The 66857-nt window shown below is 26.2% G+C and overlaps 1 protein-coding gene across 1 annotated transcript; it reads right to left on the bottom strand.

Annotated features, from left to right (window-relative positions):
• Positions 1–18138: 18138 nt before the first annotated feature.
• LOC145841388 (WD repeat-containing protein 90-like) lies at positions 18139–64665 on the bottom strand. The gene is made up of 36 exons (XM_082948749.1): positions 64573–64665; positions 63057–63096; positions 62458–62586; positions 59730–59821; positions 59302–59449; positions 58748–58871; positions 58384–58570; positions 57514–57549; positions 53422–53560; positions 53250–53357; positions 52713–52895; positions 52092–52269; positions 47902–48001; positions 47516–47693; positions 46840–46977; positions 46557–46706; positions 46327–46426; positions 46034–46196; positions 44496–44652; positions 44088–44340; positions 43406–43661; positions 40930–41104; positions 37927–38812; positions 37519–37690; positions 36523–36662; positions 36331–36451; positions 35272–35370; positions 30837–30957; positions 30010–30236; positions 28243–28368; positions 27522–27632; positions 25420–25521; positions 24433–24606; positions 19773–19967; positions 19020–19145; positions 18139–18466 (listed from the first exon to the last, which is right to left on the bottom strand). The coding sequence occupies exons 2-36, from the start codon at positions 63085–63087 to the stop codon at positions 18209–18211; spliced, it is 5883 nt and encodes a 1960-aa protein (XP_082804875.1). The 5' UTR covers positions 63088–63096; positions 64573–64665; the 3' UTR covers positions 18139–18208.
• Positions 64666–66857: the final 2192 nt, after the last annotated feature.

The raw sequence follows: 66857 nt of genomic DNA, 5'->3' as shown, positions 1-66857 counted from the left end.
TTTGTCAAAACTCAATAATTTAAATTTATAAGGCATTTTTATTGTTATTTTCTCTCGTAACTTTATATAGAATATGAAATTAAAATCGAGAAACATTTCTTAATTGCAGAAGTAAAGTTTATTACAAATATACTTTGATATATCACTCCGACTTTTAAGAATAAACTTATACTATTTAGTTGCAACTTACTAAATATAAATTATAGAACTTAATCAAGCAAATTTAATAAAGAAATAATAGTTCTAAAATAATTTTGTATTACCACTAATTCAGCATTACAAATTATAAACAAAACTAATTAATTATTTTTCATGCTAAAAAATGAATAGTGAAGTTTTATTTTAAATAAATAGATTTAAAAAATATTACAATACAAATACTGCATTGTATTATTTTTTCGTTAAAAACTTTTTAATTTTTCAATACGGTTATGAAATTGTAATTTGTTTTCGATTAAAATAATATTATTAAAAAGGTTTAAAAAAAATCTCTTAAACTAATATATATCTAATTTATTTTCTTTTCAGTGCTAAGTAAGAAAATACATTTATAACGAAATAATAAAACATTTGTTTTAAAATATTCTAAATATGTTTTTAAAATCTAATCCTAGCCTGTTTTTCTAGGATAAGTTTATAACTTAATGATGCTTTTTTTTTTTGTACTAACAAAATAGTTTTTTTTAATATTTAGCGCAAGTCTAATAGTAATTTAAAGTCAGTTAAACTAAGTATTTACCAATTAATTATATCATTCCCTCATGAGCCTTGCTCGCAGAACTTATTCAGACCACAATATCCTCTTCTTAACACCCCTTGTTTTGCTTATAAAGTTGTGCAAATTCGTATATTGAAATTTGCTAATGAAAATTTGTATACATATCACAGTTGGAAAAATTATATGTTTTGTAAATTTCTCTTAACTCTCGTTCAAAACAGGTGTTAAAATTGAGCTCAATTAAACCTAGCTATTTAAAAATATGTCGACCGTAATTCATCAAGACACATGCTGGACGTTCTAATTTAGGAACAGTTGCTAGATTTACACATATTTAAGTTCTAAAAACTGTGATGCGTTTTTACTGTTAACCATAATTGGGCTAAACATTTCAAAACGATTTATTTGGTGATATGACTTCTTTTTTTTTTTTTTGAAAAAGTAAGTAAATTGTGAATATCTTTCTAAATAAGCACTTTGTGTTTGAAACTTTAATCTGAAAAAATTAAGGCGTTTTTCCAAAATTACAAGATTATTTTGAAATACCGAAGAAAAAAAATTCTGAAAATGTAAAATTATTTTCGAGAATCAGTTAGTTTTCTGAAATAACTTAATAAAAGTGTTATTTTTAAACAAGAATTTGTTTTTGTAGCCCAGTACTTTAAAAGTTAAATGTCAAGTATGTCTGTAGCGGTTACTTAACAATTTGAGTTCGACAAACTTTCATGATATTTTCCTGATGCCATATCTAATATAATAACTTGAAACTGAAAAAATTAACATAATTAGCCTATGTCATTATTACTAAACTAATGGGCTACGTAATTCTATCTGTTATAAACCTAACTAGTCGCCGATCAACAAAGTTTAAGAAATTGTCATTCTAAAATGGAACTTATCAACATTAATCTCAAATTTTTCGTATAAACCCTGCTTCAAGTAAAAACAAACTGAGAAAACAAGTTTTAAAAACCATAGTTTTTTTTTCTAGTTTTCTTTTGCTTAATTTTTATACAGGGGTTGGTAGGTCTAAAAAAGAACAGTTATATATCTGTAAAAAATCTATTTTTAATCGATTTATTGTTAATGATAATGTAGGAAATAAAAAAAAAAACAAGTTATTGACCGACGGTAAGCGATAAAAGTTAAAAAAAATTAAAGTTAATAAAAAAAGTTAAGTTTTTTCAACCCGTACCAAAGTGACTCCTTGTGAAAAATTGACGTCGTGCAAAAGTGTCTTTGCGCATAGCATTTTTGTTCATTACAGACTCCTACCCGTTTTTTATAATCTAATTGTTTTATACTCGATTTTTAAAGTAACTTAATTTACCCTAATCTTCCCTAATTTATTATTGAACGATAAAAAAGGGCTCAAAAAGTTTGGTCCATGTACCTGGTGTAAGAAAAAAAAAATCTTACGGTTTACGAGTCGTACACCACGGATACCTTTTAACGTCTTGTCCAGGCTTTAATTATTTTAAAATAAATCATTCAACATAGTTAAAAGGAAGTATTCAAAACATTTTAAAAACTAAACTAAATATTTTTAAACAAAGATATATTCATTAGTTGTTGCTAACATAAAAAGCTACTGCTATAGTATACCAATGAATAGCTACTCTTTAAAAAGTTTTTTGTATAAATGTTGTACTTGTAAAATATTTTTCATCGATACAAATAACTTAAAACGAAGTCCAGATAACTTAAATGAAGTTCATCAAAAATATTTTAAGAAAAAGCATTTAGTGCAGGGTTTTCTAAGCTTTTTTTTCATAAGGCCCCCTTTAAAGAAATAAAAAAAAATATGGTCGCCTCTGATAGTATTCTCAAATAAACTACCATTAAATGCGCCTAAGACCTTTTTTTAGCTTCTCATCATCAACTCAAGAATATCTAGTGTAAGTTTCAAAATATGGTCTTGTGGTTCCCCCTTTTACAGCTTATGGCCCCCTAAATATCTAGTACAATTTTTAAAACTACCCTTAAATACGCTTAGGACCTTTTTTTTGCTCCTGATCACCAACTCCTGAATATCTAATGTAAGTTTCAAGTTATAGCCTAATGGCTCCTTTGGTCCCTTTACTACTCATGCCACCCTCCCCCTTTGTTCTTTATTGCCCCCTAAAACTCTGTAATTGTTCCTAAGGGGGCAATATGGGCCACTTTGGGAAAGTAATTAAAATTAAATTAATTAAGCATAAAAATGTAAAACCTGGATCGAAAAAGACAAAATCAATCTATTCGACGTTCCCATGGGCTCCTTCTTCGGTGTCGAACTGTGCGATCTAATCGGGCTGTATGCATTAAGCAAGTTTGAATATCTTTATGATTTTAAAGAGATAGGCTTATATAGAGACAACGGCCTTAACATACTCCTACCAAAAAAAAATCAAGATTTAGAAAACAAAAAGAAAAAAAAAACAGTAAAATATTCAAAGACCTTGGTTTTGTACGGTTTTATTTAAACCGTACAAAAAAAAACACAGAAATTAGATATATTAAAAACAACTCCAATCATCCTAAAACTAAAAAAAAAACCTACCGGAAATGATAGAAAATAGACTGTTTAAATTGTCTAAATTAAAAAAAATGACGACAATATGTGCACATACCAAAGGATCTTAAACAAATCAAATTTTAAAAACAAGCTGACTTCACAGAAAATTTTAAAAAGCGGAAAAAGAAAAGAAACAGATCAAGAAAAATAGTTTGTTTTAATCCGCCATTTTGCGAACCAGTAATGACAATGTGGGGAAATACTTTTTGAATTAATAAACAAGTCTTTTAAAGAAAACAGCAGTCCAAACAGTTTAAATAACAAAAACAATTGCAAGTTGTCGTGTATTTGCATTCAAGGGCAAAATAAAAAAACTTTAAATAGTATGGGAAAAACTGTAAGTACTAACACAGAAACAAAAGAGTCACTCTACAATTGCAGAAACAAAAACATATGCCTCAACAAGAACGTAATTCAAAAAGCTACGGTGACAACAAAAAAAGAAATAAAGCAATACGTTGGAAGCACTGGGGGACTTTTTGAAACAAGGTGGCATGGTCATATTGGTATACTATCAAAATCCACCCGCGATCAAAATCCACCCGATCAAAATCCACCCGCGTTCAAAATCCACCCGATCAAAATCCACCCGGTTCAAAATCCACCCGATCAAAATCCACCCGGGTCAAAATCCACCCGATCAAAATCCACCCGAGTCAAAATCTACCCGATCAAAATCAACCCGAGTCAAAATCCCCCCGATCAAAATCAACCCGGTTCAAAATCCACCCGATCAAAATCCACCCGAGTTAAAATCCACTCGAGTTAAAATCCACCCGATTAAAATCCACCCGGTTCAAAATCCACCCGATCAAAATCAACCCGACTCTAAATCCACCCGTTTCAAAATCCACCCGATCAAAATCCACCCGAGTTAAAATCCACTCGAGTTAAAATCCACCCGATTAAAATCCACCCGGTTCAAAATCCACCCGATCAAAATCAACCCGACTCTAAATCCACCCGTTTCAAAATCCACCCGATCAAAATCCACCCGGTTCAAAATCCACCCGTTTCAAAATCAACCCGACTCTAAATCCACCCGATCAAAATCCACCCGGTTCAAAATCCACCCGATCAAAATCAACCCGAGTCAAAATCCTACCGACACAAAATCAATCAAAGTCAAAATCCAACCGAATCGAAACAAGCATCTTGTTTATTTATTTCTTTTTAAATCAAGTATCATTTAAACAAATCTCACCACTCTAAAGTACCAATCTTAAACAAGTTTTATTTAAAAAACACTTATAAAATCTTGTATTTTTGTCCCTTATAAATTGACCTAGGAATATAAAAACTGTACTACAGATTGAACTTATTTTGTGAGGTTTTTTGAGTTGTTATTTGGTATTTTTGCTTATTATAAGGAATTTTTGACAAAAATATTTTTGTTTTTTTGATTACTGAATATAATTTTGAATAGCTACAGCCGGCAAGCAGCTTTTAAAGGAACTGTTGTTTTTGATATAAGTATAACTATAAGAGCTAATAAAAGTTAAACAACGTCAGGATAAATAAATAAAAGTTTTACGATACAAATATGACTATGTTAAAACTTTTAGAAAACTAAAGAATGTGCCAAAAAAAATAATCTTGCATTATCTCAATCACAATTACACGACAATCAATTATAATTTACTGTTTCTAGGTATAAAATTTAATAATTTAGAAATTTTAAGTAATTTTTAAACAAATACGTCACACGATATAATTTTTATAAAAACTGAGTATTACAAGTGAAAGCTACCATTTATACTACAAATTAATCCATTTAATTTAGGGGTCAGCAAACTGCGGCCCTCGAAGTGTAAATATGTGGCCCTCGAGCATGTAAATTTGGTCCACTAAACAAAACAAAATTTAAATTGAAATTTTCAAAAAAAGAAAAAGAAATTATAATAGTTTGTTTTTAAGTTCCTGAATATCATTTAAAAACCATTTATTATGCTTAAGCCTTAGATGTGAAAAAAGACAGATAGTAAATCTAGAAGTTTTTCTTTAAAGTTTAGACTTTACTTTTCCTTTTAAACAACAAAAGTTTACATACTTGGATAAATTACTTATATAATATTGCAAAGTTTTTTTAATTGGCAATTTTATATGTTTTTAACTTTTAAAAACACGGTGACTGGGTTGAAGTAACTGTTGTACTTTTTTTGTTTCAAAAAGTTGCAACCCGAAAAACTTTAGATAGATTATTAAGGTATTTAAAGGTTTTAAAAGAAAAACTTACACTGTTTAAAATGAAAATATTAATATTTGTTTATAATTTAACTAGTTTAACAAAATCACTAAAATTTTAAATACGTGATATGCTGTGCATTAAATAAAAAAAGATTTTTTTTAACTACTAAAAAGAAAATACAAATAAAATAATAGAAATTGATAATAAAAAGTGTACATAATGATCTACACCTGTTTTTTAAGCTTAGTTTTTTTCAGATGTCACTGAGAGTTGCTTGTAAATGACAACCTGAAATGGCTATCAACAAAATGCAAAAGACTGAAAGAAAGATAAAAAACAACACTTTATGAAACCGAACCAGAAGAGGAAATGGATATCAAATTTTATTAATTGTATTATTGCATCACTGTGTTGTTGTGTACCGTGTTGTTTTCTGAAACACAAAACGTTTCATAGATTGCTTTCTTAATTATTAAACAGATAAGTGGTCATGAAAATTAAAAAATTGTTATTTAATTTAAATAACCTTGTAAATAATGATAGAAATAATAATATGACACAAGTTTTTAAAAAAAATAGTTTTCGACTTTAGAAAAAAATATACATTTTAAATATGCCAGGCCTGATCCCTATAAGTTAGGGGTGGGCAACGTACGGCCCGCGGGCCGGATCCGGCCCGCGAAGTGAAAATGACCGGCCCCCAAACCTTTTTTAAATTTAAATGGTATCTGGCCCGCGGACAAAATTGATCCGGCCCGCGAGTAGATGATCCGGCCCGCTAAGCATTTTCAAAATTTATATGAAATCCGGCCAACCAATGTAAATATTACAAAATTTGTAAAAAAAACTTTTTAGAAATATTTCAATAAAACAAAAATGTAAGACTTTGACCTTGACAACGTTTTTAAAACTGGCTTTTTATTTTTGTGGTGATAAAAACACTCTTTACTTAAAGTATTTTTTTTCTGTTTCGAGTCAGTTGAAGTAATCCTTTCTCAAACTATCCAAAAACAGTTGTTTGCTTAACTAGATTTGATGATCTTACCTACCATAATGACTTTCATAAAAAATGGACGTGTTAAAGATTGCTGTCTTTCTCAGATGTGTATTGAGTTGTTTTTATACTTGTTTAGAAAAGTAAAAAAAATCTTTTTAAGCATTGACAATTATTTTAAGTCAAACTGATCAACATTAAATTTTAATAAAATATTTTTAGTTGAGACTATAATTTCCACTTTTTTCTGCTATTGATTTTTTTATTTATGACTTTTTGATTAATTATATGGTTAAGTTTAGTTATGATTAATTGGTGACAATAGTTTCACTTGATAATGAGTTTGGTCGTCGTTTTGCAGACTTTCAACAACTAATAGAAGAGTTTGATATTGTGTCACCATAATTGACGTTTGACACCGAAAATGCACCTAGAAATATACAGTTAGAACTGCTAAACTTCAATGTAACAGTACACTAAAAAGAACCTTAAAAGTTTGATAGATTTTACGCCCTACTTAAGTAGTCAAAGTTTGTTAATTTAAAAAAGATGGCAATCAGTTTACTTGTTCTGTTTGGGTCTACATATTCTTGCGAACAAACAGTCTCAACCATGTATATAAACAAAAGTTAGCTGCGTTCAAATCTTACTGATACCAATCTGCAGTCATTACTGAGAATATCTACTTCAAATATACTTTAAGATTTTAAACAACTTGTTAAAACCTTTTATGATCAACAAATGTCTCATTGACTTCTTTTTAGTGTAATTATTCTTGCTAAACTCTTCAACCTTAGATTTAAAATATAATATGATAGTTTTATATGTTAGTTTTTCGTTTAAGTACTATTTTCATTAGTGAAACTGATCTTAATCTAAAAGACTTAAAAATTAATATGGTTATCATGTTTAATTATAAATTAATCTCTTTTTAATTTTAGTATTTCGTTATTTTATGTTATACTTTTATAAAAGTGTTTTAGATGAATTGTTTGATAATATTATTTTTTGAGTACAGAACTTAGTTAAGTTTCATAAGTTGATCATTACTGTTTGGTATTTTGAAAGTAAAAGTACTAGAATTTTAAGCCAAAGTAGTTTTTTATCTAGGTTTAACGGTTTTTAAATATTTTGATATGACATTTAAATCAAACATATAATTTTCGTTGCTTTTAGTAGATTTTTAGATAGATTTTTATCTATTATTAAACGAGCCAAAGTTTGTAAACTTCAAGATATGACCGTGAAACTAGTTGTTTTGTTCGAGACTTCATACGTTTGATAAAAAACATTTCTGACCATAATTATTAGCAAGGATAAGCTAATTTCAAACCTAATCGATATTTCAGTGCACTTGCAGATTTTCCCAAACCGTCATGCAACTAGATTTAAACAACTGTAATATATGATTAACCTTAAGTGTTTCATCGAGATCTTTTTATTTTATTTTTTCGATTTTTATGGTAAAACTGTTTATTATATCAGAACTATTTGTAGTTTGGTTTCTTTTATACGTGCAAAAAATAGAATCTTTATTAGTTTGTTCAAATTAAAAGTTAGTAGTTTAATTTTGTAATGTTAGTTAACTTCTGAATATTATTATTAATAAAAACTCTAGCCAAGGATTTCCAAAATTAGACAATTTCTGATAGATTTCTGAAAAATAAGGCTCGAGTATTTTTTACTAAGTAAGTTATTGTTTTTATAAGACGATCTAGAATTAATTCGGTCCAGAGTTATAACAAATACAGAGTTATGAATACTTAATAAAAATTAGTACAAAATTTCATACTTGAGAACCTTGGTAATTAAAATACTGATTCAAAGTTCTGAAATACCCGATCAAATAGCATCCAGCTGGATCGAAATCTTTTTCAAATTAGCTTCCATTCGGATCCGGATCTTTGTTTAAAATTAGTATTTAACCGGATCATGATAATATTTTCAAATTATGATCCGGATCTAAAAAAGGATCCAGCTGAAACCGGTAGATCACTATTTCGAAATGCTCCGGCCCGCTGAGGACTATTTTTTTTTGATCCGGGCCGTCAACTATTTACGTTGCCCACCCCTACTATAAGTAGATAAACGTGACTAAAACAGATTAAAAACAAAAATTGAATAAAACAACGGCTCGCGGAAAAAATTGAAACATGAAATTTGGCCCGAGATAAACAATTGTCTGCCGACTCTGATTAAATCCAACTGCATCTTCGTTACTTTTAATTACAAAAAAGTAAAAGGCAAACGTTTAAAATTCATTTAGTTTGTGTTTTTTTTAATATAATTTTTTTATGTGAAAGGTCTTAACAAGATATTTATCTATAAAAGTATTTTTTTTAGTCTTAGCTATAAAAATAATTAATTGTTAATTAAATGACAACTTTGGCGAAAGCCGGTAGAAATAGTTCAGAAAATCTTGTGCCGTGAGGCAAGCTCTGTTTTACATAAAGGTTTGATTATACCTATTCAATCATCAAACCACAAACACTTGTTAGACTCAGATCGGGTCTCAGTCTACCAAGTGCTTGTGGTCTGATGATCTAATTGGTATGATCATCACTTTATGTTAATTATTATTGTAAGTTTATTGTCATACGAAGGACCCAGGCATCAAAACCTAGGCACTTATACTTTAATTAGTTTCTTTGTGAACTATATTTGGAATAAAATAAGCTAAGCTTATTTAAAACTTAAAGTTTGATTTTGAAAAACAGTAAAGTTGTTATTAATTAGACATGAAGTTTTTAAATGTCTTTTTATACCATTTTTAGAAACTATAGTACAAAAAAAAAGTTTTGTAAAATTTTTAGAACATACAAATACACACTCTTTTGTGTCATGTCGTATTAATCTATTACTGAAAACTTCAAGATCTTAACGTTTTACATATATAAAAATTTAATAATTTTTTAAGCTGTTTTAATCTTTAAAAGCTATGGTCATGTTAGTTAGACAATGCTTCTAAGCTTTTAATAAAGTTGTAATAATTTACCAAAGTTTTACACTACTTGATATTAATTTATCAATATTAATAATGATATTATAAATATAGTTACTAAGTTTAGATTTAAATCTAATAGGTGTAATATACTATATTAGTTGTTATGCAACATAACATATTAAAGAATTTAATAACGAACGAAAACAAAACTGGTACAGGTATTAGCAAACTGAAGTTGTCTGCTTAAATGCCTAGAAAAAAAAAACATAATGAATACTATATAAATCTTTAAAATGTTAGTGGCAAAAATGTTTTTTCTAAATCTTCAAAAGAACTTAATTATACATAACACTAAATTTAAATCTTTATGACATATAAATAAACCAAATTAAGCAACTTAATGAAAAAAAAAAAGACTAAATTGGTACAGGTGTAAAGCAAATTAAAGTTGCCTGCTTAAATATCTCGAACAAAAAGTTAACATAAAAGATACTATATAAATACTCTAAAATGTTATTGGTATAAACTATTTTTCAAAATTTTTAAAAGAACTAAACAGCACACAACAATGAATTTAAATCTTTATGACATTAAAATGAACTTATTTAAACAAATTTATGAAAAAAAACGAATAATAATACAAACGCTAGTTATTAAAGGTTATGGGCAATACCTCTAAGGTATTCTAATATAGTTTTTTCAGAACGACTATTTACAATTCTTTTCAACCTCTGGTCAAGATCTCTGTACTGTTTTTGTTTCTTTTTTGGAGGTTCACCTGCGTTTAACCTCATAATTTCCAAGCTTTGAGTTTTTTGTTCCTTGACAATTGTCTGCACACACTTAAACACGCCAGGGTTGGCACACTGCATGTCGGACTTAAATCGTCTGTGCCAACCCTCAACACAGTTGTTTGTCCGGAAGCAATTTGACCTTGTTCTTTCGTAAACACTCCAAAAGTTTATCGGAAAAAGTGGTTCTCGACCTTCGGCACCGATGTAAGTGTGAACGAAATACTTAACAATAGGTTTTGCTTCATTTGGACAACCCCTATGTTGAAGCAAAAGATCTGAGGCTAAAGAAACATCTTTGTTTACATTGTTTAATGTAGTGAGAAGTCTAGTGTATGTGTCCTGTGTTTTGAAGCAGAGCGTACACTAAAGGGAATACAGCAGGTTTTTCGTCTAAACTTGTCTCCATGACTTCTCCATGAATGGTATATAGCTGATTGAAATGCCTTGTTGGTGCTGTACTAAATGTACCATCTGACATGATTTTTTTGCACCTAGCAAGCAACTCAAGGTTTTTATGAGTTGAAAAAATGATTATCCTTGAGCCAGCTACTTCATTTAAAAAATCATGGAGAAGGAAGTTAGTACTGTCGTCTAATGTAGTTAGATATTCTGGCAATATTAAGTCCCGCAAGTTAGTTGGTTCGGGAACAACATTTCCAGCTTTTTGTCTCGCTTTCCTACTTCTTTGTTTTAACGAATCTCTGTTTGGTAATTGCATTCCACAACTTTCACCAGCTACCTTCAAGGATCTACTGACAGAGTTTTCTGTGCTAACAATGCCAGTTTTGCTCAATTTTTTCAACTCTTCAACAGCTTTACGTACCTGTTAAATAAAGTTGTTTATTTCAGCAGCCCCAGTTAATAAAATTTTTTAAATAGATTTTTTTTAAACTGTTATTTACAAATAGATATACCTTTATTTTTGATGGATTTGGTAGATGAGAGTGAGACCCTACCTCTTTTATGACCTGATTTCCTCTGATGTGTAACTGAAAATTTATTAGTAGTAACTTATAAGATGATGAACTATAACAATTATCTTTAATATCTAAGACAAACCCTATGTACTAACAATAAAAACATTACTACAAAACTACTTAATTATTATTATTGATGGTAAACACAGGGTTACCACTCAATTTTTCAAAAATTTTCTAAATTGTTTATAAAACCCCAATTTTTACCTAACTTAATGACAAAAGTCAGATAAAAATTGGGGTTTTTGAAAAAATTCAGGAATTTTTTTTTTAATTATTACATTTTGTCTGCAGGGTTGCCACTCTTTGAGTCAAAAAGTCTTCCCTGAGTGACCAGAAACTTCCCTGAGTAACCTTAAACTTCCCTGAGTTTTTTTTTATCCTTAAAAAGTAGCCACAAAATTTAAAAATTTCTAAATAAGAACTTAAAAGTAATTAAAATTAATTTTCTTGAACAAAATATTGAACCAGATTAATTAAATCTCATTTAAAAATCAAGCAAAAAATTTACTGAGTTTTTTTTAATCTTAAAACTTCCCTGAGTTTTTTAGAAAAAATCAAAACTTCCCTGAGTTTAAAAAATAAATCGAAATTCCTTGAGTTTCCATGAGATTCTCTGAGATTTTTTTCAAATTGAAAATTCCCTGAGTTTTTCCTGACATTTCCTGAACTTGTGGCAACCCTGGTTAAAATATATTTTAAACAAATGATTATATAAAGAAATAAAAAAAACTATCCTAGTATTAAATTTGCAACACAGTTTATTTAGTCTTTACAAAAAGCTAAAGTTCTGTGCCTATATATTATATGTATATGTAGCTTTTTTATAAGTCTTTAGACAAAAGTGCTGTGAATAACTGTTAAAGATGTAACTCTAATGAAGAAACAGCAAAAAAACTGCATTTTTTTACAATAATTTTGTATATTTTACATATACATAAATATAAATAACTTAAAACAATTATTTTATAGTAGTTTACAAAAATATTATTAGATAATCTTCTGAATAATAGAATATATATGAGTTGTTTCAACATAAGACAACAAGTAATAATAAAAAGCATTTTATAAAATTTTATTGAAAAAGTCCTATTATAATAAACAAATAAATTTAAGATTTGCAGACTAGAATAATGAACTAGTTAAAGTTTTAAAATTACCCTGCCTAGACATTTGATGTCCTTGTTATAATACATTTCACATGTATAAAATATTAAGGTGGGGTCTCTTTTAGATGCCTTGGCTTTAAAAAAAGAATGCCCTTCAAAGCAAGCGACCGTTTTGTTTTTCTGGTTTTTTGTAAATGTAACTGACATACTTTGATTTTGTTAGTAAAGTGATCTAAAATTTATTACCTCAGTAAGTATTACAGTTGTAGTGTTCACAAACTAAAACTTGTAACTATTAGAAATCTTTGTTAAGAAAAGGTCACTAATTTACTTTAGATAGTTACCTTTACTGTATTGCCATTTAAAGATTTTTCAATATTAACTTTAAATTAAATATTTATTAATTTTCGGTTTTATTTGTTAGACAAAATTTTCACGCTTTTAAAGTTAATTTGTCTACTAAACAATTTGTTATAACAATAGTTGTCTTTACCGTTTAAATTCGTTATAACCAATATAAAATTTTGTTTAATTTTAATATTGTTTCATTTTTAATTAAATTACTTAAAATTTCTTAAGTTTTAACAAATGGACTTTTTTTATATGAAGATTATATTTAAAAAAAATAGTGGTAAATAATAACATTTCCATTTCTATGAATTAAAAAATATCAATTAACAATATAATATTGAACAGTAAATAATAATTTATCTTACTTAATTACAATTTCTATGCAACTTTATATTTATAAAAAAACATAAAACGTTTACAACTAATTAATTAAAAACATGCAGTTATAGCTTTTAACTTAAATTGTCAGAAATTAATTCAAGAAAATTTATGGCATGTAAATTAAAAGTTTTAGATTAGAAAATTTTAAATTTAAAATTTAAACGTTAACCAAAAGAGATTAAATTTTATAAAACCACTCAATTAATCAGTTTCAAAACTAGCCTTAACCTATTAATAAAATTAATAATACGATTGTTTAAGTTGATACAGTCTGGTACAAAAATTCATAAAAATAACTTATACTTGAATTTAAACTCTCTTGTCTGAAATACATACTTTTTTTAATGAACATATGTAAAAATAGAACATTTTAATAATAAATTAAAAATGTTATAAGTTTTTTTTTCGTAACATTTGTTATAAATATAGTGTCATTTCTAAAAAACTAAACTTATTTGTTTACTACTACAATTCTAAAGTATATAATTTCCCTAGCTCAAGTCTAACTACTAACTTTTTTAGTTGCAATTTACAAGCTATTTGAGCAAACTCAATGAATTGTAGAGTCGATATTTGTTTTTTTAAAGGACTTTAGAATTCATAGAAAAATGTTTAGCTTTTTAATTTGTACTATTACTTAAAAACTAGCAAATTAAGTTGTTATCTAATTAAAAATAACTTATAACTTTAGTTACTTTAGACGAAACAATTTTTAGTTTTTTCAAAAATAGATGGTTTATAAAAAAAACCTTTAATAAAATTAAATTCAAATAACTTAAACACTTTGAAAAAAAGATAATAGCAGCTAAAATTATTGTATAAATTAAAAAAAAATAACTAAAAAATATTTGTAACAAAAATTAGATAGAAAACAATAAAATTGTTTTAAAACAGTTATTGATTTCTTACATATTCCTCATTTATATTTTTAGTAAATTAGTTTTCGTATTTTTATATTAAAATTTATGTTCTTTTTTTAAAAATTACTAATAAAAGAAACGTCAATAAATTTTTACTAAACGACAAATAAAAGCGCTCAAAATATTTGGTCCTAAGTCCTCTTGCACGAACATACCTTAAAGTTATCGAGTCGCACACTAAAAATATCTTTTAACGTCTTTTCCACGTCGAAAACAATAATGTTTAAAATATAATTAATAGGTGATAGTTTTTCCAAATTTAACAAAGAATTTTTATTTTATTATCACGTAGCAATTTTATATAATTCTTTATCTATATTTTATTTTTTATAAACACTGTTAGTTTAAATTTTTTATATAATAAAATATTGAATGTAATACTATTTTGAAATTTAAGTAAAGCACAAAACACAAAACTTTTTACATCAAAAAAAAAAAGCTCAAAAATTTTAGATTAATATTTTAATTTTCTTTTTGTAACATTTTATTAACATTTTTATAAATTTACATTATTTGGTATTTGATTTTTGTAATTTTCTTTAGTTTAATAAATGTTATTAAAGATTCTTCTAATTTATAAACTTCTATAGTTTTGATACTTTAATTTACTATTAGTTATCCTTAGTAAATATTTTTATTTAATTATGATTGACTTTGGGAAATTAAATTAGAAGGAAGTTTAAATGGATTAAAACTGAGCGTAATTCTTTTTTTATTTTTTTTTAACTTCTTTTTTTAAAAGTAACACCAACACTACTAACATTAATAAATTATAAACATTTTAAATACTTGTAAAGCTACTATGAATATTTTTTTTATTTCTGTTTAATTATATTGTTTAACTTACTTTTTTAATTATTTTAATAAGTAAATCAAAATTTCTTTCTTTATAAATACTTACTCTTTTTTATACCAATAGTTGTTTAAACATATAACTTTATTCAACATTACAAAATTCTATTAGAAATTAATTCTTATTTCGAAAAAAAATGAACTCGGGTTGATTTTGATCGGGTGGATTTTGAACCGGGTGGATTTGATCGGGTGGATTTTGACTCGGATGGATTTTGATCGGGTGGATTTAGAGTCGGGTTGATTTTGATCGGGTGGATTTTGATCGGGTGGATTTAGAGTCGGGTTGATTTTGATCGGGTGGATTTTGAACCGGGTTGATTTTGATCGGGTGGATTTTGACTCGGGTGGATTTTGAACGTGTCCCGGTCATATTAGAGATTTGAAAGTCCACAGGAAAAAAGGCACCGAACTGTCGAAATACACTTGGAAACTAAAAATCAATAACACTGAATACAATATTAACAAGAACATTTTACAGGGCATCGGAGAAATAAGGAATCCGCAGAAAATCTGAATGATCTGTACCTATAAGAAGATGGAAATAGCGAAGGCTGACGGGGAGCTCCATTAAAAAAAGGAACGAGCTAAAGTTTTCATTTTAAAAAGGTTTTTTAACTTATTAAGATTTGATTAACACAATATAATTTCAAACTGTACACGTAAATATTAAAAACAATAAAAGTAACCAATTTAAAATTTATAACACTATTAGATTTTTTAAGTAAAGCTCTTAATTATGTCACAGTACGATAGTTAACTTTTTATAAACAGTAAAAGCAATAATTCACTTTAGTGTTTTAGCTAAAAGATTTTTTTTTCAAAAATTTTACAAGCCTGCTATTTGTAAGTATGTTTCTGTTTAAAGTTTTTTACTTTATAATATTATTAAGTAGCTTATATTTTGCTAACCTTAGCGTGAACTTGCCTGTCAATATTATGATTTTTCTAAATTGATAATTTAGAAAAAAATTTTAGAATTAAATTTTATTTTGTTGTTTTTTGCACATAAACGCCAGTTTTATTTCAAGTTTATCCTTATGTCTTCTTGCATACTTATATATAAAAAGTTTACAGATTTTTTACTTAAGGATCTTATTTGATTTATTTAAAACGAGTGAAACATAGTTTTGTTAATAAAATTAAAAATAACAAGTTGTATGAAAAGTATTAAAAATAGATTTCGGAAATGCCATGGCTTAGTAGACAAACTAGAAAAATAACAATTTATTTTTTGAATGTTGTGGGACACGCTCAATTCCAACCCAGCACAATCCAACCCGCACAATTGTCAGCCAAATATATAAAAATAAAGAAGTATACATAAATAAGAAAAAAGTTATCGACCAAGGGTATAAGGGGTAACACAGTTACAGTGAAAACGAAACATAAATAAAAATGTTTTTGGGTGGGGTTTGATCGGGTAGGAATCGATTTGGGGAACTGCGCAGATGGAAGTTGTGAGTATACTGAACTTTATTGATCTGAAAATTAAGATTAAAATGCAGTTAAAGCTCTTTAGCAAATTTTAAAAATGTATTCACAGTATAAAATATGTTAAATTGCGTGAGGCAGTTTGAAGGATTTTGCAAAGATCGATTTTGATGTCTTTAAGTTTTTGATCAGCAATGAAATAAAATATTTCAATTAGGGATATTTTAAAGTTTTGTTTTTTACAAAAAAAAAATAATTTTTTTGTCCTTAACTTAGTAAAAATTAAACATTAAGGTACTTTGCCGACAAGGTACGGGATGTATATGTATACTTTTTTAAACCATAGATTTATTATATTTTAAGAAGGTTATAAAATTATTTTGGAAATTTTGTAAAATATGTTTTTTTAAAGTTTTTTAGATAGTTTTAGCTGATGTATTCTTCGAAGATAACCCATAGAACTCATTTTTTAAGTTTTTAGAATAATTTCATGGAAATAAGCACTTTTTCATTATCAAAAATTTATATTTTATACCTTCTAAGCATTTACAAACTGTTACAACACAAAAAAAATTAAAATATTTGTTTACATTGAAAAAACTTTTATTCCTTAAAACATTTACAAAAAAACTGTTTCTTTTATAATTAATTTATTTTTAAGCAGTAAACTGTTTTGAAAACATTTCTTTTGTCTTGAAAAAGGTATGTAGTTTAATGATAAATAATTTGACTGGAAGCTTTTTTAATTTTTGAATATTTAAACTAGATGTTATACATACAAGCTTTTTTAGTGAATATTAGGTTATTTTAAACTTGTATTGCATGTTATTTTTAGATAAATAAACTAATTACAAATAAAATGAAAAAAAAAATTATCAGCAAAAAGTCATTTCTCGGAGAATTTTTTTATTTAAAAGACATAAATAAAGTAAATGATTGTTTCTAAAACGAAAAAGTTATGAATACAACAAGTAAATAAAATAGACAGGTATAAAATACGTTATTTAGCAATCTAAAGTTTCTTTAAATCTAACAATAAAGCTAAAAATATTACTGAGTCAACGGCAAATTAAGTATAAAACAAGTAAGCAATGCACAATATAGATATAAACTACTTGAAACTTATTTTAGTGAGAAAGCATCTAAATGTTTGAAAATGTATTCATATTAACTTATACACCTTTTTAAATATATATAAATTTGAAAAAGATATTTATGTTTATACATAAGAACACATACTTAAACTAAAAGATATTTAGACACAGTGTATAAAAAATACGAATATTCTTACAATAAAAAAATATTGAATTGGTATGAAGATAACAAAGATGGACAAAAATCAGTTATCAGGCATGTTTAGTATCGTAAAAATGTAATGATAAAATTGTTTTTATTATCTTAAATTGTAGTTTTTTAAATTGATACGATTATTAATTTAAATGAAAAAATTACACAACTTTAATAATATTTATTTGAAAAAACTGTTGTAACATGTTTTATTTTAATATGCTATTAAACATCTATTTTTTAATGTTAAATATGAATACATTATAATACAGTACTTATTTGTAAATTGTTTGTTGCAGTACAGTTTTTTGTAGAAAAAAAGTATGTTAAGTATCTAAATTATAAAATATATCATAAAATAACATATTTTTAAAGTAAATTGTTATTTATTATAGAAAACGTTATGACCTCTACAGGTTTTAAAGAAGACTTTTATAGTTTAGAGTAAAAAAAGTTATATTTCACTATTAGTTTTTTTGACTTTTTTTTAATTTTAAGTTATTTTCTCATATATATTACTCTAATTATTACAAACAATGTTTAACTCAAAGCGTCGATAAGAAAAATATAATAAGATAAAAAAAAAATTAGAAATACAAACTAAATTATTATATAAAAATGATTTAAGCCATAAAGTATACATTTTTACTTAAAAGTTTTTTAAAACTAAAAATATATTAAAAACAAGCGTTATATTTTTCTTCAACTACTTAAAGCGTTATCATTTAGCGTTAGTTCCCACACATAAATACTTCCAAATTTAGAGGTTGAAACAAGCTTGTTTTTGTAAACACACAAATGCTGAACGGATGATGAATGAAGCAAATAATCTTGAAATGTAGCGTGCTTAAGATCTAAAAGCTGAACGAGCCTGGAGTTAGTTCCCACTACGGCGATGTTCACTTCGTCTAGCAGCCTCATACAAGATGGCCAGCGTGATATTGAAGTTTTCTTTACAATCTAAAGTTAATACAACAAATTTTAATCTAAAAAGAGAGTATTCGAGCAAAGTAAATATACAAAACTTAACTCAAAAACGTGATGGGTTTAGCAGAAAAAACACAGAAAATATTAGCAGAAGTGTGTTTGTAAACGTATACTGCTTACTATTTAAAAAACACAAAACTGTTTGTGTTAAAGAACAGGGGTTTTAGAAGCGAATCAGTAACATGTCGGCCGTTAAATTTTAAATTTTTTACACTTATCTTGATCTTTTCTTAATCCATGAATTTATCACTTTAACTTTTATTACTAAACTTTCTTGTTTTTTATTACTTAAACAACTATTTTATAAAATTACATTTACACCCCTAACAATTAATTATTCTGATTAATACAGTCAATAAACTAAGAAATTTAATTTAAAGTTGAGTGCAAATTTTTGTTCAGAGCAAAACTAATTAGGTAAAATTAACATGCAGCATTATTAAAATAGAGTTAAAACTAAGTTCATATTTTTTTATATACAATATTAATACTAAAACAGTTTTATTACGGTGTTAAAAAAACATACTTGTTTTTTTGATAAGCTGTATTGTTGAACAGATTTGTCGAGTCCGTATCCCGTATAAACTAACAAGTCTGAATCGGTGGGATGGAAAAAACATAAACTTGGTGGATTTTCCAAATAATGCTGATTCTTTAAAGTTAAGAAAAGTAGAAATTAAGATTTACACAATTGAAAAATTTTTACATACTTGTACTTAAAAAAGCAATTAACAACATTATGGCATTTAGCATTGTATAATTGATTTGAAAAAAACTTTAATTTGATAAAACGTATTTAAAAAATAAATAAAAACCTTTAATTATAATATAATAATTATGAATTAATTTGATATTACAAAATTTTAATTACAAGTTGAATTCAACACTAAGAATTTTACGAATTCAAATTAAAAAATATTCTTAGATAATTTAAAATCAAAAAACTAGTTCCTAAAATATTTTCACTTAAGATAAAATAGTTGTTCAAATGACAATTCAGATTCTTATAAAAAATAATTTAAGGGCCGTACTTTAGAAAACTAACTGAAATAAAAATGTTAAAAATTTATATGATAATCTAATAAAAAAGTTATGATGGTAAAAGTTGAAAAAATAAATCATGGAAATAGATAAATCATAATAGCTCAAACTACAAACTCAAAACTTAAAATATTGGAATTTGAATTGTCGTGCACCCTAAAGACTCTGTAATACAACTATATACTGTAACATAAACTAACAACAAAAGATGAAAATAATACTCTACTCAATATTTTACTTTTTTTCGTTTTTTGTGCATTTTGCCATGAACAGTATGTTTATGCGCAGGAAAAGTGAGCCAATCAACTAGCGGGAAAAGATGATTCGACCAATCACAAGACCACACACTTACTCTTCTATTATTTGCCGCAAACAAGCACAAATTGTTACCGTCGATTGTATTCGCCATCTTACTTTGATATTTTTGTATGTACTGTTTGAAACGTGTAACATTGAATACACAATACACAATGGTCTATAAACTTAAATTAAAACAAAGTTTTTAAAATAATTTTACTATTTTACTTACGTAATAGCTTTTTTCCGGTGCATAACTTACTAAAAATATATAACACAATGCATTTCATTTTATGTTCTTTAAATTTATTTAAGTACTTTCAAGTAGGACTCGTCAGAAATTGTTTCCTACTGGATTGGAATGAAAACACAATTATGATTAAAATAAAAAAATTATGATGGTAAAAGTTGAAAAAATAGAAATTGTTTCCTACTGGATTGGAATGAAAACACAATTATGATTAAAATAAAAAAGTTATGATGGTAAAAGTTGAAAAAATAAATCATGGAAATAGATAAATCATAATAGCTCAAACTACAAAAATAATTTTACTATTTTACTTACGTAATAGCTTTTTTCCGGTGCATAACTTACTAAAAATATATAACACAATGCATTTCATTTTATTTTCTTTAAATGTATTTAAGTACTTTCAAGTAGGACTCGTCAGAAATTGTTTCCTACTGGATTGGAATGAAAAATTAAAATTGGAATAAAGTTAAACTGCAGTTTAAAGTTTTAAGATATAAAATGACGGAATAATCAAATGTTAAAAATTAAATAAGTGCTAATGCTAAACAAATTTGGTATACTAATAAAACTCGGTAGAATTAAAACTATCTAAATAAAGAAGCGATAAAAATTTTAAATTAAAACTCTGCTTAAAAATAAAGTTTAACAAGAAACTAATTACTTTAAAATTACTAATATAAGGATTTAAAAAGTCTAGTTTGGTAAACGAACTTTTTCTGCTTACATAAACTGGGCCTTAAAGATTGAATACATAAGGCTTCCAGAATATGCAATTGAAAAGAGTTCTCTGCTCTCACTAAGACTGAAAAATGGCCCTTTTTATAATTTTTAACACGCTCAGGATTGTCCAACAAATGTTGCCCAATCGCCGAGAAGTATTTTTTAGTTGGTTTCTCAGAACGGCCATCAAACCACTTTTTCAAGACTTTCGGAACATGTTGATCGATTCTTACATGAAACTTTTGAGATGTTTTTCCCACGTAGTCACTACCACAGTGGCAACTAAATTTATAGATGATGTTACTTTTTTCATGGGTGGGAGAAACATCTTTGTAAATTCCATTTAGAGGTCGATCAGTATACAAAACTGTTCTTAAATGAACAGAGCTGAAAACTTGGCTTATTTTCTCTGAAATTTTCTTAGAAAACCTCTCAGAAATATTTCCAAGGTAAGGAAGTTTTAAGTATACTGGACACTTCTGAGGGCCAATCATTTTTAAAGCTGTTGAACTTCTAGCTCTTGTTATAACTTTCGAAACTAAGTTACATGGATAACCAAGCGAAAGGAAAGTGTTTTGAAGTGTTTTCAACTCGCCTTCAAGAAAGCAAGGAGAACAAAGTCTGGTGAAACGCTTCACCATACCCGATAAAACTCCTAACTTCTGTTTGACTGGACCTAAAGATGCCCACGGAACAAATAATGCTTCTAAATTTAATTTACGATGAATTTTAGTTAAAAGTTCCCCCTCAGCTGATCGTTGGACACAAACATCTAAAAAGTTTAACGAATTGTTGTGTTCTTCTTCTTTTGTAAAACTAAGATTTTTGTGAAGATTATTAAGATCATTAAGAAAATTGGAGCTCTCTTGTCTATTTTCAAACATAACAAAAGTGTCATCTACGAATCGAAGATACATGAGAGGACTTTTACAGTTCAAAATTAACTTACTTTCTAGGTAACCAACAAAAATATTAGCCAAGATAGGACCTAAAGGTGAACCCATTGCAACCCCATCTATTTGTTTATACATTTTACCTTCAAAACTAAACTCAACACCTAACACAGCCATGTGTAACATTTCTTTGCACACAAATTCCGGCATCTGAGGGTGTTTTAAATCGGAATGATACAATACCTTTAAGCAAATTTCAATAACCTCCACTACTGGAATACTAGTGAACAAGCTTTTGATATCATATGAAATCATATAGCTACTTTTGACTTTGGAACGAGGAATTAGACTAATTTTTTCTATAAATTGGAAAGAATCTTTAAGAGAGTAATTTGAAAATTTGTGTAAAACTGGTGCAAGTGTTTTTACTAAGAATTTTGCCAAATCATTTTGTGGCGAACCTATCATTGATAAAATTGGCCTTAAAGGGCAATCATTTTTATGAACTTTAGGAAGACCATACACTTTCGGACGTTGTGAGCCTACCGGTCTGATTGAATTATACGTAATTTTACTAATGAATTATTTTTGTACCAACCTAACATTTTCCTTTGATAAGAAAGTTCAATGCGTGCTATGAAATCAAAAGAGTTCACAGAACCTATATGTTTGAATTTAGTGCAATCGTTTAATATATTTTCTATTTTACTAACATAATCAGAAGAATTCAAAATTACAACACCAGAACCTTTACCCGGTTTTGTGATAATAATGTTTTTGTCATTTTTAAGTTGTTTAAGCTCTTTTATGCAATTCTTAATCATTCTGAAATCACCTAAATCAATTTGTGTACCACTATAACTATGTGCAAAATCACAAAGTTTGGCATCTAAACTGTTATGAGCTTCAGTACTTACAGGCTTATGATGGTTTAACTGTGCTGACAAATATTCAAAATTACTAAAGACTACCTCACGACTTATGTTTCTTTTTGGTATTGAAAACTTGGCTAATATTTTTGTTGGTTACCTAGAAAGTAAGTTAATTTTGAACTGTAAAAGTCCTCTCATGTATCTTTGATTCGTAGATGACACTTTTGTTATGTTTGAAAATAGACAAGAGAGCTCCAATTTTCTTAATGATCTTAATAATCTTCACAAAAATCTTAGTTTTACAAAAGAAGAAGAACACAACAATTCGTTAAACTTTTTAGATGTTTGTGTCCAACGATCAGCTGAGGGGGAACTTTTAACTAAAATTCATCGTAAATTAAATTTAGAAGCATTATTTGTTCCGTGGGCATCTTTTGGTCCAGTCAAACAGAAGTTAGGAGTTTTAACGGGTATGGTGAAGCGTTTCACCAGACTTTGTTCTCCTTGCTTTCTTGAAGGCGAGTTGAAAACACTTCAAAACACTTTCCTTTCGCTTGGTTATCCAGGTAACTTAGTTTCGAAAGTTATAACAAGAGCTAGAAGTTCAACAGCTTTAAAAATGATTGGCCCTCAGAAGTGTCCAGTATACTTAAAACTTCCTTACCTTGGAAATATTTCTGAGAGGTTTTCTAAGAAAATTTCAGAGAAAATAAGCCAAGTTTTCAGCTCTGTTCATTTAAGAACAGTTTTGTATACTGATCGACCTCTAAATGGAATTTACAAAGATGTTTCTCCCACCCATGAAAAAAGTAACATCATCTATAAATTTAGTTGTCACTGTGGTAGTGACTACGTGGGAAAAACATCTCAAAAGTTTCATGTAAGAATCGATCAACATGTTCCGAAAGTCTTGAAAAAGTGGTTTGATGGCCGTTCTGAGAAACCAACTAAAAAATACTTCTCGGCGATTGGGCAACATTTGTTGGACAATCCTGAGCGTGTTAAAAATTATAAAAAGGGCCATTTTTCAGTCTTAGTGAGAGCAGAGAACTCTTTTCAATTGCATATTCTGGAAGCCTTATGTATTCAATCTTTAAGGCCCAGTTTATGTAAGCAGAAAAAGTTCGTTTACCAAACTAGACTTTTTAAATCCTTATATTAGTAATTTTAAAGTAATTAGTTTCTTGTTAAACTTTATTTTTAAGCAGAGTTTTAATTTAAAATTTTTATCGCTTCTTTATTTAGATAGTTTTAATTCTACCGAGTTTTATTAGTATACCAAATTTGTTTAGCATTAGCACTTATTTAATTTTTAACATTTGAGTATTACGTCATTTTATATCTTAAAACTTTAAACTGCAGTTTAATTTCATTTCAATTTGTATTCATTCCAATCCAGTAGGAAAAAATTTCTGACGAGTCCTACTTGAAAGTACTTAAATAAATTTAAAGAAAATAAAATGAAATGCATTGTGTTATATATTTTTAGTAACTTACGTAATAGTAATACGTGTAGTTAAATACTTTAAAGACAATAATATATTTAAATTAAAAGTTATGTTATTTTATCTTTGTTTTTTATAAAACTAATAAAAATACTACTTTCTTATTATCATGTATGATCAAAATCCAAAAAATATAAATAAAAAAGAATAATACTTTTGGTAAAAAAGTTAGATATAAAATAATTTTGACTACACTACATTTATATAATGAATAAATATGTCTACCAAAATAAAAATAATAACTTTTAGAAATAATTTTACTGAAGAACAAAGTAAACTTTATGTAACGTATTGATTTCAATTCACTACAACTAATCTTAAGCATCTTTAATATAAAATTAACTTTTTTAAAACTGACTTTATGTGGTGATACTTGTATATTGTTGATTTTAGTTCTATGTTCGCTGTCAAATTGATGTATAATGTTTGTGCTGACATCAACAAATGCAACGGATCCTTTTTCATCACAACAAATGATCTGATCTGACGTAGCGAACTCGACACATGTTACAGAAGTTTCGTGAACTTTAAACTTTTTCAATTTTTTTAGCTGTAATATTTTTTTTATTTGTCATGTACAAAAATTTTAATTAAAAAGTTTTCTTATAGTAAAAAGTATAAAGATGTAACACTATATAAATCAACAAAAATATCGGCGAAAGTCTGCAGAGCAGAAGCCTGGACTTTCTTATGCTGTGAAACATTTTAATTTTGGTCAGTTTTGCACTAGTGACAATTTTGCACAAGAGTAAAAAAAAATTAAAAATATTAAAAAAATACCGATTAAGTGTAAAGGTTAGGGGTAACAGTTAAAGTAAAAGTTAGATAAAAAGAAAAAAAATAATAATAAAAGAAAAAAATAATAAACTTCAAAAAAACCAAAAAAAAATATTAAACGATAAAAAAACACAGATCAATGGTAAGGTTTGGGGTAACAGTGATATTTAAAAGTATATAATAATAAAGTTAAATATATAAACAATAATAACAAAGTACCAAAAAGGAAAAAGTTACCGACTAAGGGTAAGGGGTAACAGTAAGTTTACAAATAAACAAAAAATAAATGAATCAAGTAAAAATAATGACCCTAAAAGTTTGAACAAGTAATAAATATGACACCAGAAAAATTTTGATTAAGTAAAAATAATGACCCCGGGGTCATTTATTTTACTTAATCCCATTTACTAGTATATAAATACATTTTTTGTAAGGGTTTATATTATTTCGCTAACATTTCAGAAATACATAACTATAAGTAGTTATAGTTTATTCGCAAAATTCAAAGGTTTTAATTCTTAATAATAAAATTACTACAAACAAAAGCTTAATAAAGAATTCAAAAAACCTTGTTCATATCATAAATCTGCAAAAATCCGTCACTTAAACCAACAGCAACCAAATGGTTTTTAGTCGAAAACTTTAAACAAGAACACTTGGCCCCGTTTACCTGTAATAAAGTATTGATTTATGAACCTGTATAAGAATTTAAAATCCATTGAGAATCTGTAAAAACAATTTCGCAGCATTTAAGTTTTAGCATACATTATAAGTAAAATATTGTGATTACTTTAACTACTACACTAACATATCTAGATCGAAAATATTGTTTATATTCTTGAAATAAGTTAGTTTAAATATAAAGACTATTTGACTAAGTATTTAATTAAAATAAAGCTAACGATATTTCTTCATGAAAACTTCGTAAAACGATATTATTAATTAAATATATTAAGCGTCAGTTTTTAATAATGTTTTATTTATATGTACATATATTTTTCTCGAAATGAAAACTTTTTTTTTAAACTTTATTTACCATTACATGTTTTAGGAGTATACATACTTTAGTTTTTATATTTAAGGAGATTTTTTTGGTAAGCATGTTTATAAAACACGATGTGATTATAATTAACAACTTAAGTTTAAATTGACAACTTATTGAATCATGTTAACTTGGAAAGCACAAAGTTTTTTTAAATTATAATTACGTAAAACAATAAATTAGTACTAATATTTTTTTTTAATAAACTAATAACAATTAAAAATGCAGTCTATTATTAAAAATAAACTGATTAACTAATAAAAAACCTTTTTTTTTTGAGAAAATTTTCACTATAATTTCTTCTAAACAGTCTTATAATGTTTAGAATATAAGTTAAAGTTTTTATTAATACGAGATTCTAAGAAAACAGTTAATTGAAAAACAACATTCATAAAGATAAGTACTTACTCAGTTTCAATAAAAAATTGAGTATGACCTACTTTAGCTACGTAGAGCTTCGTGACCAAAATAGCAAAGTGACACAAAATAATTATATTTTTAATTGATAAAGAAAGTTTGATTACTTTAAAGTATTTTTACTTATATAAATTTACCGACATCCAAAAACTAATATGAAGCTAGTGCACGATATCGAACTACTATAATGATCAACTAATTTTATCAAATAAATCAATAATAAATGAGTGATTTTTATTATTTATAAAACAAGATGTAGATGATTTATTACTGATAAAATGGGTTTCGCTAGTTATATATATGTGTAAATGTGAAAAAACAACGTTCATACCATCAGCCAGAAACAGAAAACTTATACGACCACTGGAAAACCCATAAAAAGTTAAAGAAACTGTTATAAAATACTCTCATGATCTTTTGGAAAACGGAGATTTGGATAGCAAAAAATAATAAAATCTCTTGACAATTATTTGATTGAATAGATCACTCGAATGCAATCTAATTCGGAAGAATAATGTGCTGTTTTTCGCTTACTTCGTTATAAAGACGAAAAAATAATTATACAAAAAGACCACCTTTATCTTTTTTGTTGCTTATAATTTTTTTTGTAACAGTAACGCTAATTTCTTTTATGTATTTTGTGCGGAAGGTTTTAAACGATGTCTCAGAACTTTAAAAGGGAAAAGTAGATGAAAAATTTGTGAAATTATTTTATTTTGTGGCATATACTTAAAAGTTTGTCTTTTGTCTAGATAATAATGTGGTGACTGGATACTATGTACCGATTGATGACTCTTTTAAGTGATACTTATCTGAATGAAATGCTTTTCTATTGTAATGCTTCAAAAAATTAGTTTAATTGGCTTGAATTTTTAATAATTACTTCACAAACTGTTATTTCAGAAATATTCTTTCTGCTTCCATTTATATTTTATGCTGTAATTTTAAGTCAAATTTAAACTTTAGATGTGTTAAAAAAGATATTTCGTCAATAGAGTGCACGTTGTTTATTTATTAAGAATTTAGAATAAATTTTTAAAGTAGACAATTAACTAAAAACACAAACATATAAAGGTATATTGCCTTAATGTAATTTCAACATGTTAGGCGCGTTAGAACATCAAATTGAGGTCATCATACACCTTAGTATCATAAACTTAGTATAGCTACATATAAGATAAGATAATTTCAACTAGGTTAGAAAAAAAAACCTGAAACTTTGCTGCAAGTTGAAAATCATTAGTTGACCAGATACAAATAAGACCTGCATCACAACAGGTAGCCAAATATTTACCATCATAAGAAAAATCTACTCCATTTATCTGTTGTAATGCATCATTGTATTCAAAACTTTTTATAAAAAGTTTTTTTAATAAAAAAATTGAAACTGATTAAACTACTTAAGGTATTATAATATTATAAGAATAAAGAACTTTTTATGAGTTTCATAACTTCAAAAACAACTTAAATTATTATTATTTCAAAGTAAGTAAAATTATTTCATTTAATAAAACTTATTTTTAATAAACAATTTTTTTTTATTAAAAATTAAAGTTACAAAAACACGTAAATAAAACATTAGAATAAAAGTTATAACGAATAAATGTACTTTATAAACTTATACTATGAAACAGTTTTCTTCCATTAAATTTTTATCTAAACACGAATTTACGTATTGCATTTAACTAGATTTTTATCATCTATGTTTGTAAAAAAATTTAAAAATTTTAGATTGTAGAAACCAACGATACTTTTTAACAATATTTTTCAGAGTTCGAAAATTTTTTTTTAATCTTGTTTGTGCTAGTATAAATTAAACGAAAAGCATGTTAATATCAAAATATCTAATGTTAAAGTGTTATTTTTATCATTTTATGCAAAAACTTATGCTGCCAGTAATCAATGGGTTTTCAACAGAAAGTAAAAACTTACAGTTTTTTCATGGCTTGTTACGAGTGATGTCAGCGACCGTTCGACCCAGTCTACGTGATAAACACCTCCTGAATGTGTTCCTATTATTCCTTGATCGAGCTCTTGGGCAAAAGAAGACGATGTAACCTGATTAATGATTTATAGTATATAGCACAAGTTTATATGGGTTGTTACGGTAAAACAAGGTAATAAGCATGCTTCTAATAAATTAAATATTTTTAATAAATCAAGTAAGTAGTACTAGATTTTTGGTAAAGTTTTATCTTTATTTTTTTTTAATCTAATTAGCTTCACAGGTAAGTTCTGTCACTAAGGTAAAAACTACTGAGGAAATTAAGCTTTAACGTAATCATTAACAAGCTTTTCTAAAAGTTTTAAAATTATTGGTATTTTTTACTAAATACTTGGTATAAAGTTTTCAAGGATACAAGACAATTTGAATTCGTAAAAAAATTTTAAAAGGGCCACAGCTCAAAAAATAATACATGTTTGAGAAAAAAAAATGCAGTTGTAGGTCTAAATCAGGGGTAGGCAGCCTTATGTGACTCGCGGACCAATTTTTTAGAAAAAATTGCTCGCGGGCCGCACTATTTAGAAAAAACTTTTGAGGGCCGCATTAAGCTAAAAAAATCTAGTAATCAGTATAAAAATATTAATTAAGATCAAAAATATAACAAATTAAGCAACATTAGACCATTGATGAAGAGTATTTATTGAATTATAAGTCTAAATGCAAATTTTTATCACAAAAATTATAATTTTTCTAAAATGTATATTTTTGGCTGAAAAGGAGCTCACAGGCCGCTTGAGGGCCGCAGTTCGCCGACCCCTGGTCTAATTGAAAGATTATGGTAGTAAGATAAAATTAAGAAAAGAAAAGATTTTTTAAAAGAGAATTTTCAAAATTACTTAAAATTATTATATTATAAAACGTATTTAAGCAATATCACGAAAAACACTTTGAAATGTGCAAAAAAAAAATTGTTTGTAGGTATTAGTTAGACATAGAACCGCTTTTTATTTACTTTTAATAATTTTTAAGTTGTGGCTCTTTAAATTTTTTTCTAAATATTTGAACGTCCGAATTAGAATAGTCGTGCACCCACTTTTCAAGTAGCAAACGAATAGGTAAAAACATTAAATTAATTACTTTAAATACTTTTTAGAATCCTTGATCCTTTTCTCAAACGAAACTTATTTATACGTAACTGTTTAATTTAAACAATTCATTATATTAACTTTTATTACTCTGATTACTTTCTTGTTTTTTTTATGATTAACTATTCTACACTTTAAAATACTTATTATTCTAAGTAAAATTTATATTTCTTGATCTTCATAGCTCCGTTGAAAGTGTTAACCCGTTAACACATAGAAATATGTGTTAGTGTAATAAAGAAAGAACACTGTTTAAATTTATTATCATTATTATTACATATTCCAGTGAACTTGTTTTGCTAGGATCTTTATTAGCAAACGCTTAAATTTACATTTTGAATATTTTTTCATATTTTAATTATTTTGGTGTACGTCTCTAATAAAAGTTAGTCGAAATGTACTGGACTAAAAAAAACTTTTTAAGATATGTTAAGTTTACAGGTTTTAAAAGATATTTTTTAGGTATTCACTTTTTATATAAAGACAGCAGTAAAGAACTGTTCATGACCTTCTACTTCTATTTACATGTTAATATTACTTTAGCTTTTTAATAACACATTAAAAAAGACACAGCAGTGTAAAAAAATATTGCTTGCTAAGCAGACTTACATGTTCGGCTACATAAATTAGTTTGCAATCCAACGGATCTTGAGTATACTTTGTTCCAGCAAACAGTCTCTTAATATTCCACAATCGCAAATTGTTTTCACAGCCGCCAACAAATAACTTGTCAGAAAAAGAATCCAAACAACAAATTTCCATTTCACTCGCAAACCAATGCATAATGCAGGTGTTTGTATTTGTTTCCCACATTGAAACTCGTCCATCAACGCTACCTGTAGTTTAGTTAAAAACCAAAGCTCTAATAACTGTTTTATAACTTTTGATTTAGCCATTTGATTAAATCCTTAATTTATGTAATAAAAGGTAAATTTTATACATGCATTATATGTTTTAAACTACCTTATTAACCAATTTAGGTCAACTCTGAATTACCTAAACTCTTAATATAATATTTTATTTTAATATTTCTCACTAAAAACGTATCTACATAAAAACATGGGTAAACTTTATTTTGTTTTTAAAACTTTGATTTGCTTACATTCTTAATTCTTAAACAATGTATTTACTCGAAAATTTTTTACGACAAATTATCAAAATAAAGTAGTAATAAGAAGAATCTTGTATAATCACATAGTAACGTTTACAATATTTTTTATAAGCGAAATATTTTTTTTAATTATACTTATTTAAGTTGAAACCTAAAATAAAAAGCATATGCATAATATGTTTTTTCATTAAACTTAGAAAGAAACTCGTTTTTACTTTTTACTTTAACATTTTTACAACTCAGTAGCAACTAATTAATATAGAAAGTTTTTATTTCACTTGATTTAAAAACATACGTTTGATTTTTGTACATATGAAAAACTTACCAACAAAAAATAAATGTCTTTCAGAGTGGAAACATACGCTTGTAAACACGTTTGTTTGTGATGTATTCGAATTCTTTCTCAAAACGTTAGGAATACTTGCAACGTTCATTTTAAGCATATCCTGAGTAAATCAAAACAAATTGGTAAAAGTAAAAATATTTTATTATGAATAAACTAAATAAAAATATAACGTGTTTAAAATACAACATGCAGACACATGGTTGCAAGAGAATGAAAAAAATACTGACCATAGAAAAAATTTACTAAACTCTTTAAGTATTAGTTATATTATTTTTTTTTTATAAATGAAGCTCTTTTCTCAATTTATTTCTGTTTTTTACTTACAAACTATTATTTATACAGTTTAAATTTTTTTTGTTGCCATACCATAGAAAATCTCAAGACTTTATCAAAGATGTATACGCGCTTTTTACTTTGACACTAACTCATACTTTACAAAAAAAAATTTGCATGTTTTGATAAAAACTTATCGAAAGACAACGAAATAAAATATTCCTGTTAAAAATTTAACTTAAATAGTTTTTAAACTTTAGTTTAGGTAATAAGCTATTTAACACGATTCACAATAAATTCTTTAAAGTTTTCTTTTTGTGGAAACATTTTAGAAAATAGTTTAGATTTTAACACTTGAATTAGAAAAATAGTTGTAAATAACAAAATGACGACACCAATTAATATCAGGTGAAGAACATGGAATAATTTTAAAATAAGACTTTAAAGAACTTAAAAAATACTACACACAAAAAGTTTAATTGCCAATCTTTTTAACACTACTTTTGTGCTGTACATCTGCTAAAAAGCGTAATCAACTTAAAGTTAATATGAAACTTATGTTTTCATCTGTTTTAGTACCTTTAAATTATTCTAAATGCCAAAACAACATAACTAATTCTATATGTTCCTTATCATCATATAACCAAACTTGGTAGCAATTTTAACTATGGTGGCAAGTGATACTAAATTTTTTATATATAATAATAAATGTAAATTTTATGATATTTATTTAAATAAACAAATTTAAATTTGCTTTATGTAAAAGTAGTTACAATAAAATAACAAATGTACATAAAAATATCAAAATAAATATAAAAAATCTAAGAAATAACCTGAATCTTAAAAAAGATAAAAACGCCACTAACAATATAACTAAAGCTGCAAACTTGGTTTAATCCAATATAGTTAAAAATGTAACAAGTAGAAATAATGAGTAGAAATATGTAATTAAAAAAATAAGACATAGAGTTCAATCACAACTACTAAAATTATTTTCTTAATCTGCGAAAGTTGTAGTAGTTTATATTGTTCTATTTAGAATTTAGAAGTTTTAATTCTCGAAACTTGAAAAGTTTGAAATTTAATAAGGTAATTTAAAATGTCATTACTTGAATTGTCGGAATTTGAAATGTTAAATAAATATAGCATATAAAAATAGTTTTAAATAAATATTTATTTGAAAACTAATATACTTATTGTAGCAGTAATTTTACAAATGTATTAAATCCAGTTTACGTAATTACAGTTAGTTAAATTCAGTTCAACACCCTTCAGGTATTTGTGTCCTAAATTGTGGTCTAGTGTTACAGAAAATTTTTAAAACATAAAAAAAGATCAATTTAGATACAATTACAAAAAATTCTTGTTGAGCCAGTAAACTGAGTAAGTTTAAAATGCTCTAATTGTTAAACTTTGTTATATACAGATATTGCACAATTGTTTTTAGTTTTTATTGTCATCTGCATATTTCAATATACGTATGGTCAGTTTTGTGTGTGTTTGTACTAATTTATGAATAGCTAGTTTTGGTCTTTTGATAAGGAAAAATAACTTATATGGGTATGCATGATTGTTTATTTGGTGTTTTCTAGTTTGTTAGCTGTATATATAGATTTTTCCCCTCACTTGCTTTAGACTATATTTTATTCTACCTATACGAGCTTCAGAAACTTCGAATTTTCTTAACAGTTTTTTTTTTGGGTAACATTACAATAAAATAGTAGTTTAGGTTTTAAGATAGTTATTAAACGCTAATGTAGTTATTATAATAATAGTTTAATGTGCTTTTTCAACAACTGATTGTGAGTTCATTCTGGTGACAGTGATCACATGGTTGGATTGTTGATGTGATTTTTTGTTGTAGTGCCAGTGAATCTTTACACGGGGAATTGAGCTTTATGATTTTCCCACACTTTGTGGATTTTAGTGTTGAGATTTTAGCCTTGTGAGTGTTCTCCAAATGGCGTGTCGACAAAGGTTTGTTATGTTTCAAAGATAGTATTTGTTTATTTTGTTTTTAAATAATCAAAAGTTAAGTACTAAAGGAGCAGGTAAAATTACATACGATGTAATACACTCGCTTTTCACCAGAAAGTTTTATCTTGCAAAGGGTAGAGTTTAAGACTGATTTTTTTTGATGATAAAAAAAAAATATAATAAATAAAAACTAATTTTATTTAGTATAACTATACCGTATAAATTTCACTATCAAATAATATAAATAAAAATCTAAAGATATAATTCTTTTATTAGTTGTATGTAAATATATTACAAAATTTCTGTATGTTTCTAGTAGTGATATACCGGATCCAAGATCCGGTTCTGGCCATTTTTTGCTTGGATTCAGATCTGGCCGAAAACTAGTTTTAAAAAAAGATCTGGATCCAGTTAGTTTGGAAAGAATTTTCTTTCTGCGATCAGCTTTTTCAGTTTTTCCCGAAAATATTTTTACAGCTGATGAATGAAAACTTGTCAGCTTCCTTAATGAACTGATTGTACCTTTTTACATAGTAAAGCAGTAAAGTAGTAAAAACAACGCATTGCTACCAAGTGTAATCCCGTATGCAGCAGTACTAAAAAAGTTTTTCTATCATAAAGCTAATAGTCCACACGGTCAAATTAGTTCTACAACCTAAGCAATCGGCAGAAAACATAGAAGAGGCTTTTGAAGAAGGTTTAATACTACTAATAACAGCACACGAATAAACCTCTTTGATAACGACTTGTTTTTACTCATAAAATCTGTCGATCAACGGTATCGACTTAACTTTCTTCCTTCTAATCCCAAACAGAAGGTTGTAAGGCTACTGAAATCAGAAGTAAAAAATCATAGTTGTCGTGAGACTGTTCAAAGTAGTCAAGTTCCTCTAGTACCGCCTTATAAACCCAAAGGTCAACTACCTAAAAATGTTGTTCCCAAAAAATTGTTGTTGTTCTATTCTACAGTTAGATCGGTAAAAAGTGCAAACACTCACGAAAGTGAGCAACAAGATTCAGTTGACCAAGAAATTGAGACGGAAAATAAGTTTTTCTTTGGCTGAAGAAAATTTATCTGCTGAAGAAGTTAAAGAAGCTGAAGTTTGTCTTGGTGGAACTCAAAGAAAAAATACACACATCTTGCCAGGTTTGCAAGCAAAAAGGTGTCTTTCGGTACCACTATCTTCTGTTTATTCCGAAAGGTTATTTTCAGAAGCTGGTAACTTGTACGAACAAAAGCGAAATCGATTGCTTCCAAAAACCGTCAAAAAACTTTTATTTCTTCATCACAACTTGAAAAAACAAGAATAGTTTTTTTTTGTAACTTAATGGCGTTGATATGAGTAAATGTCATTTACTAAATTACTTAGTTTTATATATATAAACAGTTGCTACAGAAATTATTGTTCATCTTGGAGTTCGAACTTTTATAAAATAAAGTATAAAAGTATACTTAATATAAAAATAACAAAAATAAAGTTCATTATTTTTTTTAAGCATTGTAACATTTAATTTATTTTTCTTTTACATCATACAAGGTACAAAATTCAAGTTTAGTCGTATAAGTAGCTTGAAGTTTAACATTTAAAACTGAGATTTCATATACATAGATTTTTTTTACAACGTTCTTTTTCCTAGTATACAAACAAAATATTTAGACAATAACATTGTGTTTTTTAAGAAAGTATTTATATTAACCAATTTTTATTAATTAATGGTAATATATCAATAAATTTTATAAGTTTGTTTTCTACTGAAACTACATAAAATCTAAAACATTTAGGATCCGGATCCGGCCAGATCTTGAATTGAAAAACAGGTCAGGAACAACATCCGGCCGGATCTTAATTTGAAAAAAATATATCCGGATCCGGTAGATTACTAGTTTTTAATTACAGTAACTATAACTTTCAAAATTAAAAAAACTTACTTAGTATAAACAGCCTTTATAGCTTTACTTTTATTATCACTACAAAGAGTATACTTATTTTTAGGAAAAAAGAAAAAAACTAAGGAATTTTTTAATCTATTTAGAGTTAAGTAAAACAAGCAGTAAAAAAATAACGAAAAAGTTCAATTCAGAAAAGTCTAGCGTCTTGCAAAAATTCAAATATAAACTAGAACACAAAATAGTTAAAATATTTAATGATAATATTTAAATAACCTTGTTTTTTTCAACGGAAGAATCTACGAACCAAAATATTATCGAAGAATGGTCACCAACAGTAAGAAATTTATTAGTTGTACTTTTGTTCCAGCATGTCTATAAAATAAAAACTATATTTTATAAAAAACTTAAAATACACTGATAAAGACTAAAAACTACTTAACAAAAAAAATGAGTACAAAATTATAGATTTCATAAAAATTACATATTTCTAAACATTTAGATAACTTTGTTTTAAAATTAAAAATTTCATAAGTTATAAATACGTTTAGGTTATTCCCCCTTAGAAAAAACACAGCTTAGATAGAATTATAACTGTATATACTTTATCAAAGAAAACATTGGCGAAAGTCGCCGTGAGACAAGCCCAAGTTAACATAAGGTTTGAGCATACCAATTCAATCATCAAACCACAAGCCTTCGGTAGTGCTAGTTAGTGGTTAGACTCATCAGACGTCCTGGTTAGGACTCATCAGTCAGTCACAACCGAAAAACTTGCTGTCATCAATCTACAGACGGTTTATACATGCTTAGATCAATACTTTCGTTGATCGTATTCAATACGAGCGTAGCAGCTGTCTTGCCTAGTAGACAATGTATTGAACGTTGCACAGTAAAAGACAATGTTGGCGTCACTGATCAATACCAGAAAACGGTTGCTCCATGCTTGCGTGTATAAACCGTTTCTATATTTATGGCTGCAAGTTTCTCGGTTGTGACTAACTGATGAGTCCAAACCAGGAAGAAACCGGTCTCAGTCTAGCAAAGGCTTGTGATTAGATGATCGAATTGGTATGTTCATATCCTTATGTATAGTGTCCTTATTAATCTAATTAAAATGAAAAGATATCTTTAAAACTTTAACAGTTATAGTCTTAAAATTTGTCAGTAAACACAAGTTCAAGCTGAAAAAAATATATAATGTAAAATAAAGGCAAAAACAACAAGATTAACGTTTCTATATCATTGAATCAAGAGTTATTTTTACTTTTTAAACATATAAGTGCTAGTTAGACTAGTTAAGTATATCTGTCATAATAACTTAACACACTACACCTGTATAATAATAGGAGACACTGAAGCATTTGCAAGAAGTATAGGTTGACAAAGATTACCGTTATAAGTAGTATAAATTGAAACACTTGTCTGATCATAACCGCCTATCACTAAAAGAAATCTAACAAAAAATTATTAGCGTATTAAATATCTTAATACAGTAAACCTTACAAAATTCAATAAAAAACGAACTGATCATCTGGTGACACTTTTAAACTAAGAATTTCATCGTCATTAGTTTCAATGCTGGTCAGGGCCTTTAAAGGATTTATACTCCAAAAAGTCATTTTTGCTGAAACGAGTTGATTTTTACCTGACGCAGTAACCAATACCTGTTTTTATTTTGCATCAGTTGTTGATATTCAAATTCTTTATTTTAACTAATAGCCAAATTTGAAACAAAACTATATAAACGTTCGGAAATAACAACAATATCATGGGTATAAAGTCTTTAAATTGTTAAAAAATTAAAATGGCTAATAATTTGTTTTAACTAAGTAAAGAAAACATACACATAAAGTAAAATTTTAGAAACCTACATTAATGCAGTAAATTTTAAAATTTTAAAACTTATTAAGATCAAATAAAGGTTCACTTTATTATTTACAATTTATATTTTATAGAACTTTATGTTATCTATAGAAACTTTTAAAGGCTTAAAAAATTTAAAACCACTTTTTAGATATAAATGATTAAAGTTAGTAAGCTTATCTCTCTTATGTCATTAAGGTAGGTGCAAACTAAAATAGCGAATAAATTGTATTTACCAAAAACATATCTTATTGATTTTTTTTTTTAACACTATTTATGCTTTTTAATATTTTAAAAATTTAGTTTTAGAAATAATATATACTAAATAAAAAAAATTTCCTAAAAATTTTAGGTTTTCAGCTCAAAAAAATAAAAAAAGGAGATAGTTCTATAGTGAAATCTTAAATTTTCGAGATAAATGACGATGAAAAAATTGCGGTCCATATGTTTTTATCGTAGAGATTTTATAAAATTATTATATCTCAAATTTTTATATTCTATTAAAACCGACTTATAGTTTATAGTTATTGACTTTTATAAGATATGGAATAAAACTAAATTTGTCAAAGGACAGTTAAATTATAAAGTCTAATTTTAAGTGTTAAAATTTAAAAGTTATAATAAATATAAGCAAGAAGTATTTAAAAAATAAAAAACTTTTCTATTATTTTGCATGGATATGCAAGAGATTTCTTCAGTGTGACCATTAACAGCAAAACTCTTATAACCAGTAGCAAGATTTTCAACAACACAAACAGAACCACACGAATAAACTAACATGCCCTCATCAGCGTTCCATAAAATATTTCCACGAGAGTTACCATTATAACTATAGATAAAATCAGTAAAATCTTCTAAGAAGTCCGAAATTTATTAATAACCAATTTATCGTATAAAAATTATCTTGTGTAATTTATGTAATTCTTGGGAGTAAGCAAGTTTTTCAAACATTTTTTTAAACATTTTTTTGTTTTATAAAGTATTTATTTATAAGCCTCACACCTTTGTTGTTAAATAGTATAAAATAAATAAAAGTAGCTGATATTTACAATTATAACAAAATACCTCACAACATTTGATAATGAAAGCCCTTGTTGTCCAATAGGAGCCACAAACGTTTTACTAGCAGCAGGAACAAGGTCGTGCCGTGGCTTGTACAAAGATTTTATCTCCATATCTAACTCCTTTTTATTTTTCGCCTTAACACTTATTGGTGAACTTTTTACAGTCAATTCAGATTTAAGTTTAGGCGCTACTTTTTTTAACTTGATATTTTGTTTATACTTTTTATCCATAGCTTTTTCGGTAAGTTTTTTTTTAGGGGATAGGCTTATTTGAGGAATGACTTTTAAATCTTCAGAGTTTAAATCTTTAGTGTTGGAATGCATTGTATCTTCATTACTTGAACTACTTTTACTTTCAATATTTTTTACTCTGTTTCTTGTTTTACCATTTAGGCTAAAGTGCAAACTTTCGGTTTCAAAAACTGGTATATCAACATCAATTTTTTTTACAGCTTCAGTATTCTTTTTGTAAGTTGAACAACTTCTAGGCTTAAGCTTGTTGTCCAGCGGAGTCATCTGACAGTCTGGTAGATCAACAATTGCTTTATTTTTCACAAAATTATCAATCATTTCCAGATCGACAGTAAACTCGCTGACATCAGTAGTGTCTAAGTCGGAAGCTCGCAATGTTTCAGGTAAAACGGTTAGATTGTCGTTTTTGCAGCGCAAACTAGGCGCCGGGACGTCAAAACTTGGTAGAGGACAACAGTCATCATCTAATATTGGCAGGTCTACGTTTTTTGTACTTTGAGACCTCTTAACAAGATCAATGATTTGAGTTGTTTGGTCTACTACTTCTGTCTTAGTTGTTACTGTCATATCGCACATATCGACTTGTTTTATATTTTTTCTGTAAGTATTATTCGTATTCAAAGCCTCTTCACCTGCTAAAATTAGATTATATTACAAAGAAATTGATATGAGACTAATACAACTAAACTAACAATCGTCATACAAATCAACATAATTTATCTGTAATGATAATCACTCAAATTGTTGTCGACTATATCAAAAAAAATCATAAATACACAGTGCACGTGTAATGAAATCCTGTATTTTATCATATAAATACGAAAGAATTAGTTTTGGTACTGGATTTAAATTAAAAATCAAAAAATAAGTCAATTAATTAAAAATAAATATTAATTAATTTCATTTAGCGCGTCATCAGAATAAGCTTGCTAAAAACTGATAAGAATATAGTGTAAATTTAGTTATAAACAATGATTTTGAAATGTCTAGCTAAAAATAGTTACGTCATAAAGAGTTTAGTGTAAAAGTTTGTTTAAAAGGTTTAAGTAATAGTTAAGTTATACTTTGCTGATTTGAAGTTATTTATATAACAAATTTTTTTAGATAGTAGAAAGTTTACTAGAAACTAAATTAAAAAGTACAGCACAAACTACGACAATAATAACACTAAAAACGCAATCTATAATTGTTTTAAATTGTAAAAATCTTGCTGTTTACAAATTCTCGGCTCGCGAGTTCTAATAAACAATGAAATTGATTAATAAACTTTTTTTAAATGAGTGACATATGTTTAAATATTTTATTTAAATACAAAAGAGTGCAAATATAAGCAAAGTTTGTCGTGAAAATAAAGTCCTTCGAACTTTTTTTATACTATTTATTGTTTTTTTTTTATTTACATGGTGTAAGATTTTTGGGAATGTAAAAATGACATAAGCACTTTGAAATACTAAAAGACGTTGTCTAACAGTTGTTAAGAAATATATAACGCAGCTTTTTATTTTCATTCCACAAGCAAGTTGAGGATTAACAAAAAATTACAAGAAATTTGTGAAGAAGTTATTCTAAATTTCGAAATAAAAATTGTTTGAACGGAATTGTTAAAGCAAAGCAATTGTTAAACGCTGAATTGTTAAGAACTAGCACATTACAGGACACAACTATACTGTTTTTCTTAATTTTTGTTAGTTATTTTTATTATTGTGCTTACATTTTATATACATCGTATTTGTTTACTGTTTTATACAGTTTCTACTAACTAACACTCATAGTACAGTGTCTCTTAATGAAGTATATGACAACCATTAGATGTTTATCAACTGATTTAATAAGATGTTACTCGTAAGCAAGGCACGAAAAACCCACAAAAAAAAACTATTTCCTTTTAACTTATAGCACAAGCCTAAACACCCCTTGTGTTACAAACATAAAAACATCAAGTATTTTTTAATTAGACTTGTCAGAACTTTAACAAACGATAATTAATGTTTATAATAAAATACCTAATATGTTAATATAAAATAAAACTAGTACAGTGCTTCCTCACTTATCCGGCCATGCTGGGCAAGCTTTTTTTGTAATTATGGCCGGATTAGCCTTCGGCCGGATAAGGACAAAACATTGTTTTTTGTTAATAATCTACCTCTTTTATATTATGCATTGAATACAATAGAACGCACACGCAGTTTTCCGTAAATTTGTTATATTTTCATTCTTTTAACGAAACCAACAATTAAAAAATATAAAAGTTTAAAGAAACATAATTACGATATAACTTCAAATTAATTTTACATTTATCTAAAAAAAATATTAGACCTCTACTACGTAACTATAAACTGCTTACTTAGTTCTATAATTTAAATTAGACATTTATTTGTGGTAAAACATTGATTTTAGCTAAATTATATAAATCTACTTCTCGACTAAAATCAGTCGGATAAAAGAGGATCGGACAAACGAGGATGCACCGTAATATGAACAATATTAAATATAAGTGCAGATAATTTTTGTAGTACTAAAAAACTTAAAATTAACTAAAATATACATTAATTTATTATTTACTTAATTACTGTAGTATACTCGAAATGTATGGTGCTATTTATTGTATAATTTCTTAAAGCTATTAAATATTGTAAGTTAAATCTCAAATATTTTTCAACGACTAACTAAAACAAAAAACTTATAAAAATAAGCTATAAGTTTAATAAAATCAATGGAAACAAAAAAAGTATAAATTCTACTTAAAACTTACAGGTAACAAATGTCTCGTATTTTATCATCTCTGATTCATCAATGAAGTTAAGTAGTTTGTTTTTAGTAGGAATAAAGTCCCAAACTATAACGGTATCTTCTCCAAATGAAAAAAGTTTTGTAGAGTCCATAGAAAACTGAACATGATGGATTGTTGAGCTGTGGCCATAAAACAGCTAAAAAAGAAAGAACATTTTGTGTATTAAATTGTAAAAGCTTTTCAATAAGTACTTATAACTTTCTACCGTTTAGGGCAGCTACATCCTTTAATATTTCTACCTGAAGGATTCGAAGTTTAATTGATTAATTGAAAACTAATATAATAGTTTAAAACATTACCCGTTTAGTTGTAAAATAATTTTTGTACTAATATTAGAAAATTAATTAAGCTTAGAAATTCGAATACAAGTTTATAAAACAAGAAACAACTAAGTTTAACTACGATGTTGATAAAAGTTTTGCTTTGATATTAGTTTTAAACAAAAATAAACAGAAATCAGTCATTTCTAGAACTTCGGAAAATTCTTAGTATGTAATATTTTCGTTTAGCACTTATCACTTAAATTAGTTAAAAGTAAAATGTGATAAGTAAACGATAGTTTGTAAAAAAATTTCACGTCATAAACAAACTAAAATAAATCATGCTTAAGTTATAAACACTAATTCTGAATAGAAGCATATCTTAGGTTAAGTTAAAAACTAGAGTTAAGAAATAGGTTTAAAGCTATAAAGTTCAGTCACCTCTTGCGAATCTACGCACTCTCGTTTAGTTACGCATTATAGAATTATAAAAAAAAATAATTTGAGAAATATTAAGTATTCTAAAAACTAGATTTATTGTTTATATTAAATTAACAGTATATTTGATTTTTTATATATTGTTTTAATGGATAGCTGTCAAATTTGCACAAGCGTACAAAATTGCAGGAGGGGACAAAATTGCACGAAGATACTTTTGCACTAGGGGATAAAATTGCACGGAGATATTTTTGCACGGGTTAAATTTTTTTTTCTGTTTACTATATAACTGTTACCCCTAACCCTTACCCTTGATCGGTAGCTTTTTTTTTCTTTTAATTATTTTTTTGTTATAATTTTTATTAGCTATATTTTTATTTTTACGTTACCCTTACCCTCGGTCAGTAAATTTTTGTTTTTTTTTGTTTTTTTTTTAATTATTATTTAGTTTTTTTTTTCTGTTTTTTTAATTTTTCTGTATTTTTTTTACTCTCGTGCAAAAATGTAACTCGTGCAAATTTGGCTTCGTGCAAATTTAGCTTCGTGCAATTTTGTGCCCTCGTGCAATTTTGTTCTCGTGCAATTTTGTCTTCGTGCAATTAGGACCCGTTCCCTGTTTTAAATGCTAAATCAGCTCTACATTTGTTTAGACTTTGTAAAATAATGTTCCTTGATGGTTAGATAAACATTTAATTTACCTCAGTGTACCATAAATTGTGTTAGTTAAAAACAGCTTTTATTAAAGTTCTAAAAAAACATGACTAAGAATAATTAAAGTTCACAAAACAATGAAAAATTATCTAAAGAAACGACCTAAAACAAGTTTTTCAGCAAAACGTGGCAATGAAACTAAATAAAAACATGCATACACATTACAAAAATCTTCTTTTAAAACTATGCTAGGCAGGTTCAATCTTAGGTGGGCAAGAAAAAAAGTATAAAAAATACTTTGTATACATATCAACATTTTTTAATAAAAAACTTCACGTATATGTACAAGTTGAATGAAAACTATTCTTGTGAATAAAAAAAGTGGGAAAGACGCTAAAATATATTCAATCAAATGTATTAAAAGGAAACAGCGAATATAGTAGGTATGTTCGCTACCTCTAGTTTAGTTACGTTCTCTCGTTTAGTTACGCACTTTTGCTGTGGACAAATGTGCGTATATTCAAGAGAGGTAACTGTAATATAATATAACACTATTAAGATAAAGGAAAAATACTTTATATTTATTAAACAATTAAAACGCTACAAAACACCCAACAATAAAATAAGACACTATCTGTTTAGCTTTAAGTTAGTAACTATTCTTTATTTACATATTTTTGGCTAACAAGTTTTGATGAACAACGATTTTATAACTGAAAGGTAATATGTATTTCTAGATCTAGTTAAAAATATCCTGAACAATTGGATTATTCACGATAACTACAATCATTTATTCACTAGCACCTCCCGAGTAATTCAAGTTGTGCAAAGATTTACATGTATATAGGAAAATAAAAGTAAAAGAAAAACACCTATATGTAATATATTAACTACTTATTATTTTACTAAAAATATGCAGTCAAAAGGATTCTTTTTAAAGTAAAACTGATTTTATTAAGTTTATAACTGCATCATAAATGTGGGAGCATTTTTAAGTAAAAGATTTTAAATTTATAAATTTTGATAATACTTAAAATTCATTTGTTATATAATAAAGCAAAGTTTTCATTTTCATTTCATATGCTAACCTGACAAAAAATAGGTTTTTTCATGTCGTAATTCCAAATTTTAATTACAAAATTATCACCGCACGTCACTATATATTGGCAACTCTCGTCGCAACAAACTGCTGTTGTATGTTTTTTATGTATGTTGGTACAAATTTGTAACAAAGCACCATTTTTGCTGTCAATTTTTAATAATCTGTTGCTCCTAGTTACAATAAGAAGGTGACTTGAAACATCTGGTGTGAAGTAACATAACAATGGGACATCTAATTTTGGTCTAAAAAAAATGTTTCATAACTATACACTTTATCCATGTTAATGTTACTAATATAGTGTTATACTATCAAAGTTTTAAACAACCAACTAACAATAAAAGTAATAAAGTTTGTAAAAAATCTAATTATACAACACTTTTATAAGTGCTTTACTTATTTTTCTATTAAAGCTTGAAAATAAGTCAGTCTAAAAATAGAATTTTTATTAAAATTTGTTTATTTTACTTCAATTATTTTGCATACTTTAGAAAACAAAAAATATTTATAGTTTTATCAAAATATATGAAATGTATGTGTCTATTTAAATGTTATCACTTTAGTTTCCAAAGCTCAAATTATTTTCAAAATTATAATGAATAGCTGTTAAATTGATAAAAAAATTATGCAGTTTTTCATTATCCTCAATGAATAATATAAACTAAAATAACATCGAATTTTCTTCATCTATTCTAAGTCCACTAGTAACATCTATTTTCATTAGCTTGTCGAGCATGTTTGTAGTTGCGACAGTCACAACAAATTGACTCTCACCAACATACGCTAACTTTGCACCGTTTCGTGACATAGAAAGACAGGTATTAGAAACTAATTGATTTCCAACAACAGTGGCTTTATGTAGCTTCCGAAGTAGAGGAACTCCGCTTTTCAAGGCATCAGTTGTATCATACAAGCATATTGTACCTTAGCATTTAAAATTAGAATAAGTAAAGCTACAAAACTAAACCAACAATATCATATAGTTCATAACATACTCTTGTTTTGTACTATTTTAGTTTATTAAAAAAAGAAGTTAATACTAGTATCCCAAATAATGAAAAAACCTAATGGCTAGTAACCTTGACAACATCTTGAAACTAATCGATGGCCTGTGCTTGTAAATTCGATGTTGACTAACTTATTGTTGTCATGTATGTTTTGGTGTTCACTTATAATGCAAGAACTTTCGCAATTAAAAATTTTTACGCTTCCACTGACAAAACCAGCAGCAAAGATCTACAAATCAGAGTAAATTAAATTTCAAAAACAAAATATTGAATATTTTATAAAAACGTCTAAAAAGATACCAAACTGTGTGACTTATTAAAGTTTTTATACGATATATTTATGTAGTCGATCAATGCAGCATATTACATAGTAACCTTACAAACGTTATTTAAGGTAGACTTATTTCAGTCAAACCAAAAAATTAACTTTCCAACAACGGCAAATGCAAAATATTATTTAAAATTGACAGCTCTAGCCTAAGCAAATATCAAATTTATAAAAGTTAAAAAAATATTATTTCACAAAAAACTATCTTTAGGACTGTTTTTAAAAATAATTTAAGATTTTTTAACATAAAACTTTTTTAATTTATACTTTATCAATAACTTAGAAGGTTCTTTTTAATTTTATAATTTGAGACGACGAGCTTTTAAAACATAAAAGTGTTCCAAAAACGTTTACAATAAATAAAATTTTATAATTTATATGCTAATTGAACAAGTCAGGATAATTGTAATATGTTTATTTATATATTATATATATATATATATATATATATATATATATATACATAAATTAGGTAGATGATGTTTAATTAACTGTATACAAATATAACTTGTATTGTTTATGTAACCTTATTTTAGCAAGTAGCAAAATAATCAGATGTTAAAGAATAGTTATCATCATTTATTATAGTTCAAACCTTATATAAAAGGTTACAATTAAGTCATTAATCATATATACAGTTTACTTCAAACATTATGAGATGCTACATTTTAAATAGAACTTAAAAAACTAAAACATGACATATAGGTTTACTATATAACTCAAAAATTTTAAATCAAACCCTTTTCAAATATTGTAAAAGATCGAATTCTAAAACTTAAACACAATTTAAAGTTTAAATTATGCAAAGTGTTTCTATTGCATGTCTTAATTTTTTTTTAATTTTTAGCTATTACATAACAAAAAGATGTTTATACCTTATAAAAAATTTCTTTGCAGCAAAATTTTTATATAAAAATTTACTGACAACATTATAACTTTTTATTTCAACAGACTAACTTTCAAATTCAAATTTAAATTGATTTTTAAACTACTCAGTAAATCAAAACTAAAATAGTAATAAAATCCTTAGCAAGAAATCGGACAGAAGCTTATAGTAAGTATAAACTCATGGTGGATGAGCTTTAACCTGAATATGGACTAATCTCATCGTTATAGCGATCACATACCTAAATATTATATAGATTTCATACCTTAACTTTTACATATACCAAACATTATTAACACTTTAATTTGGTGAATAAGAGTCATAAATTTAGACTTAAATTTGGTTAATGATATAGTGTATTTTACATCAATACAAGTTAAGAATAAAAAAACAAGCCTGTCCGTTCGGGTGACAGGCAACACAAGTGGGCGTATTTTCAAGAGTTCCGAAGTTAAATAGCTGTTGCAAGGCAGGTTTTGTTTGCCAAACCTGAATGCTATTGTCGTCACTACAAGTTAATATTCTTTCGTTCAAGTGACTTAAACAACTCAAGTTCAGCCTGAAACATCAAATAATCAACAAATAGTATGCATCGTAACACAAGATATTAGAAAAAAAAGTATACTTTAAATAATTTAGCTTTTTTATTGATAAGTAGCCTTAATTAAAAATAAGCACAAAAAATTAACTTGTTTAGATGAGATCTCATAAGTGTTGTATATTTTCTAGTAGTAACGTCAAGATAACCTAGTGTAGCATTTTTTGTTGAAACTAAAACTTTCAAACCATCTGAAAAAAAAATTTGACAAAAATGTTCAAACTTAAACTTTAATTGCTTATTTAAAAAAATATTGACTTTAAGACTATCATGTTGTTGTATTTAGTTTGATGTGTTTAAAAATATTATAACTTTTCTTACTGTGACTTATTTGAATGTCAGATATACAGTTTTCGTGTTCGGCTTCCAGAAAAACTGAATTCATATTTAACGGCCACATCCGTAAAATCCCGTCTTCTGAACCAGTTACCACAAACGACTTTTCAATTTTTAAGCAAGTTAACTTCAAACCTTAAAAAAATGAAACGATTATTTTAAAAGACTGTTTTACAATCGTATAATATTAAAAATGAGAAAATAATAATATTATATTTGAAAAAAATTAAACCATTAAGTTAGCTTTTTTTTTATGTTAAATAAATACCGTTTAGAGAAACTGAATTGCAAACAGAAAAGCTTGTGAAGTCGACTTCAATAATATTTCCTGTTTTAGTGCATGCATACAAGTTATATGGTTTATTTGATTCTTGAGGTGAAACTAACTTCATGTGAGTTCCAACGTCTGCAATTTTTTTTTTAATAAAACGTTGGTTTTTAAAAACTGTTTTTAAATTTATTTTAACAACAATTACTGTTTTTAACAGAGCTAGGCGTAGTAGTATTTTTTTAATAAAGATAGTTTAAAACTATACGTAAATTTTAAAAAATATATAATAACTCCTTAGAAACTATATATCTTACAACAACTTGATAAATTATCATCTATAAATATTATGTAAATTATAGCATTGTAAAGTTAAAAGACACTAAAATCAGTTTTCAAAAGCATTCAAAAATTTTTCTTAAACTTTTCAAACAGCTTAATTAAGGTAGAAGAATCTTAAGTTGATAAGTTGCTCTACTTAAAAAAAATCAAAACACAAAATAAAGTCAGCATTTTTAATAAATTAATTAGAAACGCATGCAACATAGCATATAAAAAACTAGAGATGATTTTATGTGCGCAATACACAGAAATTATAAAGCTAAGTTTATAACAATATTTTTTTACCAAAAAATAAAAAAACGAGTTCAATAAATCATATATATACGAAAAACACCTGTTAAAGCAGAAGGAAGTGCAAAATAAATGTCAGTAAAATCATCATACTTGATTTCAGATTGTGAAAGTGGACAAGACCTAAGCTGATTCGAATTAACCTCCCAAAACATAAGGCTTTCTGAGGAACATGTAACTAACCGCATATCATGAGTGGGTGATACTTTTATCTTTTCAATCTAAAACATTGATTAACTAAAACATCTTTAAATTTTAGTTGTCAACTAAAAACTTAATTATAATAAAAATTTAGAGTGAAATGATATGTTTTTAATCATAAAAAATTAAAAATAGAAATGTTTAAACATCACAAAAACTATTATTAAACAACTTTATTTAGAAAGCATTTTTACAATAACATTGTTTTACAAGAAAAGAAAAAGGTACCTTGAGATGAGTATGAATCTTAGCAATAACAGAATATGAGTGCTTGCTTAGTACACAGCTTGTATCCCACACCACAACTAAAGACTTACCTTGCTGATCCCTAGAAAAATATTTAATAATGCATTGGTTAGATGTATTAATAAGTTTAATAGTTAAAAATTGATAATTAAACTTATCTACTGTTAAAAATAAAAGAGTTTTGAAATATCTCTCCTATTTCTATAAACTAATTAGAATTAAAAAGAAGAGAAAAAATAATATTCTCACAAAAAAGCTTTTATGTTATGCTTTATTTAACTGAAGTCCAAAAAACAAACAAAAACTAAACAAATATTTTAACAAATTGTGAACTATTGTTAGTATATCAACTTAATGAATTAGAAACATTGCATATTACTTATTGGTATTAATTTTTTATTGTTTCTAAATTACATGTTCTCTTACTATTTTTTAAAAAGTTTACTACATATTTATAAATTAATACTAGAACAAATATCTATTAAAAAAATTATGTAAAAATCTAAGGAAGTCATAAACGTCACTTTTAAACTATTTTGTAGTATCAGAAAAATTAAATTAATATAACAGTCTGTATTTCAATTTTAAACAAACAAATTGAATTATTTAAATATATTTACAAGTGTTGAAATTCAAGGTATTTTTTTCTTCTAGGCATTAAAAGTTAGACTAACAAAAACTTTTACACTTACTTTAAAGTGTACCTTATTTAGTATTACAAGAAGTGTTGTAGATAGAACATATGCATACTTTATAGTTTAGTTTTTATTTTACATTTTTTATTTGTACATTTTTAACTGCCTTCTTTCCAAAAACAAGACCGTATGCTATTCTATTAGAAATATAGCATATGTTTTACTAATTGTACTCTTGTAATTAATAAAAATAGTGTCTGTTTAAAAAAAACTGACTGCAACTTATAGCAACTTATAACACAAAATCTAGTTCAAAATCATAAGTTTGAATCTACTTTTTTAACATGAATTGTAAAAACAGTAAAAAAAAACAGTTTGGAGATGTATTATAGAAAAAATTAAAATACTAATAAAAACATTTGAAAATTCACTGCCAATCTAAAACTCTTAAAAAAATTCCATGAAAATTTAAATTGACTGCGACTAACGCTTATCTGACCTATTAAAAACTATGAAAATTATCTGATTAAGCTAAATTACACATTGAACAAATAAAGATACGATATAACATTTTTAATCAAAAAATTAGAAACATTGTAAGTACAATCGGCTTGCTCTCCGGGAGACTTAAAAAAGAAGAGTTTTTTTGATTGTAACGTAGCTGTTTAAAGCCAAGCGCCACGAGAGAAGTGTTCATTCACTTTTCGTTTCGGCTAGCTGTCATTGTTGACAAGAATAGTTACAATTAGTTGTAATTAAAGCAAACACTCTTTTGTTTAAGCAGGCACTTTTTAGATTCTTTGTGAACAAGATTTCACTATTTTTTGTTAGAACCGTTTACTGTTTGACTTAGTAACAAAATCTCGAAAACAGTTACCAGAACGTGTTTCGGTATAGTTGTGAACGTCACTTAGATTGTATTTTAGCGATTATATGCGTTCAGATTTCGTTGTTTTTTAGCGAATGTTACTCAGCATTTCACTTATATTGTAGTCCACTTACTTAAAGAAACACCGGTGATAAACGAAAGCAAATGTAACTCAATACAATTTTCAGCTTTCGTTGATCGCTACAACTGTTTTTTCGAGCTTTACACTTCTACAATGAGTTATTTTACTGTATGAATCGCCGAAAAACTAAAGCAAGTGTATATTAGTTTGTATACTTTTCCAGCTTTCGTTGTTTTTTAACAACCAATTCTCAAGCAGAAACGTCTGTTGTAGTTCAACCAAGGCGGACTTTTAGACGTTTCATACGCTTCAAGTCCTAGCTTGGCTCTGACTTCAGTAAGCATTGCTGAGGACTGTAAACAAACGCTAATTAATTTAATAAAAGTTGCCCTGCAAACAAACCATCGAGCTCTGACTTGCATGTGCGTGAGCGTTATTTTTTATCGCTTTTTAGTAACATTGTAAAATAAACTCAGAGTGCTGAGCCTATACTTTGAGTATTAACAGTAGAACGTAGTTAAGTAAGTTCTAATATTGATAAAATTAGTGTATCGTATTTTGTTCTGTATTAAATTTATATAGTAAGGTATACGTTGTAATCACTTAGGTTAAATTAAAGATTTACTTTCTAGTCTATACTAAGATTTCATATCAAGTATATATTAGAATCATCATCGACTAAGTTAAAATAAGTACGATAGCTCAAATCAAAAGTTGTTTTAACGATTCAAAAAAAGTATCTTAAGACCTCTAGTTAAACTTAAATAACTACTGTCTAGTTTAGTCACTAATAAGATATTTAACTTTTATTTACCAGTAAAAAACCCAAGACGCTCTCGGCCAATAGCCTTACAAAGCTATTTTCTAAACACGCTACGCGTGCCAAACCGGCCGAGAAGACGTCAGGTACTAGTCAGGGTTGCCACAGATCTGGCTGAGAAAAAATTCCTGACTTTTTACTAAAATTTTCCTGACTTTTCTAAATATTACTCTCATTTAAACTTATTCTAAAATACATAATCTAACATTTGAAACTATGTAAAGCTTTCAATCTAATTTTAATACAGGTTAAAAAAACAGTTTTTTTTGCTGAATTCAATCATCAAACTTCCATCACATCAAACATTGAACCATCCGTGTATGATTGATGTTTTTGCAACAAACAGCTTTATCAGCAAAATACTTGTATTATTATCTGATAAACACAGCTTGTCTGAAAAAAAACAGTTTTTTAGCATTTCCTAACATACATGTATCTAAATAAACGATACGACATATAAGGAACTTTTACAATTAAAACCTTAAATTAATAACAAACTTTCACAACTAAAACCTTAACACAATAACGAACTATTTACAATTAAAACCTTAAAACAATAAAAAACTTAATCAAACACTTTTTTTTATATGTACTAAATTTTATTTTCTCCGTTTCTTTATTAGCACTACCTCTTCATCTAATGAAGATATGGTTTCCTTCATCTGGTCTGCATTCCGCTTTATTTTCTTGGCATTTAATACCATTTGCCTAATTTTATTTAAATCTTTTTCATCTGCTGCCCCTACACTTGTCGAAGAGAATTTTTCTCTAAATCTAGCCACAATTTATGGGCTTCATTTCTTTTTATACTCATTTATTTTTACTTCCAATTTTGCAAGTTAAAAAAAAAACTTTGCAGTTTTATAAAGTGTATAATAAACAACGAACTTCACCGCGCGACCAACAACAACGGCATCCGAGACAACCTACGACCGGTTTCGTCCTTTTTAGGTCTCATCAGGCAGGCTTAGTCGCGAGAAACCGCTGTTGTTGCATTTGCACTTAAGCCCGCTTGGTTAAGATCACAACAGCGGTTTCTTGCGACTAAGCCAGCCTGATGAGCCCTAAAAAGGACGAAACCGGTCGTATGTTGTCTCGGATGCCGTTGTTGTTGGTCGTGCGGTGAAGTTCATTGTTTATTATCGATGGCATAAAACATCTGAACTTTGTTGATGATGGCCAAAATAAATACTGGCAGTTTTATAAAGGATAATTTATTAATTTATGCCAGATGAAGGCATTGCAAATTTAATAATTTTGCAAATTTCTAGGAAAATTTGCAAATTAGTCTATTGCTAAAGGATTTGCTAAAGGATTTTGCTAAAGTCTATTGCTAAAGGAAATTGCTAAAGGATTTTTAACAATTTTTTTTTACTAGTTGAAAGCTTTGGAAAATAAGGAATTTTGTAAATTTGAACTAACAAAATCTGACTTTTTTTTGTCATTATTTTAACCTTTTCCTAACTTTTCCTGACCTTGTGGCAACCCTGACTAGTAGGCATAGTCATAAAAGTAATCCCGAGCTTGATGCAGTACCTGACCAACACAATGTGTTATCAGACGAAACTGTAACAGCAGAGGATTATAACATAAGATTTGATGGACGAAAACGCTATAGAATTTAAAAAAGATTTCTGTATTAGTTAGGTACTTAAAACTAATATAACTGAAAAACATAAGGCGTGAATATATGTACTTAATTTCTCAACTATCTGTATTAGTTCGATTACATACAAAATGTTATAAAGTTTCAGAAATCAAACTCACTTTCCAGATGCAGCGAGGACAGCACCGGTTCGTGAAAACGACAAGCAGTCGATGGATGCGCATTGGTCGTTTTCTATCGTAACTATGCATTCGTGCTTCATATAGTTCCAAATTTTTACTAAACCACAGAAACCTCCTTGAGAGCTCGCTAAAATTGTCGGATGCTCTTCTAGGTCTTCTACAAAAATACCATTGAAAATATTTTAAAATCGTTGAAAAACATATATGAAGCAGCAAAAGTAATAATTTCATGTTTGAATATACTTTCAAGTAACTACAAATAAGTTTTAGGTGCAAAAAAACATATATAGGTTTTTAATTAAGTGATTCTGCTAAGTATTAAATACACAAAACATTATTTATAGTACTTCCTTATCACTTTCTAAAAAAGTTTGCTTCTTTTAAAAAGTCACAATGACAACAAACGACTCAAGTCATCTAATTTATTAAGGAGTTTACTTATACTTTATGCATGGTAAATTTATGTTTATAAACAAACGTAATTAAAGTTAAAAATGGGAAAACTTTACTAAAATTTATTTAATAAGAAACCTAGCTAAATTAAAAAGAAGTAACATGTAAACTATTAAACTTAAGGCAAATCAAAGTAAGTAATCTCACGTTCACTTTGTTGCTTGTTAAACGCAAGTGATGTAACTGGACTTGTGTGGCCAACAAATATATGTTGATTCTTAGTAAATGTATCCATTTTAATTATTAGCGCTTGAACTGCATACACTACAACATTACCATGATTTGAAGGATCCCAAACTGATATACCTCTTAAAGTTACAATCAAATATCCTTCAGTTGTTTTATAAAAAAGTTTAGAAAACAATTTGTATATAATACTTGATATTCGATAACTTATAAAACTTTTAGATTAGTATTTAAAACTAATAGTATTATGACAATAAAAACTTGAAATCTAATTGTTAAAATGAATAACTTTGAAAACTCTTAGATTAGAATTTAAAGTTAGTACAATTTTACAATAAAAACTTGAAATCCAACTCTATACTTTTAAAGTTTATTTACAACAAAATCTTCTAAACAAATTTAAAATTACTAATATAACTTTTATGAAAAATACAAACAGCTTTATTTATAATAAACTTTTATTTGAAAGTAAAAAACTTTAAAACCTAAATGATTTACTGCGATATCCAAATCCAATAGCTCGTTTGGCAAGTAGAACTTTTTCCTTAGGTAAATTAAACGCAGCTACTGACGGTATTTTATTTTCGCTGGGAACTTTTTTCAGTACTAAAATAAACATATATAAAAACTTATTAAAATATCTTATAAGTTATGTAAAAAACTCCCATACATTGATCGATTTCAGCCGACTTTGCAACTTTAGAGTCATTTACCGCACACTCTGCTTCGTTTTCATGGATGTTAACAATTATGTCCGTCTTATCTTTTTCTTTTTCAGAATTAGCATTCTCTTTGTAGCTTAAAAAAGACTATTAATTAAAATCAAGCCCAAAATTTTTCAAAAAATTACAGAATCAAACTAAACGATTTAACAATTTAAATTTACATAGTATGTGCATATAATAAATTATAATAAACAACAGTTATTTACAGCTATTTCATATATGAGATATTTCTATCTTATATAATCCCCAGAAAATCTTAATTTTTTTAGATATATTCTATAGAAATTTAAAATTTAAAATTTTTATAAATATTGTGACGTAGTAATATTATAATTAATAAACTAAAACTTTTCTGAGTATTATGTGATCTAGAAATGTATCATGTATGAAACAGCTGTTAAAAACTATCGTTTATTGTATAATTATATACTTAGCTACAATTTTAATTGTCGAGCCCTATTGACCGAAAGTTTAAAAAAACTATAAATAAGTAAGTATATTATAAAATAATATAAATATAGAGAGAGACTGTTGGCTTTTTTGCATGCAATTTACTTCTGGTGAAAATTTTACTTGAATTGTGAGACACGCTAAATGACTATTTTTTGGCTTATTTTGTGCTTTATTTAATTAAACTATAAAAAGTGCAGGCTAATATACCTAGCTAAATAGATAGAAAACTTATTTGTTTTTTCGTTATATTAGTTTTCAATAATCCTTTACAAACTTGAAACTTATAACTTTTTAATTATCATATCTTTATGTTAAGATTTTAGTTTTAATTTACAAATATAATTTAAAGTTTTATAAAGAAAATTATTCAGTACGTCAAAATGGATTTTTAACATTTATCAGATAAAGCAAAATCTAGATTTTTTAATTATCAAAATTGTTCTCTTAAAAAGATTATACTTAAACAAATAAAATGTCTACAATATTTATTTTAATTCAACAAACTAAACATAATCAGGTTTCTAAAATGTTCTTAATTTTAATTATATTAAAACACAAGCTAAACTTTTTAGTTTTAATAGCTTAAAAAAGAGAATACCATACAACTAACTTATCATCACAAAGATTAGCATTATCTAGACCAACAGCAGGTAACAAAGTAATGTATCCAGGATCAGGTTGAATATCTTTACTCGTACATTTAGAAATTGCAACCTCAACATCACCCCAGTTTTCTACTTTTTTCTTAGAATCAACGTGTTTGCTCTATAGAGATTTTAAAAGTTTCCAAAAACTATTGTTTTAAAATTACGGTTCAAGTATTTTTAACGTTTTAAAAGTTGTATAAATTAGTAAAAGCTTGCTTTTAGTTTTGACAGTTTAAATAAAAATAAAAAACAAAATGTATAGATAAATAAAAATATAGAATAATATTACTATTCAAAAATAAATAAAAAGTAAGTTATTATACAATAAAGTAAAAAAAATTCCAAACACAAGCCAAAATATGCAACTTCTAACCAATCCTATCGTAAATCTTAATTATATGTCTCTGATGAACAAATTTTATATCAGCCTTAAAACTTTATAAAAGATCTTACGGTCAATGAATTTTAGACACATCAATTCGGTCAGAAAAATTACTAGAAAAATTTTAAAAGCTTGCTACTCTATGTTGAATAAGTTAAATAGAAAAATTTTTGAACACTTAGACTTTTAAAAATGTTAACACCATATAACTAAAGTACAACTTAACCTTCACTTAAACAAAATATATTTCGTGGTATATAATCAATTTCTTAAAATAGTAACAAAAGATCAGGTTTTCAAATACTTATATAATCATAATTATAAATTACAAATTAAAGAAGCAATGAAATCAAAATGTTTATGTTTACAGAGGTTAGATTTTATTAATAAAATACAAACAGATTCCAATCTATTCAAATGAAAAGTTTTATTATAAACTTTAATTATTTTAATCTATTCAAACTGTATGTTTGTATATACACGGTTGTTAACTATGCGTATTAAAATAAATGACTGTATTTTGACACTGAAGATTCTGGTAGGTTTGTTTTAATTTTATCTGTTTTACAGTAGTTGTAAACCTATGGCCTGCCTTAAGGGATTACTTTTATCTATAGAGCTAAGTTACTTTTTTTATAGATTTAACTACAAGAGCTACAGAGTTATAAACATTTTAACCTTTTTAATGCACTAATAAAAGCAATTAGAAACAACAATATGTACAAAATTTGTGCCAAAACTGCTTACATCAACAACAACTTATAAACAATAAAAACATTAACCGTGAACACAAAACGAAAATTGCCAAAAACTAAAATACATTTTAAAACTAAAGGGCAAATTTGTTACATAGTTATATATATTTTTTGGTATATGTACTTTACTCTTTTAATAAGTTAGTTCCTTGTCGTTCCGATAAAAATTTTTTATAAAAGTACTTAAATTAGTAAATCATCATACATTTCTCATGTTCGCATATCGGATCTTAGCTATAAGGTCATAATAGTGGCCTAGAAGTGAATATTACTCTAGGTTTTGCTGAGAAGTAAGAGTCTTCGATTATTTGTTTAATTTTTTTTTCTACAAATCTTGAATTCTTATTTATAAACGACAATATCGAAAATTCTAGTCCTTCTGCCTTTATATCATTTAAAATCTTAAGATACATAAGTAATTTTTAATTAAAAGTATCCTTAAAACATTACAGCCTTAGACGAAGTAAACCATTTTTTAATACAATCAGGCTAAAAATATGGTCTTGTTTGTTGCTTAAGATTACACCTTATAACAACCTTATAAAAGTTACTTTGATAACTTTTTTTGAAAGAAAAATTTCCACAAATTTAAATCATTTTGTAGAGCAAATTTTCTTCTCTTAAAAAAAACAGATAAAATTAATTAAAAAATCTTAGCTTTTGCTATTTTTAAATGATAAGTGCTGTGGTTATAACACAACATTGCTAACCTTTTAAGTGAAAAGTTATTAAATCAACTAGTTTTTAAATCAACTATTCTTTCCATATACTAAAATTGGTAAAAATGGATAAAAATTGGTTTTATTGTGAACCAACTTTTGATCAAGTTCTTTGTAAAAAAAATATTTTTGATAAGCAATTTTTGAACCTAGACACTAAAAGAAATTAAAACTTAATATTAAAAACCGCTTTATTTTAAAATATGAAAGTTCAACTTGAACAACACCTAACTTTCTACTACTAATCCGTAAAATTTTTTTCAAACTATCTTAAAAAATGCAGTGTTTTAGTGACAATTTCTACCTGTAAAACAACTTTTAACTAAAAACTCTAACGTCGATTTTTTGGAACGCATTCGGGTTATTTCAGAAAATCAAAAATAGACTCTATCAAGGTTTTTCCAAATCAGCTAAAGTTTTTCACAAGGTGTTATTATGATATTTCTTAAACACAAAAATTATTTCTAGCTGAAAACTCAAAAGTCGTATTTTTTATAAGGGCCCTACAATACATATAATGAGTATAAATAAATATAATGGCTTCTCATATTCTCATCTTCTTACCTTCTTTTAAAAACTATTTTATTGTGCTTTCAAGTTAAAATTTTTGTGGAAAAACTAACTTCTGGTAGCAGGTATGTTTAACTTTGTGTTCGAACTAAGTGTTGTCTTATTTTAATTTTGAACGATTTATGTGAAAATTTAAATAATTCAACTTTTATTACTGATAATTTTTAACTAAAGTTTCTTTCAACTTTTGGTTTTGTTTTACAAAAGGGTGTTCATGTACCTAAGGTAAATCCGTATAAAATATCTAACTAACATTCTAGTATATTTCTAAATAAAAATTAAAGATGTTATACATTTGAAAATAAAAAATATCTTTTACAAATGTAGAAATAAAAAAGTTTACTAATAAAAACTACACAGTCACACTAATTACATCGACTCGTTCTATTGAAGTTATATATCCTGGTATTTGTCTAGTTTCAGCAATTCTTTTATTTTCGTCAACAAGCAACAGACAGTTGTCACTTTTTTGTATTGCATCGAAAGGAAGTTTGATTTTATGAGCATCAACTGGAAATCTTATGATGTCATAAAAATCGTCCCATTTCTGTATTATTATTTAATTTCTAAACTCATGATTGTTAAATAAACATGAGTAGTTTAATTTATAGTTATTTAACTTATTGGTTGTTAATAAATTACAAAAATTGTAACTTAAAATATTACAGTGAAATATTTTAGTTATAATGTTACTACTTGAATAGTTTTTAATGTTTAAAATCTGTTTATTCTAAGTTTAATTAAGAAACTGTAAATTACAAACTAATTTAAATTTAAAACATTTTTTTGTAAGTTTTATTAATAGTAACAAAAGGGTTGATCACGCCAATTATAATGCTTTCACATGAAGCAACCATTTGCTGACAATTTATATTTTTTCAGCAAATGGTTGCTTAATGTGAAAGCATCATAAACCGTTTGTAGATTAAAGATTGCAAGTTTTTCGGTTGTGACTGACTGATGAGTCCTAATACGGACGAAACCGGTCTCAGTCTACCGAAACTTGTGGTCTGATGATCGAATTGGCGTGATCAACCCTTTAGTTAAACTTGAGCTTGTCTCACGGCAAACGAAAGTCCAGGCTTCTGCTCTGCTGACTTTCGCCGATGTTTTTTAATAATAGTATTAATCTAAACTTTATGCAAATAACTAAAATAATTAAAATAAGTTTTAATGTTTCAGTTCATTTTAGAAAATTAAATTTGAGATACTTAAATAATTCTTAAAATCAAATTCATTAAAAACTTTAATTAAACTGACAAGTTTATTTTATTAAATTAATTAGTTTATTTAATTATAAACTTAAACTATGTTTTTGTAAATTATTAAAAATAATTCTTTAAAACAAGCGTAAAAATACTGGCAGATAAGTCAAAAAAACCTTATTTTTAGGCAGAAAAAATCTCATATCGTTGGGTGTAGGAGCATAGTTTTCATCATTACGAACAAATCCTAGCTTACGAGCTTGCTTGATAGTAAGACGAGGGTCAAAGTTTATATCCGAAGTAAAGCAATTTTTAATGCACATATTAGCGCAAAATCGCATACTTTTAAGATGTGAAAACTTTCTAAAAATATAAAACATATGTGATTACTAAAAACTTAAACAGAAAATTTTTCATACTTTTATTTAATCTTTCTTAACTACTTAAGTTTTGCTTAAATCATTTTTTTAAATTTTATAACTACATATGAAGAATTTTTGACATAAGATTTAATTTGGGTTGATTATATTCCTAACTTACTTATTAGAATAGGTAGAGTAAATATATTTGAGGTCCATGACGAGAAGCGTCCAGCGCTGGGATATTGGAGCAGGTCCTAAAATGTTTCTTTTTTCTCCTCTTGAGACTATTTCTTCTATACTACCTATAATTAAATATGAATACAGATTGAGTTAGACTTGTAACTAAAAAACAACAGTTTATATATAACTTAATTTACATAAAAAAAATAGTTTTAAAAGTTATCAAACTATTTTAATTAAAACTTATATCAATTTTCATAAAAAATCAAACACTTAGTTTTCTTAATTATACTAAAAATAAGACAATAAATTACAGTAAAATATCTAATTATTAAAGTTACATTAAACTTTATAAAACCGAGTACTAAATATTTACTTTTTGTTTAAGTTAAAACTAAACTTGTAGAATTCATTTAAAAAACTTTAAAATTAGGTGTTAATGTTTCCAGTATATTTTATGCAAAATAGTTTACATTTTTTTAAATAAATTATAAATTAAGTTTTATTTCTGATATAATACTAAAACTTATTTAATAAATACTAATTTGGAACCTTTTCCAGGCACACACACGAAGGGAAACTTAAGCCAAGTGCTAGTTGATCTAAACTCCTTATAGATGTTTGAAAATGAAATTCTTACAACACACTGATCACTATCTACAGTATCAATATGTACAACAAAATGTTTTTCAGGTACAGGCTACAAAAAATAAGTTGTTAGTAAAGTTTGTAGAACAAAAAATATTAGACAAACTTAAAGATGTTAAAATAAACAGCTTTTCACAAAAAAAGACAATTGAATTTAATAGTCAATTAAGTAAAACTTAGATTTTATTTTCAAAGCTATTTTAAGCAAACATTAGAAAATATGCTTAAACTTGTATAGATTTGTTATTTTTCAAAGTATTAATATAGATAAGTTTTAAAGAGAACATTAAAGCTTAATATAACAACATTTCGTAGTAACTTTAATAACTAACTCTAAACGCAATATAAAAGTATCTGCCTGTGAGTCCAAGAGAATGACCAGACAACTTAGGTAACTGAATATAATTAGCTGCAGGTATGGAACCTAGCATTAACAAAAATATTATCAAAACAATCTAAATATACTACATTCTTTCAAGACTTTTAGTAAACTTTTAGTTTCGGTCAAAGACCTCCTTAGTACTTATAAGTACAAGTGCTGACGAGGTCTTAGACCAAAACTTAGTTACTAGTTAAAGTATTGAAAGAGTAAACTATTTTAACTGTCCTCTAGAAGTGGAAATCTTTGTTAATTGCTTTCGATATAATAAAATAAAATAACGATATAATAATCGAAGTACCTTAAAGGTATAAATAAAATTTAATAAGTTGTGTAGTTTTTTTACAAAAACTAACATTTTTTATGCAAATAAAAATTCTCAACTTAACTAGTTAAAGAAGCGTTCTACAAAAGTTTTTGATGAAAACCGTTAAACAAGGTATTATTATTTAATAAAAGAAAAAGTATTTCAAAACAACATGTAATGTTAAAAAGATAAAAATACTTAATAAGTGACAAATTATAATATAATTTGATTTAATTGTCTTCAATAAACAAGTACAAGGTTTTTGACGAGTGATTTCGTTTTATTTACTAAACTCAGGGTTGCCAAATTGTTTTTGCAAATTTTCTCTAGGTTTTCTTAATTTCTTCTAGATTTTCAGAATTTCTTCCAGGTTTTTGAAAGTAAATCGTTTTTTGACCATTTAGTAAATTTTAAGTTAAAAAAAATATTTTTGATACATGTAAACTACTACTACAATATTGTAATACTATTTTATCTTTGTTTAATTCTGTTGCAAGCTGTAGTAACATTCGAATTTAATTTCTTTAATTTCTTTTTACATGATTGTTCCAAAGCCTTTAAATTATGTTGATATATAACATAAATAGCCATACAATCTAGTTGAAATTCGTTGTTAGTTTTAATTTTTTATTGTTTTATTAGTAATTATCAAGCTATATAATTAAATAAGATTTTATAATTTGCAATAAGTAACATAGAGTTAAATAAGATTATTTCAAGTGCAGAAACTAAAATAATTTTTTAATGGTTTCATCAAAGTCTAAATTCAAAATATTAACCATAATTAAACAAAAACATTAAACCTAACTAATTAATACTTAGATACTTTTAATTAACAACGCACAACCAATGCAAGGTTTGGTTAAATCATAAAGAACATAAAAATATACACACAAAATAGTTATATTAGAGAATCATACTTTTATATACTAGAATGTAATAAAATTGGAATTCAAATGTTGGATAAATAAACTATCTAAGAAACTGATGTTTTAAGAAATATTTAAACTAAAATGAAAATTACCAACTTGGAATTCATATCAAAAAACAGTTAAAAAACAAAGCAAATTTTTATAAGAACTTTACAATAAACTATGAAAAAATTATTTTGAATTACTAGAACTACATAATCACGCTAGAACTTTCTGCTTAATTCTTAGAGTATATAATATAATAAAACTATATATTGGGCATAAAACATCGCATTAGACATATTCTAATTTCTCTTGCTCTTAATTTTCTTTTAATCTAAACTCTATTTAAGTTGCATCAGAAATAGATTCTTGTTGACTGACTTTACATACTTGACATTCAAAACAATGAAAATAAATGTAAAAAATAGTAGTTTAATTTTTCAGTAACATTTCAACTTATAATTTATCAATTAATAATTAAAAAATTGTAATACACTTTTTTTTAGTCTTAAAAAAATTCTTAAGTTTACTGTTATTGTTATTATATATATAAATTGTTAAAAAAATTGTTTTTTAATTCCATTTTTTTCAGCTTCTTTTACTATTTCTTAAACAAAATTTCAGATTTTTTTTCATAATTTCTCAAATTCAAAGTTTTTCAAGGTTTTAACGCAACCCTGTAAACTATTTTCAAGTAATTTGGGTTTGGGCTATAATTGCTTTACCAATTAATTTTTTTGTAAGTTAATTTGATGTAACTTATAAAACTTACATACAGTAACCTCTCAGGAATCTATGCACTCTTGTATAACTACACATTTTAGAATGTCTCAAAACAATTAAGTTATAATTATAAAAACATAAAATAAAAAGTTGAAAAAATGTAGTCAAACATTTTTTTTTTAATCTTTCAATAAGAATTTTATAAATAACTAAAAGAACATTTTCTGAAATCATAGTAGATATATTTGCCACCTCTTGTTTAAATATGTTCTCTTGTTTATTTACGCACTGTTATTGTAGACGCAATGTGTGTAGATTCGCAAGAGTTCGCTGTGTTTCATTTAAATTCTTAAACAGTTTTCATAAACACTAAAAAACATTTTAAAGTTGCTGACATACAAATTCTTAAATAAATATCTAGATATAATACAAAATTATTATCTAGAAACTCTCTAAAAAAGTAAACAAACTAAAAAAGTAGATGATAATTTTTAAATGTTGTACCTATAAGTACATTTTTATTCTTGACATATGATTAAAAACTAACTTGAAATATAAGCATAAATTAAAGATTTTTGTATATTTTCTACATAAACTGTTAAAAAATTTTTAGAACTTTTGTAGTACTTATTAATTATAACTTACTTCAACTAAATAATCTTTAGCATTTAAGTTGTGATATTTAATAAAAAGCGTTTTGATATTATTTTTTATTGAAACAAATCATAACTAATAACCTTGAATTTTGTAAGTAGTACATTTTATTTGTTTATCAAGCAATTTTTGAACATTTCCTTCTTTTTTCACTTTATTCCATGTTTCAATTTTGTACTGCTTGAAAATATTTACAAAAGGGTGCTGCCAAACTGCAAAAACCTCATTTAAATTTTTCTAAAATAAAAAATTTAAAGCTAAATATTTTAGAACATAAGTAAACAATACCATTTGAATGGTTAAAAACAAAAAACTAAACACTTGCAATGCAACTTGAAAATCAGCCTTAAATGTGCAATAAAACATTATTTTAAATTACTAAATATAAAAATTAAAGTTTAAGTAACTTGCTTAGTAATTAGCTTTACAATTTTAATTTTTAACATATTAATATCTTTTTAAGATTTTTAAGGTTTTTTAAATGTTGGAAACTTTATAAAAACAAAAAACTTTAGCAAGCATATGACAATTTAATAAAACTATTCTTAAAAGTTTCAATAAAACGCTTTTTGCTTAAAATCAGTATAAATTTTAAAAGTAAAAACCTAGAATCAATTATTGAAATAAGAAAAATTGTTAATTAAGCATAACAATTTTTTTTACTCAAAACTTTTAAACTTACTTGGCTTACTTCCGTTCGGTTTTGACTGCATTTCAAGATTCTGTAACAAAAAACAAAACGTTTCAGCACATCGTATTTAAGTCAAAAAGATTTAAACTTACTAAAAATCTAAACTTTAAAATATAAACTCACTTATGACAATTTTTTTAACTAAACAGTCATTCAAAATCTATAGAAAATATAAAAATTGGTAATTATTGTAAATGAATATAAAACTTTTTTGTTAGATTTTGATAAATGTTTAATTAATTTCAACAAATTGTTTAGCATAAAATAATAAAAAAACAGGGTTGCCACTCTTTAAATTGAAAAAAAACAGCCTAGTGACCGAAAACTAGCAAGTTTGTGAGAAATAAAAAAATACTTATTATAAGTCAAAAAGTGAATAAAACTACTATTAATCAAGCTTAAAAACTTAAATCAGGAGATTGTCAACAAAAAAAATTTAAAAAAAAATAGCCTGAGATTAAAGAAAAATATCCAAACTAACCCTAGTTTTGAAAAAATACTAAACTAGCCTGAGCTTTAAAAAATTTTTAAACTAGGCTTTTTGTCATTTTGCAAAAAACTTAATGAATTTTCATTTGAAAACAAAATATTTTCTTATTCTGAATGTTTCAATTTATTAAAATTACGAAAGTGGCAAGTTAATTTTTCTCAATTTAGACAATCCTACAAACTCCATACTTATACTCAAAAAATTTAAAATGACAAAAAATGATGTACTTTTCAAAAACTAATAAAAATATATCCTAATTTAAACTATGTTAAATAAATGCATGATTTAGGAGGTGTATACAAGTTTTATAACTTTATGAAAAAAAATACTTATGTACATAAATTTATAAGTATAATTACATAAAATTTAACAGAATAAGGATTTAACCCTACAAAACAAAACAAGCAAAGCCAGCTGGATGAAAAAACAGCTATTTTTTTACACAAATAGACTATTATTATACTGACAGTATTTATTGGATAATTACTGTTTGTAAGCATGAACAGCTCTAAATCTACAATTTCCAAAGCTAGTATGCTAAATAAAATTATGTCTAAGAATTACATTCAAAGTTGGTTGTTTAGTACTCAATGTTTTAAAAAGCAGATTTTTATAGTTATAAATGAAAACAAACAGTGTAACTTTTTTATCAAAACTAAAAATATTCATAGTAGCTATATTAAAGCAAAACTTATTTTATTTAAATTTAATATTTATAATATAAAATATGTAGATTATAATAATTTTAGATAATCTACACATTATACTTAGTTAAATTTAATATTTTAGTTTAATACTTCACTTTAATATTTTAACTTGCTTGAAAAGGTTGCAATCTTTTGCCACCGAAACCGGTCGTGAATAATCTATTTAATTTGCAAAACTCTATTTAGTTAAATTTGTAAAAAATCTTTATTGTTTAATTTTTTTATAAAAATTTGTAATCTAAAACTACAAATAGTAACACTAGGTATCTAAAACGTATCAACTTTTCATTGAAAATAAAAACAAAAATACCTTCTTCTTTTTTCAGACACACATAAATAAATTGTGAAAAACTTGTTTTTATGGCTTTACTTTTTTCAAGTTTGTTGTTTACTTTTAGTTAAGATTTATTTTCTAGAAAATATAAAACAGTTTTAAAATTGTTTTACTAAAATAAGAAAACTTAGGTGGAATTTCTATTTATACAGTCAAGTTAAGTATTAGGAAGTATTTACAATGATAAAAACCAAAAAGTGACTATTGGGTAAATATTTAGCTTAAAAACGAGTCAAATAGCTTGATTTTTCTTAAATTATCTAGATTCTATTATGTTTCTAAATGTAGGGATGATTCAACGATTTACTAAATATCTCTGTTGAAAAACATAAAAGTAACAAGGTTGCCAAATGTAAGTTTTCAAAATTTCTTCCAGGTTTTTAAATAACACAGGGCCTTTTTTTAGTATAAAATTAAGTTTGAGATAAAAATTTTAAAAGTAAAAAACTGTGTTAAACAGTATAACAATATTGTAAAGACATCTTAAAGGTTCTTTAAATGTGTTTTTTAATAAAGAAGTTATGATGATCACAAAAAAAATTTACTTTCATAGATTTTTGGTGTCAAGTCAAAATTTTACTACCTAACATGTAAAAGTTGTTTAAAATTCCAGGTTTTTCTAGGATTCCAGGTATTTTTGCTATCTTGAAATAAACAGAGTGGCTTTAAATAAATTCTGGGATTTCCTATTTTCTGCCAAGTTACAAGACTTTTTGTCAAGTATTTATGAAACATTTTATACCGTATTATAAGTATACAAATATTAGATAGTTACTTTAACAGTGTTTTATAATAAACAAAATCCTAAATAAAACAAAGGAATACTAAGGTTTTAAAATGTCTTACTTAACTAATTTTCTAAATTTTTATATAAAAATGGTACAAAACTTAAAGTTTTTTTTTAATAAAAGTTTAAAGTTTTTTCATTTTTTTGCTAAACTTTTAAATCCCAGGTAATTTCAGATTTCCAGACTATATGACCGCCCTTAACAAATAAAATTTATGTAGAGTTACAAAAAATCAAACAATGGTTTAAACAATCTACAAGTTTAAAGCACGTTAGTTTAGTTCAAAACACTTTCAGACAACAGTCCGTCTTCAGTAAACTTATGATAAATTGACTATGTCCTGGACTAATTTAAGAACTTTATATAAATCTTGTCTGTATATGTACAGGTAATACTTTTTCATCATAAAACCTTTCAGGTTTTTTGTAAGTTTAAAAAGTTTATTCTAATTTAGCTTATAATAATTTACTCTTTAAGGTAAAAAATCCAGCCTGAGTTACATTAAACTGTACACTTCTTATAGGTGTCCAAGAGGCACTTCAAAAATTTTCCACACAATTTAAGGAAAGTTACTGCTTTAGTGCATATAAAAATTTGTTTAAATCCTAAGAAACTTTAGCAATTAAAAAAAATGCTTATAAAGTTTAAATACCTAAGTGTAACAAATTTAAAACAAAAGAACTTGATAAAAAATTTTGAGAAAAAAAAATTATACTTATAAAAATTAGTCAGATTTTTATAGAAAATCTAAACTAGCCAGTGTCCGCCTTAGTTTTTCAAAAAATTTTAAACTATTAAGTTTTTTAAAACTGGTAATTATGTTAACAACTATAATGGAAACCACTCATTTCCAATCCATAATCATTTCTCATCCCCAATCAAATTCCACCTAGTCAAATCCAAGAACCACTTACCAACCAAGGTAAGGTTAAAGGTAACAGTGGTAGTAAAAAAATAAATAGTAAATAAAAATAAAACTACGACTTTAAAGAATAAGGGAATAAATAAATAAATAAATAAAAATTAGTGGAAATCGTGCATGGGTGGTATTTGATCAGGTGGGAAATGATTGTGGGTGGGAATTGTCAGTATACCATTATAACAGACTTAATTTTAAATATATTGAAATATTTGTATAGCTTTGTAAATTATAAATCTTCATCTTAAATTTATTACTTTGTTAAATCCGTTTCAACAACATAATTAAAACATTATTTAGCTTTAAGTTTTTTATTTTATATTACCTTTACTTAGGTAAAGCCACTTACTAAAAGCTGTTCTGAAAGTTATAAGAAAAAGTCTGATGAATATTTTAAAAGTAATAAAACTTAAACAATGACAATGAGTAAATTTAGTTTTCAATTAAATAAAACAAACAAATAATGCAACTAAAGTTTATAATTTGGTATTTTCTACTCATATATTAGCAAGCTTGTTAGTAGTTATGGTTTAGCACATTGTTTGCTCAAGCAT

Source organism: Thalia democratica, chromosome 7 (genome assembly GCF_965202585.1).
Source record: "Thalia democratica chromosome 7, ktThaDemo2.hap1.1, whole genome shotgun sequence".
Taxonomy (NCBI): Eukaryota; Metazoa; Chordata; class Thaliacea; order Salpida; family Salpidae; genus Thalia; species Thalia democratica.
Note: the sequence above shows the minus strand (reverse complement) of the source record. Positions and strands in the feature narration are given on the sequence as shown.

What these genes read in the sequence shown, in the direction of transcription:
- LOC145841388 (XM_082948749.1), bottom strand. Translation starts at nt 63,087, where the DNA reads ATGCAGTCAAAACCGAACGGAAGTAAGCCAA. An exon ending in CAATTCAGTTTCTCTAAACG is followed by an intron (nt 46,707 to 46,839) that starts GTATTTATTTAA and finishes CATTTTTTTAAG; the next exon opens with GTTTGAAGTTAACTTGCTTA. An exon ending in CCATGCAAAATAATAGAAAA is followed by an intron (nt 36,663 to 37,518) that starts GTTTTTTATTTT and finishes AAATAAAAACAG; the next exon opens with GTATTGGTTACTGCGTCAGG.